This window comes from Pteronotus mesoamericanus, unplaced genomic scaffold (assembly GCF_021234165.1).
Source record: "Pteronotus mesoamericanus isolate MK-2021 breed Mesoamerican mustached bat unplaced genomic scaffold, CSHL_Meso_final contig_173, whole genome shotgun sequence".
In the NCBI taxonomy this organism is placed as follows: domain Eukaryota; kingdom Metazoa; phylum Chordata; class Mammalia; order Chiroptera; family Mormoopidae; genus Pteronotus; species Pteronotus mesoamericanus.
This window is the reverse complement of record NW_026555072.1, coordinates 18,153,690-18,225,778: the sequence shown is the minus strand read 5'-3', so window position 1 is coordinate 18,225,778 and position 72,089 is coordinate 18,153,690. Positions and strand designations below refer to the sequence as shown.

Genomic DNA, 72,089 nt, shown 5'->3' with positions numbered 1-72,089 from the left:
TCTTGGATTTTTTGGAATAGTCTGAGAAGGACAGGGGTTAGCTCTTCCTTAAATGTTTTGTAAAATTCTCCTGTGAAACTGTCCCGCCCTGGGCTTTTGTGTGCCGGGAGTTTCTTGATGACTGCTTCAATTTCCCCAGCTGTTATCAGTCTGTTCGAGCTTTCTGTTTCTTCCTCCTTCAGTGTTGGAAGATTATACTTTTCTAAAAATTTGTCCATTTCATCAAGATTTTCAAATTTCTTGGCATATAATTGTTCATAGTAGTTTCTGATGATCGTTTGTATTTCTGTGGTATCAGTTGTTATTTCTCCTCTTTCATTTCTGATATTATTAATTTGGGTCCTCTCCCTTTTTTTCTTGATGAGTCTGCTTAAAGGCTTGTCAATTTTGTTTATCTTTTCAAAGAACCAGCTTCTGGATTGGTTGATCCTCTGAATTGTTCTTTTTGTCTCTATGTCATTCAGTTCTGCTCTAATCTTGACTATTTCCTTCCTTCTCCTTGCTCTGGGATTTATTTGTTGTTGTTTCTCTAGTTCTTGAAGTTGTAGTGTTAGTTCTTTTATTTGAAATGTTTCTATCTTTTTTAGGTAAGCCTGTATTGCTATGAACTTCCCTCTCAGGACTGCCTTTGCTGTGTCCCATAGGTTTTGGACTGTTGTCTGTTCATTTTCATTTATTTCCAGAAATTTTTTGATTTCTTCTCTTATCTCATTATTGACCCATTCATTGTTTAATAGTCTACTGTTGAGTCTCCATGAATTTGCACGTTTTTGAAGTTTCTCTTTGAGGTTGATTTCCAGTTTCAAGCCCTTATGGTCCAAGAAAAAGTTTGGTATTATTTCAATTTTCCTGAATTTGCTGAGGTTTGCTTTGTGTCCTATCATGTGGTCTATCTTTGAAAAACTGCCATGAGCATTTGAAAAGAATGTTTATTTTTCTTCTTTGGGATGTAAGGTTCTATATATGTCAGTTAAGTCTCTTTGATTCAGTGTGTCATTCAGCGCCACAATATGTTTATTAATGTTTTGTTTGGAAGATCTGTCCGTTTTTGACAGTGGGGTGTTGAAATCCCCTACTATCAGTGTGTAGTGTTTCTGTTGAGAAGTCAGCTCCTAGGTGTATTGGGTCCCCCTTGTATGTTACTTTCTCCTTCTCCCTTGCTGCCTTGAGGATTCTCTCTTTGTCTTTGACATTTGCCATTTTAATGATGATGTGTCTTGGAGTGGACCTCTTTGAGTCCCTCTTGAGTGGGGTCCTCTGTGCCTCCGGGATCCATGAGAGCCTTTCTCTCCTCAAATTAGGGAAATTTTCCATCATTACTTTTTCGAGGAGGTTCTCTATCCCTTGCTCCTCTTCTTCTCCTTCTGGTATCCCTATTATGTGGATATTATTGCGTTTCAGGTTGTCCTGCATTTCCCTAAATGCCTCTTCATTCTTTTTGAGCCGTTTTTCCATTTCTTGTTCTTTCTGGGAGCTCCTTTCTACCTTATCCTCCATCTCACTGATTCGATCCTCGGCTTCATCCAGCCTGCTTTGGATTCCTTCTACTGTGTTCTGCAATTCAGAGATGGTATTCTTCATATATCTTGTGTCTTCTTGATAGTTTCTATGTCCTTTTCCAGGCTGATATAGTTTGCTGTAAGATCCTGAGAGTTTCTCTGCAGTTTCTCGTAGTTTTCTTTGAGCTGGCTGAGCTCATTGAGCTTCCTTAGAACCATTGTTTTGAATTCAGTATCTGATAGTTCCCTTGCCTCTATTTCATTTAGCTCTCTCTGTGGGGAGTCCCCTTTTCTACTCACTTGGGGGGAACTTCTTTTTCTTCCCATTTTTCTGAGAGTCTGTTAAGTATTTTTGTTCTTTACTTTTCTTTCTGGGCCTGCCTCTGATGATGTCAGTTGTTGACCCTATAGGACCTTGGGTTGTTTGTTTGAGCCTTCCAGGAGTCTAATGTCTGTGTCTGACTCTTGCTTGGAGCAGCTCTGTGATCCCTTCGGTCAGGGCTGAGCTATTTTTTGGGATCTCTCTGCACTCTCATGCCGGCTCCTTGAGCATGCTCCCAGCGCCGCAGGATCCCCCGCCTACCTGGGGTCGCATGTGCTTGCCCCAGACCAGGGGGCTCTTTCGCAATCTCGCGTACTCATCTGGCCCCCCTGGCCAGCGAGCTCCCCGGCACTGGTCCGTTTAGGGTCTTCTATTGTGTATTTTCCCCGCTTTTGGCTCTTTGGGTGTGTTGCTTGCCCTTGCCAAATGGGGACTACGGAAATGGGAGGAAGTCAGCTCCAGGACTCTCCGCTTAATCCTGTCTCTGGTCTCTCCTCCAGGGACTCTGGGCAGCTCTACTTAATTTGTGGGCCGCTCCTCAATCGCGGGCGGGCGGTTCAATTTATGCCTGCCCTTGCTGCTCTGTGCACTCCCTCGCAGGCCGTATCGGTGCCAATCTGTGGGAGGCCTTGCCGGCCGGTGCAAGCATTTGCTAGCCCGCACTGGTCACACACAAGCTCGCCAACCCTCCTCACCAGTCACTCGGCCCAAGTGTGCGCTCCTGCACTGGGTGTTTTTGGGGTGTCTATGTGTGCTTTTCAGCTTTTGGCTCTTTGGGCATGTGGCCTCTTCCCACGCAATGGAGACTATGGCAAAGAAAAGGAGTCGGGACTCCCCGGTTCTTCCTCCTGTTCTTTCCCCAACGCCTCCGTTTCTAGTCTCTCTTCAGGGGTCTCTGTGCAGTTCTGTGACCCCTTCGGCCAAGGATCCACCACTTATGTGGACTGCGTTTCAATCGCAGGCAGTCTGGTTCATGCGCGCCCCGCTTCTGCCTCTTTGGGGTTGTGCCTTTCCAGCCCACAATGGAGACTACAGAATGGGGAGGGAGTCGGGACTCCCTGGTTCCTCCTCCCGTTCTTTACCCAACGCCTCCATCTCCAGTCTCTCCTCAAGGCTCTCCCAGCCAGTCTGCACTCAGTCCCCCAGCTCACACACGCACAGCTGTGTGCGGAGCACACAGAAGGCAGGTTAATTGATTCCCTTATGCCTGAGCGAGATGGTAGCTGCAGAGTGGGAGGCACGCCATCACTGGGGCTCCACCGGCCGCCGTGTCAGTTCTCGTCGCAAAGTTTTCCTCACCATTCTTTTCCCAGGCACCAGCCCACCCTGCTGCCGCCTCTACCCAGAGATCAAGGAGGGTGGCTGCCACTGCAACTTTTGTGTTGGCCCTTTAAATGCCTCTTTGCATCCCCAGCCACCTGTCTATGGCAGACAGCGCCCCTAAGCTTTTTTGGGGTTGCGTTTTGTCTGTATTTTCTTGGTTTTAGCTGCTGTAGTTTAGGGGTTCCTGTTTATGATTCAGACCCCGTTCTTCTCAGGGGAAGCTAACTGGCCGTTTCAATGTCCCTCTGGTGCCAGGGCCCATGGGCACCCAGCCCACCCTCTCGAGCCTCCACCGCACTTCTCACCTATTGGGATGTGTGAGAGTAAAATCCACTGTCCCCGGCACCAAGACTCCTCTCCCACTATCGTTCCATTGTTTTCCAGGTGATTACTCCACTATTTAGTTGGAATTCCAGTTTGGTCTTGGGAGGAGGTCAGCGTGACTCCCATTCACTCCTCCGCCATCTTCTCTTCGACCTTCCGCCATCTTCTCTTCGCCCAATAACTGGGTTTTTAAAAATTTATTTATTTTTAGAAAGAGGAGAAGAGAAACACCAATGTGTGGTTGCCTCTCTCGTGCCCCCTACTGGGGGCCTGGCCTGCAACCCAGGTATGTACCCTGCTCTGGCAATTGAACTGGTGACCCTTTGATTCTCAGGCCGGTACTCAATCCACTGAGCCACACCAGCCATGGCTCAATGTAATAACTGTTAATGTAGGAAGAGGGCATGCAAAAGAGTAAAAACCTTAAACATTTCTACCTGCAGTAAGTCAAGCAGTTGCTCTAGTTACTTGAAGTTTTTCAGTATGCAGTTTGCTTTTCCAATGTAGAAGTTTGGTGCATTGAATTGTTGAAATCCTTTATATTGTCTCTCCACATGGCTTCAGCTGCAAGGAAAATGTGGCATAAGGGGCTCACAGCTAGAGTTACTATCAAAAGCTAGGCAAGCAGAGAAATATTCATGCTCCTATAGAATGTTACAATTATGGAATACAATCACAATTTTAAGCCAAATGTTGACTCCAACAAAGATCAATTTGAAATGTTTGCCCCTACTTTGTTTTATACCACACATATTTTGTAGTTTTGTAGCCTCCCTAACAGAAGTTACCAAATTTTTTTGATTCATGGCACCCTTAGTTTCGCAGTAATTTTTTCATGGTTACCTAGGCGAAAAGAAATACTTGTGTTTATTACGTAGTTAGGTCCAAACAACTTAATAAGTATTTACATCCTAACAATTTCTCAAACCTTGGAATCAGATTGGACACTGCCAGCCTCATTCCCTGTTTCATAGTGATTTTTGCATAGCACCTGGTTTTTGTTGTTGTTGTTTTGTTTTTGTTACAACTACCAGAGTGCCAGAGTTGTGAAGATAAGACGTCATCAATCTGAATGTAATTCACACTGTATCCCACAGGGGTCTCTGAGTTTACCTTGAAAATTTAAATTATCCTGTGGTGCCTCTGTAAGTTTGCTATGTCACCCTGGACATCTTGGCACACAGTTTGCAAACAACAACTCCATTCCATTTCATATGTATTTGAAGTTAATTCAAATAAGTATCCACTGTGGACAGATTGCTGTTTGGATCTAAATATCACTTTGTACCTTTCAGAGTGTTTCTATTGAGGAGGCTGGATGATGGTATCTGAATAAGTAAATATAAAGAGTTACACAATAACTCATCATAAAATATTTATTGAGACCTTATGGAACATAAAGAGTAGAGAGGGAGACAAACAGATTTAGAGGTTCCTCAAGAAGTTTAGTGTATTGGGCTAAGTAGTTTATATATGTGATCTGATTATGTCATTTTCTCCGTGAACTTTTCTCTATGAGCTTTGTTAATACCTCCCCTATATTTCTACTACATAGTCTTCACAATTTAGGTTCCTTTTCTTTTTCCTCCTATCCTGTCTCTTTCTGACACTACATCTCTCCCCCTGCCTACCAGTTCCCACATTCAAGTATAATCATCTCACCATCACCCGAATAATCTCTTTATGATTCCCGATTCCATGTCTTTGTCTATGGTATTTCCTGTCTGGTGGGATGAATTTCTCCCCATTCTTCACTTAACAAACTTCAATTCTTCCTTGTAGTCCAGCTCAAATATTTTTCTTCGTGAAATCTTTCCCTACCCTTAGCCTGGTAACTCTTCCCCTTTCAGGGAAAAGTACTCATTCACTCATGTTTTTCCTTACAATAATCAGTACATGGGTTTCTATCAATGAAGAACCACTGGGGGAAGAATAGAAACAGGTTAGATAGACAGATTGATGGATGAATAGATAGAGATAGATAGATAGATAGATAGATAGATAGATAGATAGATAGATATACATGGGATTCCATAAAGGGATTTGACTTTCCATAATTGTTGGTAGAGCAGATTAAATAATCTGTGTGAGGCAGTTATCATGGTGATCAATTCATAAGGTATATAAATGTTGAATAACTATTTTGTGCACCTGAAACTAATTTAATATTGTATGTCAAATATACTTTAATTAAAAAAGAATGAATAATGACTGTGCCTAAGTTAATGCAAATGACCTGGAATGAAACTACTATACTTCTCTAAAATTTACCCTAAATCCTGAAATCATTTTTTAGTAATGGTAGATTAGGAAGCCTTATGACATTAAGAGGTTAATTTTTAGGTGATTAACACTCTGACTTAAAATCTTGGCTTTGAAATGCATTAACTGTCTTAAGAAGGTATTTAATATTTCTGATCCTAAATGTTCTCACTTGTAAATGAGAATAAGAATGCCTGCCTCATAACTTATGTTCATCACATAGTTGCCACTTTAAATTTCAGTTTCCTCTTGCAATTTGAAGACACGAAAACAAAACTTCTAGGAAAAAAGTTTACCTGCAAAGGTTTTTTTAAAAGTGTCCAGGGGAAAGAAGGATTGATTCATCAAATTAAAAATACAACAGGCTTTTAGAGAAATGAAAGAAAGTAATTCCATGTTTGCGGAGGTTACAGTTAGTCTGTTCATAATAATATAACATTTTTCTCATGATTGTCAAAGTTTTCATATACCTTAAGATATCAACAAAAGTTAAGGATCAAAAGTTTTGTTATTAATTTTTCTTATTTTATAAGAAGTAAATAACATATAGCAAAAGCTAATATTACTTACATTCTGGGAACTACTAGTGAGACATGAGATGTGTGTCTTACTATTAATGACAGCAAAGCAAGATGTTGATTTTCCATCCATAAGCTTCAAAACAAATTTGCTTAGGATGCATACTCTTAAGTCTTCTCTATGATGGATGCATTTCAACAAAAAATTGGGGTCTGTTTTTCTGTAGGCTACTAACGATGAGATTATAGGTGGGTATAGGCTATAGATGACAATAGATTTTGGAGATCGAAAATTATAGAATGATAATGTTAGTGGTGCTTTGAAACTTAAAAAAAAAAGCCAAGAAAGTGTATCAGGGGGTGAATTAATGCTCAGAGAAGTAATGATAAATAAAATGCAGACAGAATTAGGGTGGCAATATTTTTCTTCAGTTAGTTCTGTGCCAGTGGATTCTGAAATGTGATGTATATAAATGAAAGTAAACTGAATAAAAATTAACTAGTAAGTCAATGTTTATTTTTATTTTTATAGTTTAATTGAAGCTAGTGTTAAAGAATATTGTTGTCATACATATTCAGAAAAGTGGTGACTCAGTTATATTTAATTAAATAAGTCATCTAATGAAATAACTTCTAGAAACACAATTTGTAAATTTGAAAGTTTTATATACATGATAATATTATGAGAATCTTAAATATATTAATCTCATCCTAAAGAGACTAAGCTATATAAGGTATAGTAAGTATTTGCTTTTGGGAATACAAGAGATAATTTCTGCTTATTACCTTCTTATATAACCAAATATTTAGTGCTTAACAATTTACTGTTTAATTGTTAATCACCTTTTTTTATTCATACACTTGATCATTTGTTTGTTTATTCATCATTCAACAAAAGCCTATAAGTTCCTATTATGTATCAGGTTTTATTAGGAGCACCAGGGAAATACTATAAGTAAGATGTGGTCCCTGTCTCCAGGAGCACACATTCTAGGGGCAGAGGCAGACATTGAAATAACTGGCCACAGGGAGGCAAACACTCTTAAAAGCTATGGTGTATATCTGTTGGGTCAACTTAGCCAAGCTAGAACAATGTTTTCCAGAATTTCCTTCTCTGCTTAGGTCCACTTTGGTGTCGCCCACAAGAGACATATAGTGTGAAATTTAGAAGGCAGAATTAAAGCAGCTTTCATCTTCATTTTATGCTTCAAAGGTCCATGTAAGGCATAAGACTCTCTTGCAGATCACATAAGCTTCTCTGTGAGCTCCTAGAGGTGGTATGGAGCACCAGCTCTTTTGTCTTCTTCAATTTCCCTGGTTCTCGGGCCAACTGAATGTTTAACTTCATGATCATGAGCACCAGCTTCTCCTGAAGGACACCTCCATTGTCAGAGTTGAAAATTTGAGAGTGAAAAATCAACCTAGGTTCTAGTAAGTTCTCATTTTCAGATTCCCCTTTGTCATTACTTCCCTGATATCTCCCTTTTTGACTGACTTCTCTGCAGACTTCAAGCTCCACATTTTATTTTTTGTTTCCATAACATTCTAAATATTAACACTTAGGACCATATATGAATTAAGAAATTATTGTATTTTTTAAAAGATTTTATTTACTTATTTTTAGAGAGAGGAAAATGGAGGGAGAAAGAGAGGGAGAGAAACATTGATGTGAGAGAGAAACATCAATTAGTTGCCCCTCGCACATGCCCCAACCAGGGACCAAACCCGCATGCAACCCAAGCATGTGCCGGATTGGGAATTGAACCTGCAACCATTCATTTTGCAGGAGGATGTCCAGACAACTGAGCCACACTAGTCAGGGATAAAAATTATTTTCATTATGAGTGACTTTAAAAGATAGCAACAAGAAAAAGAAAGAATGTAACCTTGACATGGTAGGAAAAATGAGATTGAAAACAATTATTTTATTGTTGTTGATCAAAAAGGCGATATAGAAAGTTGATCAAAACTCAAGTGTGTTCTAAAGTCAAATTATCTGTGTTCAAATCCCAGATCTGTTGGTGAGTGGCTGAATAATTTGAGCAAATTAGTAGACCTTTTGGGAAGGGCATCATGACTGTACTTGCCTCATATATTCATTTTAAAGAATAAGTATGATAAAAATATACTATTCTTAGTGCAGCAACAGACTCTTACTAACATCTTAGAGATAGGTTTAGTTCATTTTATTTTCACCGTTGATGAATAGATAGGTTTAAGGACAAAAGATGTCTTCTCCATCTTATCTGGAAATCTCCTTTGTATATTTCAAAACTTATCTTTAACATCACTTTTCCTGTCAAGCCTTCTATGATTTCCTGGGAAGAATTAGGTGCTCTTTTCTTGTGCCCCTACATACTTTGTTTCTAATTCTGTGTGAGAATTGTAAAGGGGTACAGGCAGCTCTCTCTCCAGTGGCTACTATATCAACTGTTTAAAGTGAAATTTCCTAAATGCAAATCCTAACAAAAAGATTTGGGCACAATTCATTTATTTAAGAAGTACTCCTCAGAGAAACTGAAAAGGGGAATGGGGAGACCAGATGAGATAAAGCCAAACATAGGTGTGATTTCAGGTGAAGTTTCACTTTCAGTGTGATCCCACAGGGAGTTCTGGAACATACATTATAACTCCGAATTTATCATTTTTATTGTTCAATTACCAGTTGACATGCAATATTATGTTAGTTTCAGGTGTACAACATACATTAGCTATTAGACATTTATATAACTTGCAAAGTGATCACCCCACTAATCTAGTAGTGCCCATATGAAGCCTTACATAGTTACTAGAATATTATTGACTATATTCTCTATACTGTGCTTCACATCCCCATGACTCTTTTGTAACTACCAATTTGTACTTCTCAATCCCTTCACCTAGTCTTCCAACCCTTCTTTCATCTGGTAACCATCAAAATGTTCTCTGTATTTATGAGTCTGTTTCTGTTTTGTTTGTTCATTTATTTTGTTTTTTAGATTTCACATATAAGTGAAATAAAAATCACCAATTTGAAAAGGTATATGTACCCCTATGTTCATTGCAGTGTTATGTACAATAGCCAAGATATGGTAGCAAGCTAGGTGTCCACTGGTTGATAAAGAGATAAAGACATGCTACATACATGCAATGGAATATTACTCAGCCATAGAAAATGAATGAAATCTTGCTATTTGCAACAACATGAATGGACTTTGAGGGCATTGTGTAAGTGAATCTGTCATTCTTTAAGTTGAGAAATCTGAGCTCTCATAATACCTCTTTAGTTAATGGTTGGATAAGGGTGTGGGATGGGGCATAAACTTGCAGGTACTTTCAGCTCTGCAAGCAATGCTTTGAAGAAGGTCTCAGGTGAGAGCCATTAAAAACAAAGCACACAGAAGATGGGCCATCAGGACCCCAAATCAAAAAGGGGAGTAATCTGGGTGTAGCACCAAGAGTGTCTGTTGCATAGTCCTTTCTTGATGAAGTTTTATTCTTTTAATGACTTAATTCCCAAATCTCCCACACTGTCATATTGTTTCAGGTTTCTGGCTCAGTGCCAAGATGGGTTGGCCTTGGAAGCTCCTTTGTATAATAAACAGCATTCCAACTTATGGCGGTAACCAGAGTGCCGCTATGGCCTAGAGCTATTTCCATCCTCTATGGTTGACTTTATGGATAGCATTGGCTCTTCTGATCTACAGTAGCTTACACAGAAATGTAAGTTTAGCTTCCTTCTGACCTTAATAACCACAGACACCTAGGTGACCACTTGCATCATCTTTCGTTTGAAGACTTGCTGCCCGATACTTCTGCCCAGATCATAATATCAACTCCATTCTTGCAGTTCCATTCAGGAAAGAGAAATTCCTTTTGGTCCTTCCCAATAAAATTTTTAAAGCTCGTCTTCTTTTATGATGTTCCTGCCATTCTACATGAAGTTGCATTATCAATATCTCAGGGTACCAAAATCTGTCACCCATGTCTTCTGGTTCACAGTTGGAATCTGTTTTATAAATAATTCTTATTGTTAGAAAATATTTCATGATTGAAAAATGTGTGTTCTGATTTCATCATCATTATTTCCATATATAACACATCTATATTTTTTTAAAATTCTCTATATACTGTGCAACATTCAGTGATATATTTCCACCATGAATCATTCTCTATTATAAAATTAGAAACTAATCATTCTCCAGTATAAAATTAGAAACTCTCTCTGATAGTATATAAGAAAGAAGAGAGCTGTTCCACTGTGGAAATATATAGTATAATTTTAAAATGCTAAAAGTAAGTCTTATAGTTTTGTTTGATCAGGAATCTCAAGTCAGAAATGGGTTTCCATAGATAAATGGAAAAGATAGATAGATAGATAGATAGATAGATAATATAAAGCATAGGTTATAATAATTTCTTTGTTGGTCATGTATTTTACAATATTTATTGAGCTCCTACTACTGGGAATAAAACAAGATAAAGAAATCAGGACAACCAAGGAATGTGGGAGGGTAAGGGGTGGAGGGATTGAGCAAAAAAGAAAAAGGACTCATGGGCAACAGTGTGGTGATTGCAGCAAGGAGGGAGGTATAATGGGACTAAATGGTAATGGAAAATATACAATAAAAATAAAAAAACAAATATGGAGAAAAGTAGTCATAACAACTCAAAGAAATAAAAGGAAAGAAAAAGAAATCAGAACTTCCCTTAAAGCATGACAATCTAGTAGGGTATACAGACAAGAAAAGAAATAATTATAATACATTGTTAAAGCTTCCACAAAAAAAAAAAAAAAAAAAAGCAAAGGAAAGAAATAAAAGCACCAAACGTTTGCAAAAACTATCTTGAATTTGCCTCATACTTTGTTCAATTAGTGAACGAATGATTGATCCTGACTCAGTTCAGCCCACCCAGGCTGAGTTATAGTCTCTCCTTGTGACTACCTTAGAATTCATCACTTAATCCTATATTTCTTTACTTGTCTATCTCCCTGACTATACGCTGAGCTTCTTGAATACAGGATTTTGTCTTATTGTCTTTCTATCCAAAGTATGGATTACAATTTTTAGTACATGGATGCTCCTCAATGAAGGTTTGTTAACTGAATGAATAAATGAACAAACGAATGAACAAAGGAAGGAGAGGGAAGAATTTCTTTGAAGTCTTTATACATAAAGTTATATTTAAACTGCTATAGATCACATATTATCCAGCTAAAATTCTGACACTTAAAGTGAAGTTAACAGGATCATCTAATGTCATGGGCCAGCCCCAATTTTATTTTCTTGTCCCAAGCTCCAGACTTTGCAAAATTGACCTACCTGTCTGCATCCACCATACTCAAGCTCTTTAGGAACAGAAAATAGTTGCACCTTCCAGGGCAATGTGTGAGATGTACTGGAAAGAAATGCATATTTCCTACATAAAGGACATGGGCTTTTAAACACTTGTTGGATCCAATTCTGGTAACGTTCAACTTTTAAAATATCATCTATAAGGGGTTATTTGCTGTCTCTACAGTGTCATTGGGTGACTGCTGCCTCAGCCTTTTGCAAGCAATTATGGCAAGCTTTAAAATCAAGTAGTAGTGTAGGGGTGTAATTTCTGTGGTTCCTTAATGCAGTTTGACTTCACACCTTAATATTATTTCATCCATTGTTAAGTGATTCTTGATGGGATTTCCAAGAATATTTATGAATGAAAGTGCTCGGCTGTTGGCTTTCAGGTATTCAAATATTTTTTTACTTTTTTTTTTGAAAACCAGTATAAAATTTCTGGATGCATGTGAGAATTAAGTCTAATAACTTAAGTACTCATATTTAGAAATTAGCTATATAGATAATTATCTTGTCCTGCTAAGTTCCATAAGCTGTATTTTCCCCCAAATGCCTCTCTTCAAGGTTCTAGGAAAGAGTTTGAAAGATAGATGCCTACCTGAAATTTTTGCTTAATGATTCTAAAGGGGAAATTTAAGTTCAGAACCTCAAGATAACACTTTTCTTTTCCTCCAAAATAATCAGGAAGTGAGTTGCAAAAGTCTGGAAGTTCAGACTCTCAAGTGAAAATAAACCTGCCTTGTGTTCATTCTAAAGTAGCCACTCATGTTATACTCATGCAGTACAATATCAAGTGGAGCAGAAATTCAGCTAGCTTGTCTTCTCCTCATTCTCCTCTCACTTCTGAGTCCTTTATCTCCATCTCTCTTTCTCTGTAATGTTGAGCACCTTCATTTGACAATGCCACTCTTCCTGTTACCAAGCTCTTGCTTTCTGTAAACAAGGCTGCTTGACTTCTTTCAATTTCTTGTTTTGTAGAACTTCAAAATGTTCAAAAGAAATCATGGTCCAGCTTTCCGAAGAAGTTAAATTTGGTCATGTCCCTGGTGAAAGTGACCTGCTGAGTGGGTATTCCAAGTTGCTAGGGTATCTCCTATAAAACACAGTTGAAAGTTAGTGGGAAAATAAGGAAAAATCCAAAAGTTTTACTGAGGCTGAGTTATTTAGAAGGAGCTGCTATTCACACAGGGGTTTAAAATGCAGTTAGCACCCATCTTCTAAATATCTGGTAAGCATATATAGAAATGTTTATCTCATAATCTATAAAATAGCCTGGTGATTTTTGTGAGAATAATAATCATACAAACAAAGAAGAATTCATTCAGTGACAATATCCTTCATTGGATTTTTAAGTAGAAACATAGAATGTAACATGTTTTACTAAAAGGGACTTAAGATATAATTAAGACTCATGACCTCAGTTTGTATAAAAGGAAATTGTCCTCTGAAAAGATCATACTATCTTTTTGCAATAACGCAACCTGACTGGGAGAAATGGAACTAGGACTTGGGACTCCTGATCCCTACCATGCTCTTCTCACTTGAAGAGCCAAGTCAATGAATTTTCAGGCTGTTTGCTAAATTATGGTTTCTTACAATGAGATCTTTGGAAGAGATTTGTGTGTCTTCTATAATTTTAGATAAATTCCAGGGTGTATGTACATTTTCCCTTGGAGGGAACAGAGCTTTCAAAAGACTAAGAATAGCCCATACTTCCCGTAAAGAACACAAAGTAAGCTAAATAAATGTTTGTTTTATCTTAATATAATAATCATATATAAATGTTTTAATGCCATATCTTCCTTGCTTCTCTCAGCTGTCTACATATGGTGTTAGTCTAGCTTCAGTTCTAGTTCAGTCATCCAAGGACCATGAAGTATAAAAAAAAAATGATTCCATGTATCTTGACCATACATAAACAATCTGCTATGAGATCTTTGTTTTGCACACTCTGGCCATATATGTGGTTTCCGTTTCCTAACCACTTATCCCACTCACCTCCTGAAACTCCTTCTTGGGGGAACTGTTAAAAAATCTGACTCATAAGAGTACTATGTCATAGTAAGGCAGCTCTCTTGGGCAGCTAAAGACCACTTGGGAAAAATTAGTTAACTGGTTTGTTGCTTCTTATTTTTTATTTGTTCATCTAAATTTCTTTATTATATGTTGTTATTTTTTGTAGCATAGTTGCCTTTTTGATAATCATTTTTTCTCACCTAATACAACACTCTTCTTTTTAATTAGTTCTGATTCTTCTTTTCCTGTCCCATCTGTTGACTCTAGAAATCACAAAATCTCTAGTTCTTGACCTTCTTTATATATGCAATATGTTACACATATTCCCTCAAGGGGTTCATTCATTTGAAGATTTAAATGTGTTTTCTCCACCAAGGAATCCCAAATCTGCCTCTCCAGCCTCTCTAACATATTTCCAACCAATCAGATTTAAGCCCAGTTTATTATATATTCCTCCATCAAATATGGACCATCTCCATATAGCTTCAAAGGAAATTAATTTCTTGTTTACAAATTAAATCTCCCTTCTACATCCTGTCTCACAATAGTACCAACTTTTTCACAATCTCCAAATTAAGATATTCAAGCTACTTCTTCATTGACAACATCTAAGAACTATCCACATCTTATCTGTTTTCCTGTTGCATGTCTTTTGCTTTCATTAATTTATTTAATAAACAAATGTTTTTTGAGAATCCGCTAGGTGCCAGATGATTGTTCCATGCTATAGAAGCAACCAAGGTGAATGAGACTGCTTTAGCCCTCTGAGGAATTGCTAACAAAGAGTATGAAGTACATTTACAAATAGTTACAATGTAAGGTCTTAATAGCACTGGCAGTGGCTATCTGTGGCTTCAACTGTGCGTCAGTTATGCCTTGATGTTAGTGATTTTGCCCAAATTCATACCCATCTATAGGGTTTATTTCACACTTTTCCATTCTGTATATCTTACTTTATTTTTTATTTATCCTTATTTTTTAACTTATGGTCCTTTCAACTCTGTGACTTATTTTATTTTTTTCTCTTCTGGGCCTATATGTGGAAGGATATGACTCTGTAATCCTCCTGTTGATCCAGTGGAGTGTTTTGAGCCCTGCCCTTTAGCAATGAGCATCAACCAGAGGATAACTAGGACATGAACTTTCTTACCTAAAAAGTTGATTTTAATTAACTGGAGCTCCCTTTCTCTAACTCTTTTTGCCTTTCTAAAGTTGAGATCATTTACTGCTTCAGGTCTGTGTTTCTTCTGCTTCGGGGATCTGCCTTTTCACATTGGCTAAGGATGAACTTTTCGGCCTTGTAGGACACCTAGGTCATTTCTGAGTATTCTTCTCTTCCCACCTGGAACACTTTGGTATAATATGAGCTATGATAAAGTGATTCCTAGGTCCAAATTAATGAAAGGGAAATGAATGACTGCCCAAAAACAAAACGAAAGCAAAAATAAAAAATACTCATCCCAGTGTGTGGTGGCCCAGTGCAAGAAAGAAAACTGCCAAAATCTTGGCACCTATGCTCATTGATTTCCTGCTCTTTCAACATCCACATTCTACCTCAGATATTGTAATTGAGCTCTTGGCTCCCCTGAAATCCATATACCGCTCTAATGAATGTTTCATACAGCATTCCATCATGTGTTAACTGCTATGTCACACAACTGAGTGAAAAGAAGACAACAACTCATCATGCTTAGTTTTTGAGCTTTTGTCAATTCCATCTCTCAAGCATAATGTTGCCAAAGCAAAAACCTATCCTTAAAACCAGGTATATTTTGCTTATATTTTTTCTGCCATTAATTAATCCATGAAAGCATCATATCCACCTTCTGATTTTAAAACAAGAGATCCATTTTATTCAATTCCTCTAAGATCTTATGAGAAAACAGTTGTTGAAACATGATTTTGTTTATTTTTAGGCTAAGATTTTACAAATCATTTAAAAATAAAGAAGAGAGGTAACCCACATTCTTAGTTGCATCTTGTTTCTAACCTGAAAGGTTATCCATGGAATAATGAAACAAAGGTGGAAAATACAATTATCTACCTTTGAAACCATTCCTTCGTGTGTGCGTGCGTGCGTGCGTGCGTGTGTGTGTGTGTGTGTGTGTTCTACTGCCTGATTTGCACATTTATATTCTAGTAAATCTCGTCTTTCAATTCTCTGTTTAGAAAACAGAAATTCAACATCCCTTCAAATATTCATTCCTTTACCTCTGATGGGAAGGTGGCGGGGGTTGTGGTGGGGGAGGACATCAGTGAGAAGAATTATAGGGGTATAGTGACATCTACAGGTAGCATGTTAAATAAGATGTGGTTACCCTCTGCTGAAGAATAGATTGTTTTAACAAGTCTCTCTGACTTACCTTTGTTTAAATGTGCCTTGCCCACACTAACCAACAGGAGAGGTTAAACCAATTAAACTGGAATGGCTGATGCAAGTGATCTTGTTAAAATTAAAAATCCATACAATAAATAGGGCTTTGATTTACCAAGTTTCTTAGACCTAGTTTAATTCTTGAAACGGCAATAGCAGTTTTATTGGCAGCTCATTTTGAAAATCTGTGCAAGATATACATATATACTTGATAAAAGTAGTCACTGAAAATTGGTGAAAATCACAGAGAAAGGATATACCAATTAGAAATTCAAGAAGTCATTTTCAGCTCTCGATGATAAAGGAGCCCAAATAAAACTTTTTGAAAAGCTTGTTCCAGTAAAAACAACTCAAGATAACATGTCAGAAGTTATTTGTACATTTACTTAATGAAAAGAATTGGGAGAACAGTAACAGTGGGTGTAGTTGAATAATAACATGTAATCAAATTAGGTTCGTTGATGTCGATTATTTTGCTATCTGCTTAAAAACCAAACAAATCAGGGCAAAGAAAAGATACAATTTAAGCTCCTTGTAGGGTAAGACTATATGTTTACTTCTTTGCATTTCTCATGGTAGCTAGACATACATAGTGATTAGTTGATCAATTAGGAAAAATATAAATAAGGTATTACCGTAAAAATATATCTTTCCCCCAACAATTTCTAGTGCTTTTTTCATTTCAATGCTTTTGTTCATGTTTTGGTTTCATAATTTAAAATACCCTTTCTTTCTCTGAACATACAAATCTTACCCAGCTCAAATGTCCTGTTTTCTATGAAGTCTTTCTTAAGTTAAAATAGTTATTTCTCCTCCTTTGAATTCTCATAACACTCTCTTATGTCACTTATCACCTTTTACCTTGATATTAAAATATTTATGTATCCATTTTAGTCTTCTTAGATACCTTTAGAACAGGAACAATTCTGAATATTTTTATTCACATGCATTACACACTGGATGCTCTAGGAGTATTTGCTGAATGAATGAAATAAGAGATTCATTCTCTGGAAGTTGAATAACAAATCAGGAATTAGAAGATAAGGTAATGTTTACAAAAATGAGTTCACAAGATCATTAGTTAGTTTTTGTTTTAAGAAGTCTTCTTTATTCCTCCAGATCTCCTTTTTTATTGCATAAACCAAAATCTTAAATACCGTTTAGGATTTCACCTGTGTGCTTATCTGAGAAGGAAGAATAGGATTAAATACATGTGGATGACTGCAGAGAGAGGGAGGTAGTAGAGCAACATAAATTCTCTTCTTTTGGCATGGGAAAAAAAATGCATGAGCTTCCAGTGATCGCTGCCAAGATTCCCTGGCTAGAGAAATTTTGCCAATAACCAAATAAAGGAGTCTGGTTACCAGATGAGGCACCTCAGCCACAAAAGGTTATAGGATGCTCTGCTACATTGGAAACTCTCCTGTCAGGGAACAACATAATAGACAGGCTCCTTGGAGACCCATGAAGAACTCACATGCGGGTCTGATGAGTAGGTCAGTATTTGGGTGCTGCCGCAGAGGGTGTGTCTTCAGCCTGTCAATACTAATCAGAGAAGCAGGAATAGCCAAAGAGAAGGTAAGCTTTAAAGAGATAGGGGAAAGAGGCATCTGAGAGCCAGAGCCTGCCCACACCTCCCAGCTCAAACCAAGTAGTCAAGACTGCCTGCCACTCAAGGCTGACCTGAGGATATGGAAAGGAAATGAGATTTAAAACAACTGGGAAATTAATGCTTTGATTTGAACTAACGTTAGTACCGAACCCTGGTTCAGCTGCTTGCCATTCAAAAGCCAGTGTTGAAGAGACAGGGTCTGATAGAAAGAAAGCAAGTTTTTCAAGAGCAGCTTGAAAAGATGGGGGACTCTGGTCACAAAGACCATCTTAACACCTCAGTGCAGACAGGGGGGTTTAAGAGCCGGGAAGTGGAAGGCAGAACAAAGGAAACCTGAGAAGTTGTGGCCTCTTGTTTAGGGTGCCATGGGGGAGGGAGTCAGCACAATATGCTCTGATAACCATCTCGAAGTGGGCTTAGCAAAGGTCTGGGTTTCCTGGAAGGTAAGCAAATCTCCTGGAGCTCAAATGTCTGAAAGTTGAAGTCTGCTTCCTAGAATTCTTTAAGCAAGGAGGCTGTTTATCAGTAGCTACATGTGAATTTACAAGTCATCATTTACAGAAACAAAGCTAAAAGTGGGGTGGGTTATAAAGTTTAATAACCAAAAGTGGCCACAAAGTTATGGAATTTTTATAAGATCACATTGCTATACTACAAAGGGAGATCCAATAGGCAATAGAGAGAAGACAGTAATTGGAAACACTGTAGCCACTTTATCTTTAGATTCCACTGAACTCAAACTTCTCAGTATACTCCAGCACATCAGCTAACAAAGAGCTGCCTTAGTCTTTTAGGGTTGCTGTAACAAAATACCATAGACTGCGTGGCTTAAACAACAAACATTTATTTTCTCACGGTTTTAGAGGTTCTGGTAGAATTCAGTTTCTGGTGAGAGCTCTCTTCCTTGCTCGCAGATGGCTGCCTTCTCACTGAGTCCTCACATGGCAGAGAGAGAGAAAGATAGAGACAAAGAGAGAGAGACAGAGACAGAAACAGGTATCTGGTGTTTCTACCTCTTTTATAAGGACACCCATTCTATCGTATCAGAACTCCACCCTTATACCCTCATTTGACTTTAATCAGCTCCTTACAGGCACGATCTCCAACACAGTCACATGAGGGCTTAGGGCTTCAACATATGAATTTTAGAAAGATGCATTTCAGTCCACGGCAAGGACCTCTTGCTGTGCGGCAAAACTATTTAGAGACACAATAGGACAGAGAAAATCAGGCTAGAAAATGATTTGCTTCCAATTCCTTGGAGGCTGGGGGAGAGGGTGCATTTTCAAAAAAATTCAACATGGCATGAAACTCAAAATATGTTCTTCAAAAGTTGAGATGTGTCTCTATCTGTAAGGGGATCTCCCTCACTGGGATCTGCCTTCATTATCACTGGAGAAGGCATGGGTTTAAGTCTGTGTAACAACCTTATCCTTGCTTACTATGCTTTTCCTGGTCACCTGCCATAACTGATTCTCCATCCCAGCATCTTCTTCTGTCTTCAGCAGAAGATGGTATTTAAGGTAATGGCTTCTGCTACCTGGGGAGGTTACTCAGTGTTCCTTGATCTCTTCTATGTATACAGGAGGTATACATGTCATTAAACTTTCAGTTGTTTTTCTCCTCCTAATCTGTCTTATGTCAATTTGATTATTAGACCAGACAAAAGAAACTTGAAGGAAAATTTTTACTCTCCGACAAGCATTTTACCCAGTTATATTATTTTTTAAGATTTTATTTATTTGTAGAGAGAGGAATGGAGGGAGAAAGAAAGGGAAAGAAACATCAATGTGTGGTTGCCTCTCATGTGCCCCCTACTGGGGACCTGGCTCGGAACCCAGGCATGTTCCCTGACTGGGAATCGAACCTGTGACCCTTTGGTTCGCAGGCCAGCACTCAGTCCACTGATCCACACCAGCCAGGACCAGATGTATTAAAATTACATCTCAACAACTTGTAAAAGGAAAGTAGAGGAAAATGTGCTCATTTTACATGTGGCAGACAAGAACACCAAGGTAAGTATTGAAAGAGCCAGCGCTCTTGAAGCAATGAAATTTTCATTAGCCCCTGAGGTATAGTCAGCTCCACAAATATAAAAGGCTTTGAAGACATTTAACTGGCTAGTGCTATTAACGTTCTATAGGAAGTTAAAGTACAATGTGGAACAATAACATACTGAATGTGAGAGCTGGGAACAATGGAGCATGGTCCTGGCCTTCTGGAATTTGAGCAGTAACCTATTTGTAAATCTGGAAGGTCTGTAAAAGCAGCCACTAGCCGGTCTAATAGGTTCCAGGTGTAAACTCTATAAGTGCAGTTGTCTTGACGAAGACAAGGTCCACCTTAGGTGTGTAACAATGTAAAAACTTCATTCCTTTAGTATGATATTTTCTCCTTTCTTTCCTTTTGATTCAAACCGGCTTCATCCAGCATCTGACTCACCTGCCTCCTTCTCTCTTGCAGGACCGCTCCTTTAAGCATTAAGCCTTCAGGACAATGAGGGTCTGCTTGGTATCAAATCATCTTAGGAATAAAGCCTCAGGTCTGTTGACCACAGAGACAGTTTCAGTCAAACTGAAGAAAACACCTAGGCCTCAGCTGTATTTCAGCTCCAGAAAAGCAGCAAAACCAGATGAAGGGATGCCATGGCTGATGTCATGACCAGATGCAATGACCAATGACCCCTTACCCTAGCACCGACCAATCAGTAGAGACCACGACCCTGACCATGACTTTAACTCCCTCAGTCTCCGTAATTACTGATTTTCCCCCTATATAACCCATGCCCTGGAAGCCACTGGGGAGCCAGGTTTTTGAGTATTAGCTCCCCTGTTTCTCCAGATGGGGGCCACTTCCCAAAAATAAACTTACTTTTTTTGCTGGAAAAGAAAAGCTGAGATGTGCCACAAACTGGCAGTCTAGGACTCAACAGTAGCAAGTCTTAAGTTAATCAACAGTGCATTGAGAGAATCCAGATAGTAGAAATAATATTGGAAAGTTAAGGCCACGTAGAAAGTTTGTATCTGAAAACTACTTGTGAAGCTGTAACAGGCTGCTCTTTTTAAAGAAATAGCTCTGACTTCCAGTTTCAGGTCTGACATGTAAAGAGCTTGGAAGTACTCACTTCTGCCTTCACAAGAAAAGAGCTGTTCTCATACTAAAAATCAACAATTCTTTTAGATTCATCAGAGAATTGAAGTCACAGGACAAACTCCTGCCCCCAAAACTGAAGAGACAGACAGGCAGATACAAAGAATCACAGCTTCCTAGGAACAGACACTGAGGAGCAGAAACCTGCAGCTGGAGGTAGAATGGTACAGAAAACTTTACATGGTAATTGATGAATTCTTGGAGGCTCAGTGTAGGCTAATTGGGGAGTTAAAGACTCCAGAGGGGCCCATTCTTAGTACCCCCACTTTCCTGAGTTTTACCTTTAGGAATCTTACCAGATTCTCACTATAAAGATCAGAGATAAATCTCCTCATTCTTTAGGGATGAGGGGAAAAGTAACACTTTTGAAACATCACCGGAATTCTCTGTTCTTAAGAGGGCCTGCTCTCATGGGAAACTATTTTACTAGAAGCTTAACTAAATGGGGTTTTACCAAAGCCTAACCAACATGGCAAGCCTGACAGTTCCAACCCAGCTCTCTCTAGCCTTCCATGTGGCAGAAGGGAAATAGCCAACTCAGACTCACTAAAATATTGAAAACTGGTCATAGAACTACAGATCCCTCCACCTTCTCACCACATCAATAAGGCTCATATATAACAACAGTGGGCTACAGCTAATAGAATTGGATGCCTCAGACCCTGAAAAACCTAAAGGCAATAAGGGAGAAAGAACAAGGACATTAGAGGAAATTTTAACCCCTGACAACACAATGACAACAAACAGTAAACACTGCCTAACTCCTAGCCAGATAAACTTAAACCTCACACTGAACCCATACCCCATACCTATCCCATACATCGTGTTTTGTGTCCTGCGAAAGCATTGCAAGGTATACTAAAAGAATGGACAAAACAAGCATCAGAACCATCAGACTCAGATATGGCAGAGATTTTGAAATTAACTGACTGGGGATTTAAAATAGTTATAATTAACCTGCTAAAAGATCTAATGGCAAAAAAGAGGACAATATGCAAGAAAAGATAAGTATTATAGGCAGAGAGATGAAAACTCTAAGAAAGAATCAAAACAAAATGCTAGAAATCAAAACTACTGTAATGGAAATGAAAACTGTCTTTGATGGATTCATCTGTAGATGATACACAGCCAAGAAAAGAAACAGTGAGCTTGAGGACATATCAATAAAAACTTCCAGAACTGAAATACAAAGGAAAAAAAAAGAATGAAAATGACTGAACAGAATATCCAAGAACTGTGGGAGAGTTACAAAAGTGTAACACACATATAATATCAATACCAGAAGGAAAGGAAAGAAAGAAAGGAAGAGAGGAAACACTGAAGTTTTAAAGACAAGGAATTTCCCAAAATTAAAGGCAGGCACCAAACCACAGATCCAGGAATTTCAGAGCACAATAAGCTGGATTAAAAAAAAAAGTTTGACATATAGGCACATCATATTCAAACTACAGAAAATCAAAGACCAAGAGAGAAACTTGGAAGAAACCAGAGAAAAATTGCCTTACCTACAGAGGAACAAGGATAAGAATTAAATCAGACTTATTTTCAGAAACCCTACAAGCAACAGGAGAGTGAGTGAAATATTTAAAGTACCGAGAAAACAAACAACTAACACAGAACTCTTTATCTAGCAAGAATCCTACAAAATTGAAGGAGAAATAAAGACTTTCCCATACAGACAAAAGCTGAGGAAATTTGTCACCAGTCGACCAGCCTTGAAAGAAATATTCAAAGAAGTTCTTCAGAGAGAAGGAAAATGATGCAGGTCAGAAACTTATATCTACATAAAGGAAAAAGGAGTGTCAAAGAACAACTAAATTAAAGTAAAATATTATCTCTTGTTTTTCCTATTCTTAATTTATCTAACAGGTAACAATTTGTTCAAAATAATAACAGTAACAATGTATTCAGTGACTGTAGCTTATGTATATGTGAAATGAAAGACAGCTATGTAATAAGGAATGAAAAGAGGAATTGGGAATGCTCTATTATAAGGTACATGTACTACCTGTGAAACAGTACAGTGTTATTTGAAAGTGGGCTTGGATTAGTTGTAAATATATATTGCTAGCCCTATGTCAACCCCTAAATTTTTTAAAAGTATGATTCATATGCTAAGACAGGAGAGAAAATGAAATCATGTAAAATGCTCAATTAAAACACAAGAAGGAAGGAAAAGAATGGAATACAAAAAAAAAAAAAAAGAAATACACTAATTGAATGACAGAAACTGTAAGAGGATATTTTTTAAAAAGACAAAACTAGATGTTGCCTACAAGAAACCCACTTTAAATATAAAGATAGATGAATTTAATGTAAAGGGACAGGTAAAGATATAAGCAGACACTCATCAAAAGAAAGCTGGAGAGCTACATTAATTTTGGACAAAGCAGCCTTCATAGCAAGGGAAATTATCACTGATAAAAAAGTGAATTGCATAATGATAAAAGGGTTGATTTTCCAATAAAACATAATCCTTCATATGTATTGTACCTAACAACAGAGCATCAAAATACATAAGGCAAAAATTGATACAATGTAAAGAGAAATGAAAAAATACACTATGATAACTGGAGATTTTGATACCCTTCTATTAATAATTAACATATCCAGCAAGCAAAAAATCAGTAAGGACACAGTTGAATTGAAGAGCACTATTGATCAATTGGATCTAATTTATTTAATCCAACAACAGTACAATACACATTCTTCTCAAGTTCACATGGAATATTCATCAAGACAGATGACATTCTGGGCCACAAAATATACCTTAACAATTTTAAAAGAATAGTCATCAAAAATATATATATGCTCTCAGACCACAGTAGAATTAAAATAGAAATCAATAATAGAAAGATAGCTGGGAAATCTCAATATATTTGGAGACTAAACAACACAATTCTAAATAACAGATAGATAAAAGAATAAACCTCAAGAGATATTGAAAATATTTTAACTAAATGAAAATGCAAGTAAAACCTATCAAAATTAGAAGGATATAGCAAAACCAGTGCCTAGAGAAAAATTTTACAGCATTGAATGCATATATTAGAAAAAATGGTCTAAAATTAATAATGTAAACTTCCACCTTAGGAAACTAGAAAAACAAGAGGAAATTTAATCCAAATTAAGCAGAAGAAAAGAAATAACAAAAGTCAGAGCACAAATCATTGAAATTGAAACTAGAAATCAATACAGAAAATCAATATAAAAAAAGCTGGTACTTTGAAAAGATATGTAACATATATCAAAACATATAGTCAGGCCAATAAAGAAAACAAAAGAAAACAAAAATTATTAATGTCAGAAATGAAAGAGGAGTCATCACTACTGGTCCCACGGACATGATAAGAATAATAAAAAAATATTTTGGACAATTCTTTGCCCACAAATTTGATAACTTACATGAAATGGACCAATTATTTGAAAAAAAAATCTAAAAAACTTACACAAAGAAAATTACATAATCTGAACAGACCTACAACTCTTAAAGAAATTGAAATCAATAACTAGTAACCTTCCAAAACAGAAATCAGCAGGCCCAAATTGTTTCACTACTGAATTTCATTAAACATATAAAAAATTATACAAATTTCTACAATGTTTCAAAAACCAGAAGCAGAGTAAACACCTCTTAATTCATTCTGTGAAGTCAGAATTAACCAAATACCAAAACAAAACATACATTACAAGAAAAAAAAACTAACTATCTCTCATAGTTACAAGATTTCTTAGCAAAATATTATCAAATCAAATTTTACAATGTATAAAAACCATTATACATAACAACCAAATGTGATTTATTCCAGGTATGCAAGGGTAGTTCAAAGTTTGAAAATCAACTAATGTAATGTGTTACATCAATAATCCAGAAAATTATATTATCATATGGATATATGCAGAAAAAGCATTTGACAAGATGTAACATTCATTCATGCTAATACACTGATAGAAGGGAACTTTGTTTAACCTGATAAAGAACATCTACAAGAAAATCTACAACTATAATGATCCTTTTTAAAATTTATTTTTAATTAAAATTGACATACAATATTATATTAGTTTCAGGTGTACAATATAGTGACAACTAACATCATTCTTAATGGTGAGAAACTAGATGCTTTCCCACTAAGATGAGGAACATGGCAAGGATGTCCCATCTCATCACTACTTATAGTCTATCAGAACATCTATCTAATACAATAAAACAAAACACGAAAAGGAAATAAAATGTACACAGATTGGGAAAGAAGGGAATAAAACTGTCTTTGTTTACAGGTGACATGATTGTCTCTATATAGAGAGGGAGGAAGAAAGGAGAAAGGATTTGTATAGACCAGCATTGTCCAGTAGAATTTTCTACATACATGGAAATGTTCTATATCTGTGTTGTTCAATATGGGAGCCACATATGACTACTGAACACTTGAAATACAACTCATGCAGCTAAAGCACTGAATTTTAATTTGTATTTAATTTTAATTCACTTAAATTTAAATAGTCACATGTCACTAATGATCACTGTATTGAGCAGCACGGGTATATATGATTTTCTCACTTGAAAAAATTCAGTGTTTTAGAAAATCCATGGAGTAAGTCATTATTGAGTCTAATACATTTAAAATACTAACTTTGAATATTATGGGCAATAAAGAAGTAAAATCTGCACTCCTCCTCTTGGGAATTCATTTCAGGGGAAAGAAAATTGAGTATTGAACAATTAAGTAACAACTGCAGTGTAACCTATACACAAAACCTGTAGATACCACTTTCAACTGTAAGGAAGGGTACTTTCGATTTAAAGCATAAGGCTATAAAGAAACTTAGTTATAAGTATAGAAGTGAAAAGATGTTAATAAATATATGGAGAAGTCTGAAAAGGGAGTGGGAAAAGAATATTATGTGTGACCTAGAACCTGTTTTTATCCTTACTTACAAGAAAAATCTAAATATTAATAGCGCCTTAGCAAGGTTTCAAGTAACCTTTTTAGCCATTTTTATTTTATTCATCCTGACACAAGTTGGACAGTTTGAGGCCTATATTTTAATAAATGGCCACAGCCAGCTGAAAAATATTCATTACTGAAAGAAAACTCAGCAGTTGAAAATGATCACCAAAAATTTTCACATTAAGTTCCAGAATATCTATGGACTTCCAGTTAGTATGTTTGAATTTAAATGGAAGACACTTTTTTAGAAAAGACTTTATTTATTTATTTTTAGAGAGGGGAAGAGAGGGAGAAAAAGAGGGAGAGAAACATCGATGTGTGGTTGCATTTCGCATGCCTCCTACTGGGGACCTGGCCCGCAACCCAGGCATGTGCCCTGACTGGGAATCGAACCGGTGACCCTTTGGTTCGGAGGCTGGCACTCAATCCACTGAGCCACACCAGCTAGGGAGGAAAACACTTTTTTATCTTCTTAATTTCAAGTTGTTTAATATTTATTAATAAAGTGCTAACAAGAAAGTGTGGTAACAGTGTGGCTTCAAATTTGACTTCTTGGACTCACTTGAGATCTCTTTTTTAAAATCTAGATTACAAGACCCTCTTGACTCAAGAGTTGCAGTGGGCTTGGAAATCAGTAGTCTCAATAAAGTCCCCAAGTGATTTTGATTACCAAGAGGGAAGGGAACCCATTGCTTTTTAAAATTTAATTTTTCAATTACTGTTTATTTACATTCAATATTATTCTGTATTAGTTTCCGGTGCACAGCATAGTGGTTACACAACATACACTTTACCAAGTGTTCCCTGATATTTCCAGTACCCATCTGACACCATACATAGTTATTACAATATTATTGACTATATTCCCTATGCTGTACTTTACATCGCCATGACTACTTTGTAACTACAAATCTGTACTTCTTGATCCCTTCACCTTTTTGACCCAGTCCCAGCAAACTCTCCTCTCCACTGGCAACCATCAGTCTGTTCCCTGTACCTGAGTCTGTTTCTATTTTGTTTGGAACCTACTTCTTTTTAAGAACTCGCAAGTTCTGTTGTCCATCACTTTCCCCAGCTAATGCTAAGAGACTACAAAGAAGCTACCACTTCCCCAATGCTCCCTTCATTTTGCCCATTTCCAATGTTCCCATTTCCCATCCCATTCCCTCCAACACACAGAACTCCACTTTTCCTCTGCCTCATTTGTGGGATTCTCTGCAGCATAATTGTGTACTCCAGGCACCTAAATGGACTCTGAATTTAACAAAGATCTCCTCTTATTTAAACAGAGCTTTAATTAAAACAGAACTCCTTTGATTTCAACAATACCTACATATTAAGTTATATTGTAATCTCTCTTGTACCTTTTGTTGATTGATGTTCTGGATTTTGAACTCTTGCTGTTTTTTGTCATTACAGAAAGATTGTTTTCATCACTCTTAGTATTGACTCCATTTTGCTCTCCAAATAGCTTACCTATGTCTTCATCTTTGTTCAGAAACTGAAAGCCAGGAACACCTTAGTTCTACCAATTTGGACTTGCATAGACATTTCATATAATCTAGAACTTAAAACCTCATTTCTCTAGGTAACAGACACTTGATCTGGACCTCTAGCTTTCAGTCATAAATGTCACATCTAATCCAACCAATTAAACACATATCTGACAAATGTAGGCCACTTTATCACTGTGTATGTAGTGGATGTTAATGTATGGAAAAATTATATTCTACATTAGGTGCTCTCTGTCAATCACTGACAAAACCTGAAGTTTGAATCTTGATGATGGATTTTTGTTTCCTTTTATTCTTGCTCTTTGAATATCCTATGCAATTTTAAAGTTATGTTCTCCACAGGGTTCTGCTTTAAGAGAAGATTATTGTCAACAGTTTAAGCAAAGCCCTACAGCAATCAAAGCAGTGTATAGTCATTGGATGAAGTAGGAAGGGATAATTTAAAGAACCTCATTTTTTTCTTGGGGCTGAGTTTCTTTACCCATGTGCAAACTGAAAAGAACTAACTACGTGGTAGGATTCTGCCATTGTTAACTAGGTGGTTTGCATATGCCAAGCTGAGATTTTTTTTTTCCAGAGACTTGCAAAATTTTTTTAGTGAAAAAATAGTTTGATGACAACAGATGTCTCTAAGTAGTGATTATATTGTTAATGGTGTTGATTTTCTTTGTGATTTTCCTACTTCTCTACAATGATCATTTTAAACATTAATATTTTTGAATAGGTTTTTATGATGACATGGGAAAAAAAGAAGAAACAGAATGATTCTCTAAAAACAAAACTGGCACTTTGAAAAGGTGATTATCTGCTTAAAAATTGACTGTTTTTATTTTGTTGTGAGTTTCTTTCTCTGTAATGAAAGACTGATATGTGGTAGTACATCATTATAGAACTTGAAGTTGTCTCCATATATCAATGGCTATTCTAAGGATATATTTTCAACTGAAAAGTTTTTCTAGTGAAGTCAAAAAGCCTTGCTCCAATTTCCTGATTAATAATTGTGTGGTATTTTAAAATCATATGCATATTACCCTGGATGGGTGGCTCAGTGGATTGAGCGCTGGCCTGTGAATTGAAAGATCACTGATTCAATTCCCAGTTAGAGCACATGCCTGAGTTGCAGCCCAGGTCCCCAGTTGGCGTGCGAGAAGCAACCTATTTGATGTACCTCTCACATGTTTCTCTCCCTCTCACTCTCTCCCCCCTCTCTAAAACTAAATAAATAAAATCTAAAACCATATGCATATCCAATTATCACAGAGGGAAATATCACAACACTAACATCCCATTGAAGAGGCATTGCTACAATAAGTGGCAGTATCACAGATTCCAGAATCGATTATATTTAATATCTTTGTTAATTATCTAACTGTCACATGACTAAAACAATATATTATTGATATTCATGAGTTTTGTTTTGCTGGGAGATAAAGACACTAATGCTAAAATTACAAGGAGATACGGTAAGTACAGCTCTAAATATATTACTCATATACTGTGTTTTCTAATGTCAGCTACCTTGTGCTCTCACGGGTTTCTCTTTTATTAGAAAATGCTTTGAAATATAACATTTAAGAAAGTAACTTGATGAGGTCAACACATTTCTAATGGTCTGTATACCTTAAATCCAAATCACAAGAAAAAGACTGGGTTTGTAGTACAGCTTTGCCTAGGAAATTGCTTTAAATTTTATTTGAACTGTAAAGAGGAAAATGGGGCTGTGTTTTCAGCTGTACCCTGCCAGACTTCTAGAGGCATCTCAGGGTCATTTTTTTCTGAACCCCTGTCTCCATTCCCTGTCTTTGTCTTTCCCAGATAGATCTACTATGTATGTGTGTCCTCTGCAGGGACATGGATTGCCCCAGTTCCTGAACAAATCATTATAAGAATAGCAAAAAAGAATATCAACCTCAGTCCCAATTATCCAAAGGAGCCCAGAATTAAGTCCTTTAAAAACTGTGGAACCCTATACCAGTTGGAGGAATTGCAGCCACTTGTGTAGCTTCCATATTACCACATTTCCTTTTCACTCTCACTATATAAAGTCAGTTCATAAGATAGAATTTCTCCCCTGTGATTTCCAAACATTCTTATTCTCCACTGAGAGTGAACACCTGCCCTGTATTCATGCTTTTCTGATTATTTCCCCTACAGCTGACTGGCTCTAGCTTATTTTCCCCCTTGGGGTTTTGGAGGGCTGACAAAATATGCATCTACTTTCCTTTCAGCAGCCCTAGTACAGTACCATTCTTCGAGAACTTTAGGGTTACCTGTATTTCACATGACCCTTAGACTGTGTCTCTCAATGATCATTATCTCAAGCAAGTTCTGTATGTGACTGAGTCCTGTTCACTCTAAACTCAAATTTTGGAAAAGTACCTGAAGAGCTGATATTTCATGTTCCTCCCTAAAGAGATGTCCTTGTACTTTATAGGCACTAAAGCAGACATTTTGTTTTAAAATGTCCCCAGCTTGTATTCTTGTCCCCTGCAAGGACCACTGTATCTTCACCAAAAACATTCCAAAAGAAATAAGTTGAGCATCTTCCAGGAACCTCATAAACACCGTCTCCAAAATGCATAATGTTCTGTGTTGAAATTTTGAGATTCAAAGCAAAAAAAATTGACAGGAGAGCATACTTTCCATGGTCAAATATGGTAAGAAAACTCAGCATACTATATCATCCCTCTTGGAGTTTCTGGCATAGTCGAGGCTCTGGGAATCTTGCAGTGAAAACAAAACCAGAAACTAAAATATTTTTAACTTTGAGCCAGTTTACTCTAAAATAATTGTAAAAATTTTAGTAGCACCTAATATTATCTCACAGGCCCTATGTTTGGAAATGCTGATGTAAACACCATTACAGTGCTGATTGGGAGGTATCTTCAATTCCCTGTAATAAAACATCTCAGCAAGACATGCAGGCACAGTCTGCTATTTCACCATTCATTGCTGTCACTCCCTCCCCAATAGGTCCCTTGCAGACTCTCAAACTTGCTTTTCTCTGAGTGCCATGATGTCTCAGAGTACCTCCCATATGAACTAAGAATAATATAACTCCAAAACGCACAGACCTCAGAGTCTTGCTCCACCTCTGTGATGAGACCTGGGAGTCCCAGGCAGAATTTTAAGTTGTAGTCTCTCACTTCCCCCTCAGGCATGTTTGCCAGATGTCCTGCATATATAATAAGGTCCTGTATTTCTTTGTCCTGTGCAATTTTCTCCTCAGAAGACTCAAAGAGGTGAGGTCCTTGGTCTAAAGGAGGTAACCCCATTTCATCAGAGAAAGGAATTCCATACTCGGCCAGGAATCAAGGTGAGGAATCAGAATAAGGGACGAGGAGACCACCCACCCCAGAAAAGAGGGTGCCCCCAAGACTTAAGGTCCTTCTGTCACACAGAGGTGGCCATATGTGATGGTGCCCCCTCACTTCCTCATAGCAGTCACAGGGAGGTGAAGGCCTTGGTCAAAGAGGATATAGCCTCAGGTCAGCAGAGTGTCTTAATAGCTGCCAGCAGTCATGGCGAGGACCTTGAGTGAGAACTGAGGGGACCACCCACCTTAGTATAGAGGGGACCCCACAAAGTCTAATTCTGTCTGCCCTACTGTGAGACCTGGAAAGTCTCCAACTGGGTTGGCTGGCTTTACTGTGAAATGCCTTCTTAACTCCTCCTTCAAGTATTTATGGAACCAGCAGGACAAGAGACCTGTGAGGACCTAGACCACTGGCCTTAGGAAAAATCTCTTGGAGTTGACCTTTGTCAGAGACAACAAAGTTGAGTTTACCAGATGAGGCCACTCAGGTCCTCCTTTTCTTTAGCCTGTGGTGCCCTATCACCATGCCTCTTTCCCACGTTCCTGGCTATTGATATCAACAAGAGTCATCATGAATCAATGTCAGAAGCATCAGTGCTGCATACATCAGAAACACTTTCAGGCCCACAGGGAGACCCAAAGCCAAGAGTGTCCACAAACACTTCATCAGACATATCAGATGACAACTCCAGTGGTCACAAATGGAAGAAAGTGGCTTTGTTGGTGAATTCCCTTGTGCTCAGTTATTAAATGAAATAGTACATCACAAAGTCAGATATGATGGAGAATTTCATAAAAGAGGATAAGAAACCCTTCCTGAGATACTCAGGAGAGCCTCTGAGGACATGAAGCTAGTCTCTCTGAGTTGAAATGAAGGAGGCGGACCACTCTTAAAACCTTGTCAGAAAACTGGACCTCACTTAAAATAAGAGGCTGAGTTATGAAAAAGGCATGCATAAGACTAGTCTCCTAATGACTGTCCTGGACCTGATATTCACCAAGGGCAACTGTATCACTGAGGAAATTGGGAAGAGCTAAATATAATGGGTGTCAATTCTGGGAAGAGGCACTTCATCCTTGTGGACCTAATGGAGCTCACTATCAGCGATTTGGTGCAGCTAAAAAGCCATAACTACTGGCAGTGATTCTCCATGCTATGAGTTCCTGTGGGGTCCAAGGACCCGCACTGAAACCACCAAGATGACAGCCCTGGAGTTTTCGGCCAAGGTCAATGATACATCACCAATGCCTTCCTATGTCATTATAAAGAGGCTTTGGAAGATGAGGAAGAGAGAGGCCAAGCCAGAGATGCAGCCAGGGCTACCACTACTGGTACCAAACATAGGCCAAACAATGGCCAAAGTCATTGTGCGGCCAGGATCACGTCCAGTAGTTCCAACCACCCCTAATGAGGCCTGAGACAGCCTCATTTTGTGTTCAAAGTGGGTAATCAGTGTTCCAAGAAGCAGACGGTCAGGACAGGAATAAAGGGCAGAGAGAGTACGTCTCTTTCGTTTTCCTAATCCATATGGGTAAATGTAGATTTATTTACTTATTTATTGGTACTTATAAATGTTGTTCATTTTAATGGAAGATTTATTTAGCTTCAGATTCTAAGTTTTTGAATGACATGTGCCTTACTTTTATTTGTTTATCAGGTTTAAGAATATGAGTTTGGAATTTAGTAAAAAGTAGAACCATTGAATTATTTTTTCTGCGATCTACACAAAATAACATAACATTGGAATATGCATTTTCTTGGAAATGTGAAAGAAGCCTACATTAGAATAAGATCATACAAAAAATAAAAGGCTAAGAGATGGTCAGTTCTTGGTTTGCCTTATACCTTTTAGTTTTTATTTTTGTAAAACTAAAAGATATATAGCTGGATTTGCTTGGCTTATTCAAGACTATAGAATAAATTAATAGTAATAATTAGGATTACTTATTCACTGGCTCTTTAATTCTCCCAAATATTGACAAAATATCTGCTTTTGGAAGTTTCCATGATAGCTCTGGGGATGGAAATTAAAAAAAAAAAAAAAGACTGAGCTATTGCCCATAGAATTTTAGTGGTTAGGAGCAGCTATGATATAAAAAGAAGGTAAGATTATCTCTCCGACATAAGAGATAAACAAAATAGGAAGATGAAGAAAAGGGGAAGTTCCCAATTAGAGCTTCAAGTGTAAATGCCTTAAAGCAAGGCAGAGTTGAGACTTGTAAAACGGCAAGTTCCTCAGTGACAGGGAATTCTAAGTTAGCTGCATGGTGGGCTAGATGAGTCTGTGATACTGGTGATCAGGGGCCAGACTCTCAGATGGAGAAACTCATGGTTGAGAATTAATCCTGAAATGCAAAACTGCCCTTAACAGTTACTTTGGGATTGAGGGTAAACCAGAGAGAATTTCCACCTGGGCCAGGTATAGAACGCGTCCTGTGCTCTTGTCCCAGTGCAGATGAGCACAATGTGAAATTTAGATGTTTTACACATTAACTCAGTGAGTTTCTGAAAACTAAGGATGAGTCTCCTTTGAGGTGAGAAGGTAAGAAGCCACTGGGCACTCTTTGCACTGAGCTTGGAGCATCATATCCTGCTCCAGCAAAATGGCATTCAAATTAAGTTATCATGTACATAAACAAGTCCTAGGCTTTGGTGCTGGTTAAATTAATGAAAACAAGAGTGGTGTATATGAAAGGGCTTCTAGGAGGGAAGAAAGCTGTCAATCCTTGACACAAATTCTACAAGCATTGTGTTGCATCTACCTGGGGAAGTATACCTTATACCCACACTGAATGACTTATCCTGCAATAGGGAAATATTACTGAGTTTTCATGGCTAATCATTATTTTAGCTGACTGGATTTCTTTGTTCTAGAATGCTACATACTTGCTGATTTATGCTGGATTAAAACAAACAATCCCAGCAAGGTGAGTGGCATTATTGGGGTTCAAGTTAATAATAGTAATAAATGCCATGTTGAAGTCTCAGTAGAGGTCAGGTGCTCTTCAGGCACTTAATACATATTAACCACATTCCACCAGTCCAATAAGATAGAGCTTATCAAACCCACTTTACAGATGCAGAGCCTGATGCTCATGAAGTTTAGAAATGTGCCCAAATTCACACAGCTGTTAAGGGACAAGACTGAAACCAGAACTCCCGATCTGGGTTAGCTTAGAGCTCACACTAAACCCCTTTAATCTTTCTGGACTAATGAAGGTAGTCCCAGATACGCAGAGGGAGAAAACCCAGGCCTTAACAAGAGTAATGGTAAAGACTTTAGGTGTTGTAAAGGAATCCCCACTAGCAGAGGGAGTAAAACAGAACCCAATCTTATTTTTAACCCTGGGAAACTAGAAGAGTTATAGCTAATTACAACTGTGGGGCCTCAGGAAGGAAGGCTCTTACTTTGAAAGAGGGAGCCCCAATTCTGCGGAAGAAGTGGTCTTGGCCTTAACTGAAGTTATGAAGAGGCACCTGAGTGCTGAAGATGAAACTGCTCCCTAAAGAGAGGGTCTCGCAGGGAACTTGACCTGCTGTCAGGCTTATGAGGCAGAGGAAGGACAAGACATGTGTCGCATAATCAAACATCCACTCTAGGAACTCAGAAACATGAGGATTTTGTTCAGAGGATGGCAGACTCAGGTAATTAAAAAGAGAAGACCCACTTTGCGAAACAAACAAGATGAAGACACTAAGTGAGGACTTACGGTCCACGAACATCTCACCAAAGGGTCCAAAAAAGTACCACCCCATTTATCAGGCCGTAAGGCGCAGGGCACACATCTGAAGCCGTCCGCCCAAACTGCCACACTAGGACTCAGGAAAGTGAGCACTTGGTTGGCGGCTAGGACCACCCAGATCACAGGACGAGCCCAGGTTCTGAAGACACAAAAGAGCGGGCCCTGAGTGACGACCCAGAGCACACCGACTCCTAAGCAACGGGGTTCCGCAGAGCCCCGTGCAGCAATCAGTTCTCAGGCACCGCGGACAGCCCTGCCGGATAGGACCCACCTACTTCCGCTTGGGAGCGAGGGCCTTTCCTAGTGCGCACAGAGGGCTGCATTCCAGCTGAGGGTGGATTCTTAAGACGGGCCTCGAGTAAAGGTGAGGACTCTGAGTGGGACTTGGAGAAACCACAGCCCTCCCAGAGCGAAGGTGGGCTCCCCCCGACCCCGTCCCCTGTCATTGGGCTCTGAAAGGCTGTCGCAGAGCCGTCGGGCTGAATTTGGCCTCGAATGTGTTAGCGAGAAGGCCTTCCTTGCTCGATGGCAGTAGCCCGATTCGGCAAACAGATGATATACAGGTCCGAACTGCCTTTTTTAAAAAGTTTCATTTTTATTTATTTATTTTTATTGTTCAATTACTGTTGCCCCCATTTTGCCCCCAATACTCTCCCCTGCCCTGCTCACCGTCACCTCCCGCATTCAATCCTTCCCCTGCCTCCCTGTTGTTTTTGCCTATGGGTCCTTTATACATGTTCCTTTACGATTCTTCCCCTTTTTTCACCCGTTATCCCCCACTCCCCGCCAGTCCTGTCACTCTGAGTTTGTTCTTTATTTCCATGTCTCTGGTTCTGTTTTCCTTGCTTGTTTGTTTCGTTGATTAGGTTCCGCTTGTAGGTAAGATCATGTGGTATTTGTCTTCTGCCCCCTGGCTTATTTCGCTTAGCATAATGCTCTCCAGTTCCATCCATGCTGTCGCGAAGGGTAGGAGCTCCTTCTTTCTTTCTGCTGCATAGTATTCCGTTGTGTAAATGGACCACAGTTTCTTGATCCACTCATTTACTTATGGGCATTTAGGCTGTTTCCAGCACTTGGCTATTGTAAATAGGGCTGCTATGAACATTGGGTTGCATAAGTTCTTTTCAATTGGTGTTTTGGGATTCTTAGGGTATAATTTCATTTTTAGTTTTTTGAGGAAATTCCATACTGTTTTCCACAGTGGCTGCACCAGTCTGCATTCCCACCAACAGTGTACTAAGGGTTCCCTTTTCTCCACAACCTCGCCAGCACTTGTTGTTTGTTGATCTGTTTATGATGGCCGTTCTGACCAGAGTGAAGAGGTATCTCATTGTGGTTTTAATTTACCTCTCTCTGACGGCTACTGATGTTGAGCATCCTTTCTTATCTCAATGGGCCCTCTGTATGTCCTTCTTGGAAAAGTATCAGTTCAGGACCCCTGCCCATTTATTAATTGGATTGTTTGGTGTCTTGGTGTGGAGTCTGGTGAGTTCTTTATATGTTTTAGAGATCAAACCCTTGTCCGAGGTATCATTGGCAAATATGTTTTCCCATATGATTGGTACCATTTTCACTTTGCTGATGTTTTCTTTAGGCATGCAGAAGCTTTTTAATTTGATGTAGCCACATTTGTTTATTATTTCCTTTATGTCCCTTGCTCTAGTGGACATATTGGTAAAAATTTTGCTGAGTGGTATATCAGAAATTTTCCTGCTAATTTTTTTCTCTAGGACTTTTATGGTGTCACAACTTATATTTAAGACTTTTATCTACCTTAAGTTTATGTTTGCATATGGTGTAAGTTGGTGGTTGAGTTTCATTTTTTTGCATGTACCTGTCCAAATCTCCCAACACCATTGGTTAAAGAGGCTGTTTTTACTCCATTTTATGCTCCAGCCACCTTTGTCCAATATTAATTGACTGTAGAGTCGTGGGTCTTTTTCTGGGCTCTCTGTTCTGTTCCATGTACCAGATTTTTTTGATTACAGTGGCCTTGAAATATTGTCTGATATCAGGTATTGTGATCCCTCCAACCTTGTTCTTTCTCAAGGTTGCTGAGGCTATTTGGGGTCATTTATGGTTCCATATAAAATTTTCAAATACTTTTTCTGTATCTACAAAACATGTCTTGGCATTTTAATAGAGATTGTTTTGAGTCTGTAAATTGCTTTGGGTAATATGAACATTTTAATGATGTTAATTCTTCCAATCCATGAACACAATATATGCTTCCATTTATTTGTGTCTTTCTTAATTCTTTCTTCAGTGTTCTGTACATTTCTGAGTGCAGGTCTTTTACCTCCTTGGTTCTATTATTAGGTACTTTATTTTTCTTGCTGCTACAGTTAATGAGATTCTTTTCCTAATTTCTGTTTCTGATACTTCATTGTTGGCTTACAAAAATGTATTTGATTTCTGAATATTGACTTTGTATCCTGCTGTTTTGCCAAATTCATTTATTAGGTCGAGTAGTTTTTTGGTGGAGTCTGTAGGGTTTTCTATGTACAGTATCATGTCATCTGCAAACAATGACAGTTTTACTTCCTCCTTTCCAATTTGGATGACTTTTATTTCTTTTTATTGTCTGGTCACTGTGGCTAGAACTTCCAATACTATGTTGAATAAAAGTGGTGAAAGCAGACACCCTTGTCTTATTCCTGACCTTAGTAGAAAAGCTTTCAGTTTTTGCCCATTGGCTATGATGTTGTCTGTAGGTTTCTCATACATAGCTTTATTGTGTTGAGGTGTGCTCCCTCTACTACCACTTTGCTGAGTGTTTTTTATCATAAATGGGTACTGTACCTTATCAAATGCTTTTTCTGCATCTGTTGATGTTATCACGTGATTTTTGTCTTTCCTTTTCTTTATATGATGTATTACGTTTATTGATGTGTGAATATTGTACCATCCTTGCATCCCTGGGACGAATCCCACTTTATCATGGTGGATGATCTTTTTAATGTATTGCTGGAGGTGGTTTGCCAATATTTTGTTAAGGATTTTAGCATCTATGTTCAGCGATGTTGCCCTGTAGTTTTATTTCTTGTGTCTTTGTCTGGTTGTAGGATTAGGATGATACTGGTCTTATAAAAAGAGTTTGGGAGCCTTCCCTTTTCTTGGACTTTTTGGAATACTTTGAGAAGGATAGGGGTTAGCTCTTCCTTAAATGTTTTATAAAATTCTCCTGTGAAACCATCCAGTCTAGGGCTTTTGTGTGTCAGGAGTTTTTTTTTGTTTGTTTGTTTGTTTGTTTGTTTGTTTGTTTTATTACTGCTTCAATTTCACAGTCTGTTCAGGCTTTCTGCTGCTTCTTGATTCAGTTTTGGAAGATTATATATTTCTAGAAATTTGTCCATTTCACCCAGATTTTCAAATGTCTTGGCATATAGTTGTTCATAGTAATTTCTTACATTCCTTTGTATTTCTGTGGTATCAGTTTTAATTTCTCCTTTCATTTCTGATTTGATTTATTTGGGTCCTCTCTATTTTTTTCTTGATGAGCCTAGTTAAAGGTCCGAACTGCTTTCAAGATGCAGGCCTGAATGCTTAAGAGTCGACCTCTATCCTGAAAAGTGGGCCGCAAAGAGCAGCAACCCAGCTCTCAGCTCCAGGAGGCACCAGGAAGAGGAGACAAAGAAAAAGCAAAGTAATATCCTTTTTAGCGGTAACTCAGGGAGGCGAGAGCTGCACCCACAAACTTCTAAACTCAGCAAATGCGGCCTGGGCAGAGCTGGCAGGCTGAGCTGGACCCTCCTTTCCTCTGGCGGTGGTCTCAGGGTGGTGATGGCCTTGGTTTGGTAGAGGAAGCCCAATTCACAAAAGGGGAGCCAGCCCCTAAGTGGATTCAGTGTTGTGACAGTATAAAGGATAGGATACCCTGCCCAGAAAGTAGGTGGCCACCTGAAGTCTCAGCCCTGTTTTCAGCCCTGGGAGATTGGGCATATCGCCATGATGAGTTCCACTCACTTCTTTCCTGGCCATCTCAGGGAAGGGAAAGATTAGGTCAAATGGGGTAACTTCCTGTCATGGGTGGCAAAATTTCATGTTATGACAGGTTTCCCAGAGAGACCTTTGTGGACTGGAGGGATGTGCCACACCATACCAGTGGAGACACAAAGAATCCTCCTTATTTTCCATGCTGTCAGACATCAAGGATAGATGTCATGCAGGAGGGCCCATCCGTGGTCACTCAAGAGAAATAGGAAATTGAGGAGAGTGGTCCCAGGTTAGGAAAAAGAGAAAGTGTGACCCCAGCAGGAGACAATTTTAGACCTTGAATTGGGATTCTGTGTGAAGCCACCTACCATAGGACCTCAACTTTCTTACAACAGCGCCCACCCTTGGGAGACCACTTTTGGTCATAAAAGGTCAACTTCATTTCCTTTTATTGGGTTTCAAGGATGTTGGCTCTTACTGTGAGAAGTTCTCTACTAGGACATGAAAGTGTCCATCTCAACTCTTTAATATCAGCCCCAGAGATTTCAGGGATGGGCTGTCAGGTGGAGCAACACCCTCACTTCCTTATATAAGTTGTAAGAGAGGTGAAAGCTTTAGTTGGAAGTTCCAGCCACCAGTCAGCCCAAGAGGAGTGGTCCCAAGCCTTAAAAGAAGGCAAGGTGAAGACCTTGGCTGTCAACTAAGGATCCAAATGAACTCAGGAAACAGCCCCACTAAGTTCTCAGCACTGGGTGTTCCCTGACACACATGTGGGCTGAGGCTCCTGTCCAGTTCTTTCTCCTGGGTCCCTGAGAACATTGCAGTGTTGACATCAGAGTAGCAGAGGGGAAGGTGGTTAGGCTGTGCCCAGAGTTGACATGATAATACTGCAGATGAACTGAGAGAACCCCACATACCAGAACAAAAAGGGCTACACTGACATCACCTGCTGTCACCTGAATAAAGTCAAGGCAGGGTTGGTAGGTTGCAGCGTAAGACTGTCTCTAAAAGTTCTGTGGTTCCTTTATGGGACTTTTAAGGGACAGGCTGAAATGGAGAACAGGAGCTTTGTGGATTCCTAGAGTAGTGCCCTATAAAAAAGCCTACAGAGTCAGCGTGTAATAAAGCCAAGGTGGAATCTACCTGTTGAAGGTGTTCACATCCTCCCTTTCTCCATCCACCAGGTGCCCACATCACCTCTTTGTTGGTGCACACTGTTGTCTGCTGTCCTGAAAAACAATCATCATGCCTCGTGGTCACAAGAGTAGGCTCCGTGCTCGTGAGAAGCGCCGTCAAAACAGAGCTGAGACCCAAAGTCTTAAGAGTGCTGAGGGCACTAATGGAAAGGAAGAAGAGGCTGCTTGCTCCTCCTCTTCTGTCCTGGAGGACCCTCCCTTGAGCTCCACTGGTGCTGGCCCTCTCCGGGCACCTTCGAGCACCCCAGTCTCCACTGGTGCTGCTGCAGGTGTTTCATGTGAAAGATCTGCTGGGAAAGCTAAGGGCCGTGTTCATAAAAGTAAAAATTCTTCTGGGGCTTCAACTTCCACTGGGAGCCCTGGCAAAGATCTTCTAAGGAAGAAGGCTACTCAGTTGGTGGAGTACCTGATGTATCAGTATAAAATGAAAGAGTCCATTAAGAAGGCAGACATGCTGAAGGTAGTACACAAATGGTACAGAAAGGACTTCCCTGAGATTCTCAGGAAAGCCTGTGAGCGCATAGATCTGTTTTTTGGCCTAGAATTGAAAGAAGTCAAGCCCAACAGTAACTATTACATACTTGTTGACAGTCATGATGACACCAGCAATGGGAGTCTGAGCAGAGGCTGGAGATTTCCTTTGAAAGGGATTCTAATGCCTCTCCTGAGCGTGATCTTCCTCAATGGCAACCGCGCCTCCGAGGAGGAGATCTGGGAATTCCTGAATACGTTGGGCATCTATGATGGAAAAAGTCACTTAATTTTTGGGGAGCCCAAGAAGCTTATCACCCAAGATTTGGTGCAGGAAGAATACCTGGTGTACCAGCAGGTGCTCAACAGTGATCCTCCACGCTACGAGTTCCTGTGGGGTCCAAAAGCCCTAGCTGAGAGCAGCAAGATGAAAGTCCTAGAGTTTTTGGCCAAGCTCAATGATAGTGATCTCACAGCCTTCCCATGTTATTATGAAGAGGCTTTGAAAGATGAGGAAGAGAGAGCCCAAGCCAGACCCCAGGCTGAAACCAGGGCTGGCAGTCCTTCCAAGGCCAGCAGTCACCCCACAGCCACATCCAGCCACTACCCCCACCCTGAGTGATGTCGAGATAGAGCGTTCAATGTGTGGTTGGAAAGGCCTTTTAAACATTTTCCTAATATGCAAAATACCTTGTTGGCTTATTTTTCAGCGTCTTTTTTTTTTTTTTGCAATTTCAAGTGGTGTTCTTTTAGATAGAGTGTATGTTTAGATTCAAAATATAAGTTTATGAACACATGGATTGCACATTAATACCATATATGAGGTTAGGAATAAAATTTTGTTTTTGAAATAAAAATTGGCAATCCTTCAATCACTTTTGTGATCCAGAACAAGTTATCTTGGTTTTAAAATAGCAATGTCTTTTGAGGTGTGAGCAAAGTTTACACTAAAATAATTGGGAGCAATAGATAGATGCATAGATGAATAAGTGGATAAAGTCAATATTGGCCACTTAAAATTTTAATTACAATTGACTTACAATATAATATTAGTTTCATCTGGGGAACATATCCATTAGACATTTAATAACTTATAAAGTGCTCACCGCCATAAGTTTAGTACCTATAAGAATTATATGTACTTATTACAGTGTTATTTACTATATTATTTATACTGTACCCGGCATAATCTTACAGCCAGGATACGGATGCAAACTACGTGTCCACGTGTAGATGAATGGATAAAGAAGATGTACATATGTAAAATTGGTTACTTTTTTGTTTTAATACATTTATTCTTTTATTGTGTAAATTGTAAAGATATGTACCTGGATTTGCTTATGTTTTTCAAGACTGTCTGAGAACATAAATCAGTGAATCAGACCTCTTGGTTCATGGTTTTTATTTTACACAGTCATTAATGAAGCATCAGCTCTTTGGAGGTCTTCATGCTTGCACTGGTGATGTTTAGGCAAAGAAGACCCTGCATGTGCCTATGCAAATATAGAATGTAGCAGGTGTTATTAGAAAATTGGGTGAGGTACACTCTTCTTCATATGGAACAAGTGAAGAGAGTAAAGAGAAGGTGGAGATAGAGTGTCACTTAGCTTCCATTGCTAAGCAGAGTTTCATCCCATTGGGAAGGCAATGCATAATCCAGGGCCACACCCAGTTGCTTGTGTCACCCTGATTGAAGACTGAGGTGGTGTCTTCACACTGTGGTTGGAAATGCCTGTTGGCCAGTATTCCTGATGTGCAAGGATACCTTTTTGAATGATATTTCGAGTTACTTTTCAAGTGTTGTTCTGTCAACAGATGATCTACTTAGGTTCAGAATATAAGTGTATGGATGACAGGGATCATGTACTTGTTGTGTATCAGATTTAGGAGTAAGAGTTTTGTGTTCTGAAATACACATTGAAAACCCTGAAGTCGATTTTGTGATCCTGAAGAAGACAGCCTGGCATTCCATTGAATCTATTTCTGGTAATGTGGAAATAAACTAAAATAGATGGGATCAGAATATAAAGAGAAAAATATAAAAGTTGGTCAATTATGAGTTTCCCTTACTCCACTTGGTCTTTCTTAAATTTAAAAGTTATATATCTGGATGTCCTTAGATTATTCAAAAATGAATAATTTCAGAGGACTGTAAATTGATGCAGCCACTACGGAAGACTATAGAAATGCCTCAAAAAGTTAAAAATAAAACTACCATATTATGCAGCAATTACACTATTGGGTACTTATGTAAATGAAATCACTAATGTGAAGGGATATATGTACCCTCCTGTTAATTGCAACATTATTTACAGTAGCCAATACATGGAAATATCCTAAGTAATCATTAGTGAGTGAGAGTATAAAGGAAATGTTATGCGCGAGCGCACATGCACACACATGGAAGAAGTATCATTGAATCCTAAAAAAGAATTCCCAATATTTGTAACAGCATGAGCGAGGTGTAAAATAAGTGATTTTCAAGTGGTGTTCTTTCATTAGAGACTTCAAAAACAGCCAAATACTGTATGGTATCACATACGTGGAGTCTTTAAAACACACACACTAAAAACTTTACTCACAGATTGAACAGATTGGTGCTTGCTGGAGCGGGGGGAGTGTATAGAAGGTGAGTAAAATGGGTGAAGGTGGCCAAAAAGTACAAATTTTCAGTTACAAATATCCCCTGGGGAGGTAATGTACAGGATAAAAAGTAATAATAATACTGTAATGTGTAAACATAGCCAAGGGATTATGTCTTAAATGATCTAATAAAAAAAGAATATAGATAAAAAAAGTTTCAGTGTATATATTGCAACACTTTACAACAAATTGGCACAAATTTAATACCTTCACCCCACAGACATTTAATATCTCAGAGTTCTATGGTCAGAAGTTGGTGATGGAGTAACTGGGTTCCCTCGATCAGAAATCTCACAACTCTGCTCTCATCGCAACAGGTAGCTTTATTCTCATGTGGAGCTGAGGAGCTCCTTGCAATACGATGTGTTTGGGGAGCAGATTTCAGCTACCAGAAATGGAAAGACAAAGGTTTCCATTTGCTTGCATGCTGTCAGCTAGGGATCATTCTCAGGTCACTCTTAGGTCTTTGCTAGGCTATGCAGCTCTGTCCATGTTCAAAGCCAGCAAAGAGAACCTCCCTCTCACCCTTTAGATTTCTCTCACCGGGAAAAGCCCCATCCCATTTAAGGGTTCACCTCATTAGGTCTGGCCCATGGAGGATTATCTCCTTATTTTAAGAATACCAGATTTGAGACCTGAATTACACCTGCTTAATCCCTCATAGCAGCACCTAGATTAGTGTTTGATAAATTAACTGGAAGAAGATGTATGTACACCAGAAGTCAGGAATCTGGGAGACCATCTTGGAATTGTGACTGCCAGTGCCCTTGCAGTACTGTGGTTGTGTTTGTAATTAAGAGCTTTCACCTTTAAAGGTACATAATAGGATAAGTGTTGTTACTCATGTTTGCCTCAAAGTAATTTGGGGGCTGAGGGTGATATAATGAGACAAAACTGGATGCATGTTGATATTGCTGAAACTGGGAAATGAGTACCAGGAGCATTGGTTACATTAATCTCTTACTGCAAATGTATAAATTTTGTCACAAAAATAATTGCAGAGCATGCAAAAATAAATTAAAACTTCCAAAATTTTAAATGAAACAAGTTTAACATTATATAGACCACTAAAAGTAGCTCAAAATTAATTTATTATATTACTTATTTCCCATATTGCTTAAGAACACAGTTGCAAAAATTCTCAAAATGTTAAATTTGACAATATGTAACAAAATGAAATATTCAATTACCCATGAACTAACATGAAACTTTTGAACACATTCCCTTAAGGTACACACTCAAAGATATAGAAATACATAAATGTTCATCTGTATATTGATTGCAAAAGATACGGTGTACCACACTGTGTCACATTTGCAGCCAGGGTTCCCCTACTGCTGCCACGGCCAGTTTGCCGTCTAGGGCATGACCCTAACTGCTCCCATCCTTAGTGAGACCGCAGGCAGAGTCTTCCCTTTGTGGTTCAAGAAATCAGCCAGTCTTCTAACCAGTGAGGAGCCAAGTGCATACTGTGTTCCAATAGACTATGGGGAAATTGGAGGTTTATTTTTTTTCTTTATTAAATGTTGTTCCTTTCAATATGATATTATTTAGCTCCAGATCTAGGTATATGAGTGAAATAGATCATACATTTATTGGAGATTAGCAAACTGAAAAATAAGAATTCCGGTATTATGTAAAAATTGAAAATTACTGGTATATTTGCTGTCATTCTGAACAAGACACTATAACACAGAAATATTGATTCCTATTTTTAAAAAACGAGAGGAGGATATTACCACACAGTAAATCCTGAGTTATCATGACAATGAAAAAAAATGTAAAATGTACTCAATCATTTGTTTTATTCCTTTTAGATTCTTTGTAAAATTGAAGTATAGGGACATGGATTAGCTCAGATAACTGAAGGATGTGAGAGAAATTACATCATAATAAGACTGACAACTTGAACACTTGCTCTTTACTTGTCCAAATATTAATTTAGCACCTGCTCTTTGGTAGGCTCCAGACTACTATTGGGGATGCAAAGAGAAACAAAGCCTGCCTTCGCTGCCCATAGGATTTTAAAGTCTAAGAGCAGTTTTCATATAAAGTAGACAGTCAGGTTCTCCATCAGATCTAGAAGACCAGAAGAATGAAGGGGTCATAAGCAGGGCAGGAGGTTCCATATTAGGGGCCAAGAATAGGTGCCATCTGGCAAGGTAGTACAACACCAAGAAAGTGAGAAGACCTGAGGTGGGCGGTAAGTGAAGGTCGGAGCAGGGTGGGCTAGATGAGGCTGTGATAATGGTGGGCTGGGGCCAGACCGTCAGCTACTGGGTCTCACAGTCGAAAGACTTCCACCTAGAAAGGAAATGTACCCTTACCAGTGACTTTGGAATTGAGAGTAAGCCAGAGAGACTCTCCACTGGGGACAGGGATGGAACACATCCTGAGCTCCTGTCCCAGTGCACATGACCCCAGTGCACAGACAAGGTGGTGTATGCACATCGTCTCCACAGAGTATCTGCAAAATAAGGGAGGTCGTCTGTGACAGGAACTCAGCAGCCGACAGGCTGGCTCTTTGCTGCGTTAGGGAGTCAGAGCTCATTCTATTAAAATGGCCTGCACGATCTTTTTGTTGTGTTGTTGCCCTTGCTGTTACTGTCATTTGGTAAACAGTAAGACAGGAGTAGATGTTACGTGATGGTGATCTTAATGAAGATAGGGGAGCTTTGCATGGAAGGACAGCTAGGTGGGAAGGAAGTCAGACTGAACCAAATTTTAGAAGATCATGTTGTGTTCAGCTGGAAAAACACTCCTACACTCAAAATATGGTTTCAAGGGAGGAAATTTACACGGAGTTTCTTCGCAAACAGCCTTTTGGTCTGACTTGGAGTTCCATGTACGAGTGCCACATATGCTCTGGAAACTACAAAGTATTGTTTATTCTTTAAGGTGAGCAGAATTTTCTGGGGTCAAAATAATCATCATCATAGGCATAACAGATACTGGGCAAAATCTCAATGCATTCCAAGCACTGCGCACATGAGTTCCAACATTAACCACAATCTGGAAACCCTACAGGAGAGGGTATCCGAATCCCACAACAAAGACAGAAGCTGAGACGCATAGACAACGAATAAGTGACAGCAGTGGGACTAGGTCCCCTGGATGGGATTTGTCCAGAGCTCACACTGGAGAACTGCAACCAGCCGACCATGCGACAGTTAATTCACTTCTGTCTACTACTCCAAAGTAGAGCTCAAGTGATAAAAGAGATGACCCTGTGACCAAAGAAATGGATGGATTACATGGCAAGAGCAATGAGAATACCCACATAAATAAGAGATATGATGAAAAGAGAGATCATGCTGAGAGTCATTATGATCAGCAACATATGCAATATCAGACAGGGTCAAAATATCAGTCAGGGTTTACACACATCAGGCTCTACCCCTATTATGTTCCCTAAGTCTGGCTCATGAAAGAAAGAATATGGCACCTTTCTTTTCTCTGACAGCACTGCCCATGGGCTCTGATATGTGTTGAAGGTATCTAATCTTACATCTCTTGTGCAGGAGGCCTATTTTCTGCAGATTTGCAATAAGGAAACTGCTCACATGTTAGCAGGGAGTTCTGACTACCCAGGAAGCTGTTAATGAGACAAGTGACAAGTTGAGGACCCCCATGACTGAGGGCATAAGAAAACATCACCCCAAGAATTATGGATCAAACAAAAATGTAAGGAGGGTATCTCAGTTCAGTACAAGCACTCCGTGGCTCTGTCAGATATGTTGAAGATAGAACGTAAGGGAGACTAGAAGGCAGCAGGCAGGACACTAGGTCCCAGAGTCGCACCCCACGTTGTCTGTCCTTGGAGGCCTCGAAGGACCATGATCATATAAGAATCCTATATAAGAATCTCAGAATTTCCAACTTGGAATTCTGAGAATACTAAGATATGAATTTAACATGAGCAGAGTTGGGAAATAAAGGCCAAAGTTACAGGACTGGTCATCTGTCAAAGGTAGGACCCTAAAGGGGACGAAGGGTAGCACCCAATGCAGGAGAGGAGGTCTCACAAAATCTCCTCTGATGTCATCCGGGGGGAAGCCCCTGGCAGAGATGTCAGGCTGACTTGAGCCTGGGAAGTCGCAGGGAGGTGAGGGCCTCCGTGTAATGTAAGCAGTTTCTCGTCTGGCAGAGGGAAAGACTGGTTCTCTAACGGGTATCCATCTATATGAACAACTTGAGATTTAAAAGGGGACACGCAAAAAAACAGAGGGGCAATGCAAAAAGCAAAGTGGCCACAAAAAGCCCAGGACTTTCCCTACTCCTGGGGAGCCCAGACGAGTTACCACCGAGCAGTCCACACCTTCAAAGAGGGTGGTCTCAGAGAGAAAAAGGCCTTGCCTAATAGGATCAAAGCCCAGCTCTGCAAAGAAAGCTGTCTGGGACATAACCTAGGCAATACAAAGATACACAGTGCTGAAGAGTATGATCTCCCCTACAAAGCAGGAGCCTCACTGGGTCCCTCGGTTCCGGTCAGTCTTTTAAGGCGCAGGGCGCCCATGAGAAGCCCTCCGCTTCAAGTGCCACACAGGGACTTAGGAAAATGAGCACTTGCTTTGCAGCAAAGACCACTCGGCTCACTAGAGGGATAAGCCCAGGCTCTGATGACACAGAAATGCAGACTCTGAGTGATGGCCGAGGGTCCACAGACTGCTAAGCAAAGGGGTCTTGCGGAACCCCTCACGGCTCTCCGGTCTCAGGCACTGTGGACAGCCCTGCCGGATAAGACCCCCCGACTTGCCCTTGGGGGTGAGGGCCTTTCCTGGTGCGGGGTGCCGGCTGCTTTCCAGCTGAGGGCGGATTCGCACGACTAGTCTCGAGTCAAGGTGAGGACCCTGAGTGGGAGCTGCGGAAAACAGAGCTCTCATAGAGCTATGGTGCGTTCCCCCGCCACCTCCCTGCTCTGCCATCCAGCTGTGAGAGACCCCAGGTAAGCCGTGGGGACTTTTCTGGCCTCTAAGGCCAAAAGTGAGAAGGGCTGCCTCTGCGGGGCTTGCCCCGTTGGGCAGTGGGAAGGCGTGTAGGTGAAAACTGCCTTCAAGACAAGGGCCTGAGCACTTATGATTGCTCTTCTCCACTTAGTTCAGGTTTTTTTCTGGAATTTTGTTCTGTTCATTCATTTGAGCCATATTTCTTTGTGTCCTCATTTTGGCAGCCTTCTTCCGTTTCTAATACTAGGCAGAGCTGCTTTGACACTGCGCCTCAGAAGCATGGCCTGATGTAATAGATTTCCTGTAGGGTCCAGTGGCTCGGCCTCCCCTCGTCCCCAAGCCGGACACTCAAGTTTTCTCTTCCTTGTGAACTCAGTGCTTTCCCCACTTATAACTGAGTCCTGATTGCTGTCCTCAGGTCACCGGGAGGTACTTACCCATCCCCTAAAGCTGGTAGTGCTGGCTCTGGCCACTGTCCAAGAAACCTGTCCCTCTGAGGCTTGTGGCAGCAGTTGCCTGGTGGTGCTCTCACCTGGCCTGCAGCTGTCCCCTGGGTGCGCAGGTCCTGAGGTTTCTTGTCCTGTGCTGGCCAGGGTCTGCACCAGCTGTGTCCTGTCTGGGACCACAGGGCATAAGCTGTAAAGTGATCTGTAAATAGCTGCTGCCAGTGCTGGCACTAGCACCACTGAGCAAAAGGTACAGGGACTGCACTCGGCTCTTGCCTGTTTGAGCAGCTTTAGGAAGTCCTGTAGCCTGTGCTTAGCCCACCCATTCATATGAAAAAGGCACTGTTACCAGCTTGGGTGGGCCAAAAATTAGGATGGGACAGAGGCTGAGGTAATCATTAGGGCGGGGTGAGCCGTGTGAGCCAGGTTGATGGAGCCTCAGTCATGGTGCTGCCTGCACTGTGACTGTGTGTGGGGGAGGCTAAGGAACAGAACAGTTGCCACTATGTGAACTTCTGCCCTGGAGGAAGCTCTCATGAGCCCCCAGTCTGATGCTGGACGCTTCAATTCCTGTCCCTAGGCCATGGGTGCCCCTCAGAGTGCTGCCCTGGTACTGCAGCCGAGAGGGAGTGATCTGAGAGAGTCCGTGCGTGGGGGCCCTCCAGGCGGAGGCATCTGAGAGTCCCGCAATTTCTTCTGATGATCGAACCCACACTGGTTTCACAGCCAGAAGTTATAGGGACTTGTCAGCCTAGCACTGTAACCGTAGGCAGGGTGTCTGTATGGGAACCATCTTCAATTTTGGTGGTATGTTGTTGAGAGCCTTCCTGAGTATAGGAACATCAGATCCGCAGAAGCAGGTGTCCAAAGCCTTTCCTGAAGTGGAGGTCAGAACTCTGAATGAGGATGGGGACCCCACCGAGCTCAGGACAATGAGTCCCATGGAGCTGTCAGCAGTGGGTGTCCCCTACCAGGGGTGGTCGGTCGAGGTGCCCCTTAGGAGGCTCTCAATGCCAAGAAGATGAGGCCTCGGGTTTAAGGTACTCTTTTATCAATGTAGAGCAGCCCAGAGGAGGGGCCCAGGTCCTGCTGAAAGCTGAAATGGTGGTGTTAAGAGTGAAATGTGAGACCCCCACACTCCTTTGCAGACGGGGCTCCACCAAAACTGGACACGCCTATTACTGCTGTCAGGCCTAGTGAGCACTGGGCAGGATGGCTTGGCTACAACGTGAGGCTACTTTCATGCTTTCCACGGGGCTCTCAGAGGACAGGTGGGTCAGAGCAGGGGCTCTGTAGGTGCTTAGAGCACTGCCCTCCAGGAAAGCTATAGACGTGGCCTTCCTAAGGTCAAGGTAGGATCTCCGTGAAGAAGGTGTTCACACCCTCTCATCTTCTCTCTTCTCATGCCCAGATCGCCTGCTCTCCCTGCTGCACTCGTGACTACTGTCCTTGACAGTCATCATGCCTTGGGGTCGAAGACGGAAGCTCTGTGTCTCCCAGGAACACCACCGGTCCCACGGTGAAGCCCTGTATCAGGGGGATGCCATGGCGGAGGTACTGGCCTCCTCGCCCCGTCCTTCTATTGAAGCTGGGGAGCAGAGGAAGCCTGGTGATAAGTCGTGTAACACTGTCAAGTGGCCTGAGAGAGCCCTGTCCACCATCTCTCAGTCCGCAGATGTTTCGAGCACAGGATTATCTGAAGGAGCCAACTGCAACATGAAGAGCAAGACACATTCCTTCAAGGCCCCACTTTCCCAGGTTCAATCGCAGAAAGACTGGCTGATCGAGATGGTCAGTATGCTAGTGCAGTTCCTGATGCAGAGGTGCAAAATGAAACAGCCTATTAAGAAGGCAGAATCGCTGAAAAGTGTCAAGAAAAAGTACAAAAATCGCTCCCATGAGATCCTCGTAAGAGCGTCTTCCAAGAAGGAGGTGGTATGTGGCGCTGACCTAAGGGAAGTTGATGGCGCGAAGCATTATTTACCCTGGTCAGCAAAATGGATGTCCCCAGCCATGGGAGGGTGAGCGGTGACAGCAGGGCCTTTCCCAAGTATGATCTCCTGATACATATCCTGGGCATGGTCTTCAAGAACAGCAACAGTGCCACTGTACAGAAGATCTGGGAATTCCTGACCAAGATGACACTATATGCCGGAAAGAGGCAGTTCCTATTCGGGGAGTCAGAGAAGCTCATGACCCAAGATTTTGTGAAGCTCAAATCCCCGGAGCACCACCAGGTGCCCAACAGTGATCCTCCACCTTACGAGATCCTGTGGGGTCGAAAAGCCCACAACGAAACCAGCAAGATGAAAGTGCTGGCGTTTTGGGCCAAGATGAATCTCACCACCACCAGAGACTGCGTAATGAGGAAAAGGCCAAGCTACAGTTCCTCGAAGAACTCACACCAACGCCATGGCAGTGAATGACTCGGGGCCATGTCTACAGGCTGCTCCCGCACCGGGTGAAGCTGAGGCCGAGTCTTCAGTTTGTGGTTGAAGAGAGCAGCCAGTGTTCCAAGCAGAGGAGAGCTGGGTGTGACTGAGGAAACATGGGGTAGGATACCTTAGTGTTCCTATTCTGTGTGGGAATTTGGAGGTTCATCTGTATCTTTACTTTCTCCTGTTTTTCTTTATGTTTCCTGCTAAAGAAAATTTTATCTGTCATTAGAATCTAAATTAATGATATTGGACACCCTTGCTGTTTCTTGGGTTTAAGAGGAGAGCATTGCTGTTTTCCAAAACAAATTGGGGAAAGCTTCATCTTCTAAGAGACCTAGTGCAGGGTAACATGTGCATTTCCTTGGAGATGCACACATACAAAACAGTTAAATATATGGAATCACCAAATAGAGAAAAACTAATATTGTCAATATTGCCATTTCAATTCCCTTTGCTCTTTTTTTAAAAAATAAGTTTATTCTCCCAGATACCTTGAGACTGTCTTGATTTTTAAGAAATGTGTTTATTTTTAAACAAAATGGCAGAATAGGAAAAAGAGAGGGAAAAAGACATCATCTGTGTTTGCATCTTGCACGCACCCCTGCTGGGGATTAGACCTGCACCCCTGCCATGTGCCCTGACTGCCCATCGAACCTGCAACCCTTTGGTTTGCAGACTGGTGTTCAGTCTGCACATCCGCCTGGGCTGTAACACACATTTTGATCCACTCACTTGCTGATGGACACTTAAGCTCTCTTCAACACTTGGCTCTTGTAAATAATGTTCCTATGAACATTGGGGTGTACAGGTTCTTTTGAATTGATGATTGAGGATTCTTGGGTATAATCCCTGCAGTGGAATCTCCAGGTCACAATCTGTTCCTTTAAAAAGACATTGGCGTTAGGTTTCCTTGTGTGTAATGGGGCCAACTCTAGGCAAGGTTAAATTGTTGCAGGTGGTTTCATGATTGAAACAAGGAGTAGCCTAGAAAGAAGGGCAGCAGAGAAGGAGGCAAGGCTTTGATCCTTCAAACGTATTTTGAGAGGTTTCTGGTACATCAGCTGAGGAAGTCCACCTCCCACCAGGGCACACTGAACGACATAGTCTAAGGTGCGGGGGGCGGGGGGATGTGACTGAGTTCTCCTCGTCCAGCAGCATTTTGCCTGATAGGGTTTTCTTTGTCCTAGGGCACTGATAGTCTCTGACGTCTCCCAGATTAAAAACTCAGTCTAAGTGTCGTGAGTTGAAACCCCAAGGGACAAATTAATCACAGTAGGCACTGGAATACATTGAAGTCAAAAGAGGCCAAGCACTTTGCATGCATTCCATACATTCCAGTGGGTGCCAAGTTGAAGCTTATCAAACCATTTGCACAGATGACAAAACTGAGGCTCATGGCCTTTGCGATTGTGCCTGACGGCACAATCTCAAAGAGAACGGGGAGGAACAAGACCCATGCCCTGAATTAGTCTGAGGTCTACACTCTCCTCCCAAGGAGAGGCCAGCTTTGAGTCCCTTCATCCACCTTTTTTCTCACTTCTGCCAAAGATATCTCAGTGATAAGCGTATTCTGTGTCGAAAACACAAGAGTGAAATATGTAGAGAGTAATAAGCATTTTGAAATAGTTGAGAGGTGAATAAAGAGAGAAAGGGATAACGTGCTGAAAATACGATCATCTACGTAGCCAAAGTCAGGGGACCTCAAAAGATCAGGAGCTCAGAAAAGCAGTGTCGACAGAGACTTCTGCATAGGATATTCCCTCCGTTCACCCAGAAGTCACACCGTTCGCTCAATCTAGCTGGAAAAGGAAGGAATACATTGATGTATTATTTTTTGCACTGACAGGACCTCTGTCCTGGGGTCTGAGCCTGGGGTTACGGCGTCCTTGTCTCACTTCATTCCTGGAGCAGGGACCCATTCTCTGAAGAGATTGCAAAAGGGAAGCTGGTCAAAGTTCACAGAAGAACGGTCTTTACCCGAAGGGTTTGACTCAAGAAATGGGAGGCCCAAGGAAGTTTACTGTATTGGGCTGGCGAGAGCAACATACCAGGCAGATTGTCAGCCTGTGCATCCCCTCACTCCTCGGGTCTCCCAGGGACTTGTGAAGCCACCCTAAGAGGATCATCTGAGGTCACTAGAGGGAAGGGTCCTAGTCTCTGACACCTATGAAGGTGAGGACCCTGAAAGCAAACCACGGGAGCACCCACAGGGAATAACGAGGCCCATAAACGCCCGAACTGGCTGTCAACCCTTAGAGTCCCGAAACAGGCGTGACAGGATATGACTGAACCTGATTTCCACTTCAGACGTCATAAAAGCAAAGACCTGGTTCTGAGGGTCTTTGACTCGAGTATCGCTAGGATGTCCAAGGTGTGCCTGGAGGAAGGTGAGTACCATAAAGAGTTCAAGACCACCAAACTCTTATCAGTAGAGACCTCTCCTAAATCTTCCCATTACATTGGCATGAGAGATCTGGGAATAAATGTTAGGCAGACAGGGTATCACGCCCTTTTCAGGACTGATAGAGGGGTTGGAGTGTGGACAGAGGACAGACCCCGCATTAGCAGAGAGAGAATGTTTTGTGTTCACAGGATTCAGACTTGAGGTACTAAGTTGGAACTCTCAGTGGAATCTCCATCATAGGACCTCAACCCGCACTCAAGATTTAAATCCGAGGTGCTTCGGGTGAGAGTGAGGCCCCTCCCTCCCATTTTTACTTGCTTTGTTTTGTACAGAAGTTCTAGCTTTTTAGCAGAGTGAATAGAAAGCGCAGAGGCTGCCCATATAATACCCTCTTACCAGAAACACTCACAGCCTCCCCCATGAGCAACACTGCAACAGTTATTCCAACCTACGAGGCTACTTTGGCACATTGTTAGCATGCTAAGTCTTTAGTTACATTAGACTTTATTCTAGGTGGTGTACATTTTGGGAGTTTCACCAAGGTATGATGACTTGTAGCCACATTGTAGTTTCATGCAGCCAAGTGTCACTGCCTTAAAAATGCTCTCTGCTCCACCTATTCATCCCTCCTTACCTGTTAATCCCTGGCGACCGCTGACCATTTTACTTTTCCTATACTGCTGGCTTTTCCAGAATGTCATACAGGTGGAGTCATGCAGAATGTAGCCTTTTAAGATTGGTTTGTTTCACAGAGTAATATATAATTAAGCTTCCTCCATGTCCTCTCATGGCTTGAAGGCTCATATCTTTTTCTCCAGAGTTAGCACAGTTTATGTATGCATTAGCCTGCTAAAATGCTATCGTGGATGATTTTAAATTTTGGCAATTAGGAATAGAGCCCCTATAAGGATATGTGTGCAGGGTTTTAAAATGTTACTCATTTAGATGCAAGGAAAATAAGACCAACAACACTGAAAGGAAAAGAAACCAACAGAGACAAGAGGGAAAGAGAGGGGGTGGGAGAAAAGGAAGGAAAGGGGTAAGTCAAGGAACATATAGCAAAGTCTCATGGATAAAACCAAAGGGGAAGGGTTGGGGGGAAGGGGGCAGGGGAAGGTGGTGGGTGGAAGGCAGAGACAAATCTATTTGAAAATAAAAAAAATATACAAAAATTTAAAAAACAGATGAGGAAAATGTTTGAATATTTCAGTGCAAAACTGTGATTTGCTCATTACAAAAATACCTCAGACATCTAGCTAAAGTCAAAAATAATTCCACTGAAATTGCCCTAGTTAGATTTAAGGACACAAATTTTGTGATCAGAGACTATATCAGATCTTCAATAGCAACGGCCCCTTACTCCCCTTATTAAATCAATGAAGACATCACATCTACAGGAGACTGTGTTCTGTGTAAGATCATGGTTCTCATAGTCTACAGTGGTGCCTGTCCCACATTTATATCGTCTATTTAACAGCTTCAAATTTGACCCTAGGTATTACACACAGTTACACATATCTCACTGGAATAAATTATAACTTTTTCAACAAAAAAAAAATTAAAAAGTTGCTCATTTTTAATTTTTCAGTTATGATTTACATTCAGTACTGTCTTCTGCTGACAGTTTATTGTGGATGTATGTTTCCTACTCATTTGGCTAAATACCAAGAAGCAATGTTATTGGGTGGCACAATAACAATATGTTTAGGTCTTTATTTTTTTAAAAAGACATTTAATTGAGAATGAATGACATCCAGAAAGCTGTTCATACGTACCGTACACGAGCTGACTAGATTGGAGAGATTTGTGGGGACCAAGAGCAGTGCTTCCAATGAAACCTGCCGTGGCGGCCTTGGGCAAAGCCAAGGTGCAATCTCCGCGCTCAAGATGTCCACACCATCACACCCTCCCTCCTCCAGGTGCATCATCCACTTGAGAAATCACACCAGGCCCGGAGTCAGACTCACAATCTCAACTATTCTCAGGCCACTGCAGCAAGGAAGTGTCCCCTTCTCCTCATTTCTTGCTTTGGGGGTGCTCCCTTGAGTCCCCCACTCCCAGCATCCTCAGAGCCTCATAGATCCCCATCCTCTATCATTATCCATTACTCCATCATTACTTACAGGCATTTCATACATAAAGTCTGAAAAAGGCTTCAAAAGCCAATATGAGAAAGTACAAGTTGCTGTGAAACTACAAGTTGCTCCACGGAGAGTGAACTGAAAGATCTTCCCTTCAGGAAAGTGGCGATGTCAGTGCAGTTCCTGATGCAGAAATATGGAAAGGAGCAGCCCATTATGGTGACCTTTGTGCAGAAGGCCGTGAACGAAAGATACAGGGAGCACTTGCCTGAGCCCTTCAGCAGAGCTACTAAGCTCACAAAACTGGTCTTCGTCCTAGAATTGGACAATGTCAAGTCCAATAATCACTACTATAACTTTGTCTCCAAATGGCACACCACCGACAATGTGTGTCTGAGTGTTGGCGGGAACTTTGCAGGAATCGGCTTCCGATGACCGTCCTGGGTGTGATCATCCAGAGGAACTGCTCTGCCCCTGAAAAAGAGAGAGGGAATTCCTGAATATTTGAGGCCCCTATAATGGAAGGTGTCACTTTATCGTGGAGATTATTAGAAGCTTCCCACCCACGATTTGGTGCAAAAAAGGAAAAAACAACAAATACAAAATCTACAGCACCAGGAGGTGCCCAAAAGCGATTCTCCAAGCACTGAGCTCCCGTTGGGTCCAAGAGCCCACACTGAAACCACCAAGATGAATCCTGCAGTTAGTGCCCAAAGTAATGATACCATGCCTGCTGCCTTCGCACCCCTCACGAAGAGGCTTCGAACGGTGAGCTGGAGAGAGCCCGCGGCCGAGCTGCACCGAGGGCGGGCACTCCTTCCAAGGCAGAGAATGTCCGGGGCCACATGCAGCAGCTATTCGCTCCCTGAGGGAGGCCTGGGGGGAACCTTCACACTGTGGGTGGAAAGGCCTGTTGACCGGCATCCCAGAGGGGCACAAGTACATTGCTGAGTTATTTTAAGTGGCAAACTTCAAGTGGTGTTCTTTCAACAGAATGTTTTTCACACTGAGAGAAAGCAAATACTCTATACTATCACTTAAATATGGCATCATTCAAACACACACAGACACACAAATAAACTCTTAGATACAGATGGTGGTTGTCTGAGGCTGGGGTTAGAAGGTGGGTGAAATTGGTGAAGTTGGCCCAAATGTACAAACTTTCAGTTACATAATGATAGGCCCTGGGGAGCTAATGTACAGGATGAACAGTAAGAGTTAAAAATACAGTGTTACGTGTGTGCACAGAGTCAGCAGAGATATGAAAAGATCTAAGTATTAGAAAAAAGAAGGATCTGGAAAAAATATTTTCAGTGAGTATATTACTTTATAACAAATTACCACATATTTAACAACTTTGAACCACAGATATTTAGAGTCTCACAGTTCTGTAGGTCAGAACAGAGGGCTCAGAGGAGCTTGGATCTGTGTGTCACAAACCTCCCAGTGCTGCAATCACTGGATCAGGTAGCTGTGTTGGCACATGGAAGTTGGGAGCTCCTTCCAATACCATGCATGTTGGAGCAGAATGCACTTGCTGAAAATGGAAGGACTGAGATGCCCATTAGCTGGCTAGCTTTTGGCTGGGAGTCATTCTCAGCAAGCTCTTAGGTCTTTGCTATGCTCTGCAGCTCCTTCCATCTTCAAAGCCAGCAAGGAGAGCCTCCCTCTCACCCTTTGGATTTCCCTCACGAGGAAAAGCCCCATCCCATTTAAGGACTCACCCCCTTAGGGTCTGGCCCTTGGAGGATAATATCCCCATTTTAAGAATACCAGATCTGGGACCTGAATTGCATCTGGTAAATCCCTCATAGTGGCACTTAGGTGTGGTGTTTAAGAAATTTACTGGAAGAAGTTGAATGTACACCAGGAGTCAAGAGTCGGGGAGACCATCTTGGAATTCCGACTGCCAGTGTCCTTGGTGTATTGTGGTTGTGTTTGTCATTAAGAGTGTTACCCTATAAAAGTATAAAATAAGATAGTCTTATTGATGTTTGCCGCAAAGTAATCTGGGGGTTGTGAGTGGATATAGATGTGTGTTGATTTTGCTAAAGCTAAGAAAGGAGTGCAAGGAGTGTTGATTACATTATTCTTTTACTACCACAAATGTACACATTTCATCACACAAATTATTCCACAGCATGAAAACTGAAATGAAACTTCCCAAAGTTTTTTATGAAACAAGTATGACAATATTATGTAGGCCACATACATGTAGCTAAAAATTACTTTATTATTGTATTACTTCAAATATTGTCTCCAGTATTACTTAAAAACATTGATGTAAAAATGCTCAAAATGTGGCTTTGCAGAATTTGACAATATATTCAAAAATTATGCACTTACCTGTGACCCAGTAATTTCACGTTTAACACTTACCTAAATACACAATCGCAATAATACAAAACTATATAAATGTTCATCAATATATTGATGTAAAAACTCATCATATTTCCACACTCTACAATGTAGTTGTACAAAAGAATGCATGTGGTACCTTTGCTATTGATAATGGGGTGCTCTGTCATGTATACATACAATGTGTGAGTTTAGGCCAACGTCCATACACCATGCCCAGTGCCTTCCCATTGCATTATGAGCAGGTTTTGAACAATGAGAAATGCAGAGCCTGAATCAGAGCTTCAGCCAGTTTTCCCCTACTGTAGCCACGGCCAGTTGCCTCTTCAGAGCTTGTGCCGCAACTCCTCCCATCCCTAGTGAAAACTGAGGTAGAGTCTGTATTTTCTGTTTAAAGAAAGCAGCGAGCCGTCTAACTACTGAGGACCAACATGGCACTCCTTGGAACACAATGAAAACATCTGTGTGTTCCTGTACCATATAGGTAAATTGAAGATTTGTCTTTTCTTTTTTCCTACTTTAAATGTTGTTACTTTCATTTAGAGGATAATTTAAATTCAAAGCCTAGGTATATGAGTGCCATGGATCACACATTGACTGGAGATTTTCAGGTAGAAAAATAGGAATTCTGCAATTTTGTAACAAATTGAAAATCCTTGGAAAACATCCTGTCATTCAGAAAATGAGAGCATAACATTGGAAAATGGATTTTTGTGAAAAAAGGAAATTACCCCACAATAAAATCTGCATGATCATGAATGAGATGTGGGGGAAAAAAAACATAAAATGTAATCAATTCTTGGTTTCTTTTATTCCTTTCATTTTCTTTGTAAAATTTCAGTCTGTGGAACTGGATTGGCTCAGCTTATTCACAATTAGAACAAAATAAATCATAATAAGTTTGACGTCTTGTACAGTCACTCTTTATGTCTGAACGTTAATTTACCATGTGCTATTTAAAAGGCTCTTGGCTAGTAGCAGGAATGCTAAGAAAAATAGAGCCTACCTGTGCTGCCCATTGGGTTTCAGAGTTGAAGAGGAGCTTTCATGTAAAAAATGTGGAGAGATACTCCATAGGATTTAAAATAGCGGTAAAACTAAGAGGTCACAAGCAGGGAAGGAGGTTCGAGATGAGGGGTCTGGTGTAGATGCGGAAGGCAAGGCAATTAGAGACCAGGAGAGTGAGAGTCGTGCATGCATGGTACTGTGAAGTTCATGGTAGGGTGGGCTAGATGAAGCTGTAATGATCATGGACACTCATCAGAACCCCAGAGAGTGGTCATCGGAGGATAAAGACTTATTCCTAGACTGGAAAACCACACTTACCAGTTGCTTTGAAAATATGAGTAAACCAGAGAGAATCTCCACTTGGGAAAGGGATGGAATGCATCCTGAGATCCTGTCCAATGGCACATGACCACAGTGCATGGACCAGTATTTTTATGCATATCAACTCTAGAGACTTTCTCCGAAATAAGGGTGATAATTTATTATTTGATTGATATTTGATTGCAAACTCAGCAGCCATGGGGCTGGTACTCTTTATCATGTGTCAGGGAGTCAGAGCCCATTCTATTAAAATGGCATTCAAAAGTCTTTTGTCATTTTGTTGTTGTTGTTGTCATTTGTCAAACTCTAAGAGAGGTGTAGATTTTAGATGATGGTGGAATTAATGAAGATAGGGGAGGTTGGTATGAAAGGGCAACTAAATGGGAAGACAAACTTAGACATTGAAACAAATTCTAGAAGTCTCAGTTGTATTCAGTTGTAAAACAATCCGACTGAAAATATGATTTAATGAGAGGAAACTTACGCATTTTTTAAAAATCAAAAGCATTTTGGCCTGATTTGGTATTCTGTGACGTAGAGAACCACACATCCTCAGATATCTACTGGACTGTTTTTCCTTTACTTTGAATGGTATTTTCTCAGGGCTCAATCATATTAATCATGGACATAACAGACACTGTGCAAAACTGAAAGCACTCCACACACCGCGCCACATGCTTTAGATGCATAAACAACAAACCAAGAGCCCTGCAATACAAGACTTAACAAACCACCTTCTTAAACGCTGAACTTGGGGCTCACAGAGTTTGTTTATGTACCTGAGATTGCACAGTGAATACGTGACAGTGCTGGGACTAGACCTCTTGTTCTAGAATAGTCCGGAGCTCACACCGGTGCACTCCTTCCAGCAGACCACGAGACAATTAATTTACCTAGGTCTACCACTCCAAAATGTATCTCAAGTGACAAAAAGTATGACCCTCGGAACAAACAACTGGATTGATCTCCCTAAGCACGCAATAAGAATAACCAAATCTGAGATATGAATGAAGGAGAGAAGAAATCAGTTTCAGTAACAATTTGATCATCCACATATGCAGTATCAGAAACCCACAAAAGATTGGTCGGGGCTCACAAACTCCGGCTCTAACCTTCTAGGTAGAAAGTGGATCCTTAAGGTTTTCCCTAAATCTGGCTTGTGGCGAGAAAGAAAATATTACCGTTCTTTTCCGTGACAGCACAACATGTTTCCTGAGCTCTGACTGGAGCTGCACTTTAGTAATTGTACATCACTCATGAAAAGTGGGCCCATTTTCTGCAAATTTGCATTAGAGAAACAGCTCATATGTTTGCAAGGAATGTCATTTCCCAGGAAGATCTTTAATGCACAGACAGGAGCCAAGTGGAAGACTCCCTTGACTGAGGGATGAGGAAACAATCATCTGAGATTAGAAGGATCAACCAAAAACCTAAGGAGTGTTAAGTCAGTTCGGTAGAAGGAGTCCAGGACTCCGACGGGGTGAAGATCGTATATAGGGTAGACTAGAAGGAAGCAGGCAGAACACTAAGGTCCTAGAGTCGCACCACCGTTTTCTGCCCTTGGGTGTGCCAAAGCTTCATGATCATATAATGATCACCCCGATTTCCACCTTGGAATTCTCAAGAAAGTGGGACATTAAAGTAAGATGAGCGAAGTCAGAAAAACAAAAACTGAAGTTTCAAGACTGGTCTGAATCTGTGACAGTAAAGACCCTGAAGTGGACTAAAGGCAGCAGCCACAGCACGAAAAGAGGTCTCACAAAATCTCCTCTGCTGCCATCCCACAGAAGCGCCTGGCAGAGATGTCAGGCTGATTTGAGCTTGACAGTCTCAGGGACATAAGGGCCTGCGAGTAATGTGTGCAGTCTATGTCTGGCAGAGGGAACGACTGGGTCTCTAACAGGAATGCATCTATGTGAGTGTCCTGAGTGTTAGGAGGGGACACGCCAAACAACAGAGTAACACACAAAAAGCAGAGGGGCCACTAAGAGTCCAGGACTTTCCTTAGCCCTGGGAAAATCCAGAGGCGCTACCCCTGAGGAGTCCACGTATTCCACGTGGGTCGTCTCAGGGGGAGAAAGGGCCTTGCCTGGGGGGTGTACGCCCAGCTCTCCAAAGACAGGAGTCTTGCATTTAACCAAGGCAAGGCAAGGACACTCGAACTCAGTGCTAAAGAAGAGGATTTCCCCGACAAAGCGGGAGCATCACGGCGCCCCGCCCCTCTCGTAAGGCCTGTAGGCCCAGGGCACCCAACAGAAGCTGTCCGCCCCAACTGCCACACTGGGACTCAGAAAAGAGAGCCCTTGGTTTGCCACCAGGATGACCCGGGTGACTAGCGGGACGAGCCCAGGCTCTGAAGACACAGAAATTCGGACCCTGAGTAAAGACCGAGGACCCACTGCCTCCTAGGCAACAGGGTCCCGCGAAGTCCCACGTGGTTCTCAGTTCTCAGGCACCGCGGACAGCCCTGCCGGATGGGACCCACCTACTTCCGCTTGGGGTGGGTCCTTTCCTGGTGCCTTTACAGGAGCTTTCCTGCCGAGAGCGGATTTTCTGGTCGGGCCTCGAGTCAAGGTGAGGACCGTGTGTGGGACCTGAAGAAGCCACAGCCCTAACAGAGCGAAGGTGGGTCCCCCTCCCTCCGTACCTCCCTTACCATCGGGCCTTGAGAGGCCCCAGCAGAGCCATGGGACTGATTTCGGCCTCGAACGTGTTAGCCAAAAGGCCTTCCTTACTCTGCGGGAGTAGCCCCGTTCAGCAGACGGACGACACGCAGGCCCGAGCTGCCTTCAAGATGAGGGCCTGAGCGCTTAAGAGCCGAGCTCAGTGCACAAAACAGAGGCCGCAAAGACTGACACCCCATCCTTCGTATCTAGGAGCCACCAGGCAGGGGAGACAGAGACAAAGCGAGGTATCATCCCCTCTAGCGGTAACTAAGGGAGGCGAGGGCTTCACCCGCAGACTCCCAAACACAGCAAGGGCGGCCCGGGCTGAGGAGGCAGTTTGAGCTGGGCCCTCCTTTCCTCTGAGGTGGTCTTAGGGTGGTGAGGTCCTTGATTTAGAGGAGGAAGCCTACTTCAGAAAAGGGGAGCCGCTTACTTGTTACGGGGATTCTAGGTTGTGACAGTGAGGAGGATGGGGGACCCTGTCCAGAAAGTGGGGGCCACCTGAAGTCTCAGCCTTCTTTTCGGCTCTGGGAGATGGGGCATGTCGCCAGGAGGAGTTGCACTCACCTCTCCAGGGCATCTCAGGGAGGAGACACATCCGGTGAATGGGGTAACCTCCCGTCATGGGTGGCAGGATTTCATATAATGCCAGGCAGAGCAGAGAGACCATGGCGGCCTGTGGAGATGGGCCGTCCCATGCTGGTGGGGACACAAAGTAGTTTGCCGTGTATATGGCACACTTTCTCGCCCAAATTTTTAAGGGAAAAATAAGGATGCGCATTATACATGGGTAGTACTATTTCCATACTTACATAAATGTTTTTAATTCTTTTATTTATGCTTATGCATTAAAAGTGTAACTCTAGAGAGCAATACGATATCCGTGTGCAAAATAAGACCGTGGAATACGATAATCAGTTTTGTTTCCATGTAAATAAATGAAAAAATTGAATTCAAAGCCTTTTTTTTCCCTGAAACTTGGGGCAAGAATGTGGGTGTGCATTGTACGCTTCAGTGCATCATGCACGGCAAAATATGGTATCCTCCTTATATCTGTGCTGAACGACCTCAAGGATGGATTGCAGGTTAAAGCACCCACGTGTCAGCCCTTTAGGGAAACAGGGAAGTGAGAAGAGTGGTCCCAGATTAGCAGAGAGAGAAATTACGACTCCCGCAGGAGTCAAGTTTAGGCCTTCCACTGCGATTCTGTTAGGAACCAAGTACCATAAGACCTTCACCTCGTGCAGCAGCCCCCACTGTTGGGCGACGTGTTTTGAGCACGTAAGGCCATCTTTGTATCTTCTTCCTCGGTCTCAGGGAGGTTGGATCCTACCATGAGCAGTTCATTGCCAGGAGCCCACTTGAGGAATATGAGAGAAGGGTCTGCAACCAACAACAACTGAATTAGGGGACATCAAAGCATCCATCGCAGTCATTAGTTTTCAGTCCAGGATACCTCAGAGATGAGCGGTCAGGTTGAGCTTCTCCTGCATTTCTTCATATCAGGTCAAAAGGAGGTGAGATCCTTAGGCTCTAGGTCCAGCCACCAGTTAAAGAAAGGGGAGAGGTGCCAGGCCTCACAAGGAGTCAAGGCGAGGAGCTTGACTGACAACCGTTGATACAGATGAACTCAGGAAACAAAGGACCTAACCAAACTCTCAGCATTGGTGTCCCCTGGTACGCTGGTGAACCGAGGCTCCCCACCAGTTCCTTCTCCTGGGTCCCAGTGAGTGTTGAGGTGTCACCTTCCGAGTAGTAGGGAGGAAGGTGCTTAGGCTTTGCCCACAGTTGACATGATAATACAGAAGATGAACTGAGAGGACCCCACATGCCAGAACAAACGGGGATACACTGACATCACGTGCTGTCATTTAAGTAAAGCAAGGCATGGCAGGGAGGATGCCGCATGAGACCTTCTCTAAAGGTTCAGTGGTTCCTCTGTGGGATCCTTAGCAGACAGACTGATGTGAGGAACAGGAGCCTTGTGGGTTTCTAGAGCAGCGCCCTCAGGGAAGCCTACAGAGGCAGCCTTCAGTAGAGCCAGCTGGAATCTACCTGTTGCGGGTGCTTAAACCCTCTCATTCTCCATCCACCAGGTGCCCACATCACCGTTCGTTGGCCCACACTCCGGTTGGCCGTCCCGAACAACAGCCGTCATGCCTCGTGGTCACAAGAGTAAGCTCCGTGCTCGTGAGAAACGCCGCCAACACAGAGCTGAGGCCCAAAGTCCTAAGAGTGCCCAGGCCATTGCGGGAGAGGAAGGAGAGGCTCCTTGCTCCTCCTCTTCTCTTCTGGGTGACCCTCCCTCGAGTGCCACTGGTGCTGGCCCTCTCCAGGCACCTTCGAGTGCCCCAGCCACCACCAGTGTTGCGGCAGGTGTTTCATGTGAGAGAGCAGCTGGAAAGGCCAAAGGCTGTGCTCGGAAAAGTAAAAATCCCTCCCGGGCTTCGCCTCCCCCTGAGAGCTGTGGCCTAGATATACTTACTCAAAAGGCGTGTAAGTTGGTAGAGTACCTGCTGTGTCAGTATCAACTGAAGGAGCCCATTAAAAAGGCAGACATGCTGAAGATTGTCCGCAAATGGTACAGGAAGGACTTTTCTGAGATTGTGAGCAAAGCCTCTGAGCACATGGATCTGGTCCATGGTCTAGAATTGAAAGAAGTCAAGCCCAGTGGAAACTCCTACACCCTTGTCGACAGCAGCGATGAAAGTCTGAGCAGAGTTTGGAGATTTCCTATAAGAGGGATTCTGATGCCTCTCCTGGGAGTGATCTTCTTGAACGGCAACCGTGCCTCTGAGGAGGAGATGTGGGAGTTCCTGAATATGATGGGCATCTATGATGGAATGTATCACTTCATTTTTGGGGAGCCCAGGCAGCTTATCACCCAAGAATTGGTTCAGGAGCAATACCTGGTGTACCGGCGTGTGCCCGACACTGATTCTCTATGCTACGAGTTCCTGTGGGGTCCAAGAACCCATGCCGAAACCAGCAAAATGAAAATCCTGGAGTTCATAGCCAAGCTGAATGAGAAAGCCATCACTGACTTCCCGCATCATTATGAAGAGGCTTTGCGAGATGAGGAAGAGAGATCTCAAGCCAGAGCCCAAGCCGAAGCCGGAGCTGGATGTCATTCCGAGGCCAGCGGTCACCTCACAGCCACATCCTGCTGCTACCCGCACTCTGAGTGACGTTGAGATGCAGTCTTCTATTTTGTTTGGAAAGGCCTGTTAAGCAGTTTCCTAATGTGCAAAAATACCTTGTTAGCTACCTTTGTGGGGGTAATTTGCATTTTCGAATGGTGTGCTTTTAGACTGAATGTTTCTTTAGATTCAGAATGTAGGTTTATAAATGAGATGGATCACACACTTATTGCCATATACCAGGTTAGCAGTATGTGTTTTGTTTTTGAAATTCAAATTGGGAATCCTTCCATTACTTTTGTGATCTAGAACAAATAACATGGCTTTAGGGTAAGAAATCTTGAACGATGTGAAAGAAGTTTACACTAACATAATAGGCAATAGCAGATGTATAGAACGATGGATAAAGTAAAAGGTGGCCGCTTGTTATCCATTTTTTTTCAATTACAGTTGATGGAAAATATTTTAGATTAAGGTGTACAATATAGTAAATATTTATATATCTTACAAAGTGTTCACTCCCATGGGTCTCCAACCCATTGGAACCCTATGTGGTTATTATAATAGTATTTACTATGCAACCTAAGCTGTACCCTGCTGGTCTGTTACAGCCAAGACAGGGACACAAACTATGTGTCCCATGTGTAGACAAATGTATAAAAAGATGTGGTACATAAATATAATTCGTTATTTCATGCTTGCCTAACTGCAATTAGCCATTTGTTGTATAAATTGTAGAGATGTGTATCTGGATTTGCTTACATTTTTGAAGAATGTTTGATACTATAAATGATAGTGAATCAGACCTCTTGGTTCATGGCTTTTATTTGACACAGTCATTAATGCAGCATCAGTTGTTTGGAAGTCATCATGCTTTCACTGGGGATGTTTAGGCAAAAAAGACCCTTCCCCTGTTCACACAATTAGGAATTGTAAGACAAGCTATCATTACCAAAGAGGGGGAAGTTCTCTCTACTTCATAAAGAACAAGTGAAAATGAAAGTAAAGAGGGGTAGGGAGGTAGCAGAGTATTTAGCTTTCATTGCTAAGCAGAGTTTTGTCCCATTGGGAAGTCAATGGGTGATCAGGGCCACATCCTGTCACTTCTGTCCCCCTGAATGAGGTCTGAGGTGGAGTTTTCCCATTGTGGTTGGAAGTGCCTGTTGACCAGTATTCCTGATGTTCATGGATATTTCATCACCTTCTGTTTTAAGTTAATTCTCAAGTGGTGTTTTATCATCAGAGAGTCTATTTAGGTTCTGAATATAAATATATGAATGGCAGGGATCACACCTTTATTGTTGTGTACCAGGTTTAAGAGTGGGAGTTTTGGGTTTTGAAATACACATTGAAAATCCTGAACTCACGTTTATGATCCTGAAGAACACAGCGTGGCAATATTGGGGGATGTCCTTGGGAATGGGAAAAATTTAATACTAAAAAAGATGGAATCAGAACATGGGGGGGAAACGTAAAAGTTGGTCAATTATGGATTTGCCTTACTCCAGTGTTTCTTTTCCTAATTTAAAATTCATATATCTGGCCTTACCTGTTGTGGCTCTGGGTTGAGCACCAGCCTGCAAACCAAAGGATCGCCAGTTCAATTCCCAGTGTAGGGCACATGCCTGAGTTGCAGGCCAGGTCCCCAGCAGGAGGCATGCAAAATGCAACTACGCATTGACGTTTCTCTCCCCTTCTTTCCCCCTCTCTTCTCTCTAAGAAATAAGATCTTTAAAAAAAATTCATATACCTGGATGTCCTTAGATTATTTAAGAGTGAATGAGTTGAGGGGAATATAAATTGGTAATTCACTGTGGAAGACAGTATAAAGATTCCTCAAAATGTTAAAAATTCAACTACCACATACCCAACATTTCCAATATTGAGTATTTATATAAAGAAAATGAAGGTATATATGTTATGAGATATCTGTACTCTCATGGCCATTCTAACATTAATTACAGTTGCCAAGACGTAGGAACAACTTACGTGCCCATTGGTGAATAAATGGCTAAAGGAAATGTCTTGTATCTATACCCACACACGCACACAGAAGGGTATCTCAGCCACACACAAGGAAGAAATACCCCTATTTGTGACAATGTATGAAGAACTTGAGGACAGTATGCCAAGTGAGGTAAGTGGTAATTTTCAAGGCGTGTTCTGTTAAAAGAAACTTTTCAACAGGCAGGGAGAGACAAATACTGTATGGTATCATGCATATGTGGAATCTACAATACACAAACACACGCAAGTGAATTCATACACAGAGAACAGATGGGTGGTTGCCAGAGGCAGGGAGTGTGGTGTGGAAGGTGGGCACAAGGGTTAAGGTGGCCCAAAACTACACACTTCCAGTTACAAAATAGGTAGGTAATGGCATGTCATGTACAGGAAGAACAGTAATAGTTAATACTGTATTACATATGTTAAAGTGTTCAAGAGACATCTTAAAAGTCCTAACTACACGAGGGAAAAATAGTCTGCAAAATTTTTTACTTGTATATTTGTAAACTTCATAAGTTACAGCCAATTTAACAGATTCAAACCACTGACATTTAATATCTCTCAGAATCATAGGCCAGAATTACAGGCACAGAGAGGCGGGGATCAGTAGGTCAGAAATGTCCCAGTGCTGCAATCAATGTATCAGGTAGCAGTGTTCTCCTATGGAGCTCTGGAACTCCTTCCAGTACCATGCATGTTTCAGGCAGATTCACTTAGGAGAAATTGAAATACCGAGAAGCCCATTTGTCTGCATGCTCTTGGCTAGGGATCATTCTCAGGACATTCTTAGCTCTTTGCATGCTCTGCAGATCCTTCCATGTTCAAAGCCAGCAAGGAGAGCCTCTCTCTCACCCTTTGGATTTCTCTCACCAGGAAAAGCCCCATCCCACTAAAGGATTAACCCCATTAGATCTGGCCCTTGGAGGATAACCTCCCGATTTTAAGAATACTAAGTATTTTTAGGGCAGTGAAACTATTCTCTTTGACACTGTAATAATGGATATATGCTATTGCACATCTTGTCAAAACTCATATAATGTACCATACCAAGAGCGAACCTTAATGTAAACTATGGGTTCTGGGTGAAGGTACCTCAGTACAAGCTCATCAACTACCACAAATACACCACTCTGATAAGGGATATTGATAGTGCTGGAGAATGTGCATGTGGGGAGACAGGGACAATATGGAAAACCTCTGTACCTTCTGCCCAGTTTTGCTGTAAATGTAAAACTGCTCTAAAAGTAAAATCTATTTTTTTAAAAAAGATCATTACTAATGATAAAGGGTCAATTTACAGGGAAGACATAACAATGCTAAATGTATATATACTTGACAGAATTTCAAAATACATAAAGACTGCTGGTGTTGAAAAAGTAAACAGGAAAATTCACAATTATAAAAAAAATACTAGTTTTTGGACCTCCATTACATCTGCTAACTCCCTCATAGCACCACCTACATTCCTGTTTCATTAAATAACTGGAAGAAGATGAATGTCACCAGGAGTCAGGAGTCCGATAGGCCCTCTTAGAGTTCTGACTGCCAGTGACCTCGGGGTATTGTGGTTATGTTTGTAATTAACAGTGTTACCCTCTGAAGGTCCATAATAGGATACATAGTGCTAGTGATGCTTGCATCAAAACAACCTGAGGTCCGAGGGTGGATATGGATGAGACGAGCCGAGCTATGTGGTGACTTTGCTGACGGTGGGCAATGAGTGTGTGGAGCACTGACTACATTACTCTCTTACTCCATCAAATGTATAAATTTCATCTCACAAATTAATCCAGAAAATGAAAACGGGCACAAAACTTCAAAAAATATTTTATGAAACAAGTTCTACAACGTTTAGACCAGGTAAATATAGCTCAAAATTTCTAAATTTGTTATTATTCTACTTAAAAATGTCACTTATTTCCAATATTACCTAAGAACATAGATGCAAAAATTGTCAAAATTTGACATGAGGAATTTGACAATGTATAAAAAAAATGTTGCATATACTTGTAACCCAGTCATTTCACATTTTCTGGGTTTGAAATAATCCTAATTAATCAAGGACATAATAGACATTGTGCAAAATCACAGTGCATTCCGGACACTGTGCCACATACTTTACATACATTGACCACAATACATAGTCTCTAAAAGACAGGGCTTAACAAACCCCCTCACAAATGCATTGCCTGGGGCTCACAGAGTTTGCTAATGTACCTGAGATCACACAGCTAATAAGGGACAGGGCTGGCACTACACCCCCTGAAATGGATTTGTCCAGAGCTCACACTAGAGCACTCCTTCCAGCTGCCCACAAGTCAGTTAATTCACTTACATCTGCTACACCATAGGGTATCTCAAGTGACACAATAGAGAGCCTTGAGACCAAATCACTGAATTGGATTCCAAAACAAGACCAATAAGGATACCATAATAAACATAAGAAAAGAGTAATGGAGAGAAGATGTTGTTAATGACAATATGCTCATCCAAATATTTAAGAAAGGATACTCTGAAAAGAACAACTGGGGCCTGATTAGTGTGGTTCAGTGGGTTGCACATGGTCCTACAAACCAAACAGTTGCTTGTTTGATTTCTGGTCATGGCACATGCCTGGATTGCAGGCCAAGACCTCAGTAGGGAGCTTGCAATGGGCATGCAAAGAAGTGTTCTCACACATCGATGTTTCTCTCTCCCTTTTTCTATGTTAGTTCCCCTTTTCTAAAAATAAATAAATAAAATCTTCCAAAGAAATAAAAAAAAGATCAACCAGGACTTCCACACACCAGTCTCCGTCAATCAAAGTTTGCTTCTCCTCTTCTTTACTGGGGGATGCTCCCTCGAGCTCCATGGGTGCTGACCCTCTCCAGGTGCCTCTAGACACCACCGTGCCGCTGCAGGGGTTTCATGGGAAAGACCTGCTGGGAAAGCTGAAGGCCATGTTCAGAAACGGGAAAATGCTTCTGGGGACTCAACTTCCAAAACAGCTCTGGCCTAAATATTCTATCTTAGAAGGCAAAGAAGAAGGTAGAGAATCGTCTGAATTTGTATAAAATGAAGGAGCCCATTTAAAAGGCAGACATGCTGAACATAGTCCACAAATGGTACAGGAAGGGCTTTTCTGAGATTCTGAGAAAGGCCTCTGAGCCCATGGATCTGGTCTATGGTCTAGAATTGAAAGAAGTCAATCCCAACGGTAGCTTCTACACCCTTGTCCACAATCAAGATGACACCAGCAATGGCAGTCTGAGCAGAGGGTGGAGATTTCCTATAAAAGGGATTCTGATGCCCCTCCTGAGTCTGATCTTTTTTAACGGCAACTGCGCCTCTGAGGAAGAGATCTGGGAATTCCTGAACATGATGGGCACCTATGATGAAAAGTGTCACTTCATTTTTGGGGAGCCCAGGAAGCTTATCACCCAAGAATTGGTGTAGAAAAATTACCTGATGTGCCCGAACATGGTCAAGAGTGAGCCTCCACACTGTCGGTTCCTGTGGGGTCCAAAGCCCAAGAGGAGAGTGACAAGATGAAAATCCTTGAGTTTTTGGCCAAACTACGTGATAGTGATCCCACAGTCTTCCCATGTTACTATGAATAGGTTTTGAAAATAAGGGACAGAGAGCCCAAGCCAGAGCCCAAGGTAGAACGCAAGCTCAGCCCAGGGCTGGCAGACCTTTCAAGGCCTGTGGGCACTGCACAGCCACACCCAGCCACCATCCTCATCCTCTGTGAGTTGGAGGTGCAGTCTTCACTTTTTAGTTGAAAAACCCTGTTAGGCTGTTGTCTAATATAAAGAATAACTTGTTGGATTATCTTTGTGGTTTTTTTTTAATGTTTATATGGTGTTATTTTAGACTGAACGATTTTTTAAGATTCAGAATATACATTTCTGAATGACATGAATCTTACAGTTATTGCCCTTTATCAGGTTAGTAGCATGAATTTTGTTTTTGAAATACAATTGGCAGTACTTCAATGTTTTTTGTGATCTAGAGCAAGATAATATGGCTTTAGGATAGAAATGTTTTGAGATTTGAAAGGACTTTGCACTAAAATAGTTGAGAACAGTAAAGAAATACATACATAGATAAAGAAAAAGTGGCAACTTTTAAGACACTTTAAAATTGCAGATGGCATAGAACAGTGTTTTAGATTCAGGTGTACAACATAAGGGCTAGACAGTTATATAACTTACAAAGTGCTCACCTCCATAAGTTATGTACCCATCTGAACCATATGTATTTATTACATGTTGTTGACTCCCTATACTGTAGCCAGCATTATCTGTTATCACCAAGTGATGGATCGAAAGTGCATGTACATCCAAAGAAAAATGGATAAATAAAATGTGGTCAAGTATAAAATCGATCACTTGTTTTTTGTTTACTACCATTAGTCTTCCATTGGATAAATTCTAATGATACAAACCTGGATTTGCTAATTTTTCAAGAATGTTTGAGAATATAAATCATAGTGAATAAGACCTCTTGGTTCGTGGCTTTTATTAGACACAGTCATTGGTGGAACATCAGCTCTCTGGAAGTCTTCATGCTTCCACTGGGGATGTTTAGGCAAAGAAGACCCTGACCTTCTATTGCCCATGCAATTATAGATTGTATGAGAAGCTATCATTACCAAAGAGGGTGAGATTCTCTCTACTTCAAATAGAACAAGTGAAAAAGAAAGTGAAGAAAGGGAGGTAGTTAGCATGTTACTTAGTTTGCATTGCTAAACACAATTTTGTCCCACTGGGAGGTTTTCTCTTTTCTAGAACACTGCTTATTTTGTGACATCTCTTTGATGTAAAAGTATCCAGCTGAACAGATGACAACATCTAAGGTCAGAGATATTCATAACAATAACTACCATTTTCTATTGTCTCAACCCAAGACAGGCACTGTGACAGATGCTTTCCATATATTACATATATTGCTTTAGTCCCACAAGACAGGGCTCATCAAACTCACTATACAGTGGAGACTCAGGCTCATACAGTTAGAGCTTGAGAAAGTGCCAAAATTCCTGGGACTCCTCAATGGCAATGCTTGAAATAGACTTCCAGTCTAAGTTACAGTGAGCCCATGGTGTTCTACTCCCCCGCACAAAGATACATCCTGTACCTCTTATTTTCATTTTCTTCGCAGTACTCCAAAATATGTCTGAAGTGATGAAAGGAATGGCCATGTTTCCAAAGTACTGGATTGGAATGTATAGCCAGAACACTAAGAATAACATAATAATCAAGAGGTATAAATACAAAAAATGAAAGACAGTGTTCTGTGACAGTGTGATCATCTACTTTTCAATGTTAGATAACCTCAAAAGAGGAGGGGCTCTCAAACTTATCCTGGACAGTCTCTTCACTGTAGAAAGTAAAATGTCAGGACCAAAGATACATGAAATTCTAGTCTGGCTGATGAAGAGAAGGAACAGATCAATGTATTTTTACCCCGGCAGTCCATCACCTGTCCAGGGATTCCTACCGAGTTCTAGAGTTTTCTCCTGGAGAGGGAGCTATTCTCTGCAAGCTGTTCAGAGTCATAGCTGCTTAAGAGTTTGCAGAGATGTGGAATTTGCTATGAAAATTTTATTCTGAGACAGACAAATTAAGGAGCGGGCCCGATATAGGGGGACAGGGGAAACCAATAACCCAGAATATAGACCGTCACAGGGACATGAGTTCACTTCTTCTTTCAGCACGGAGGGTCTAAGAAACAGCTGTCAGGCTGAACATAGCTGCCCTTATTCTTCTGACTTCTCAGGGGCATTGAGAGCCTTGCCTGAGG

At 41.1% G+C, this 72,089-nt stretch overlaps 3 protein-coding genes and 1 pseudogene across 3 annotated transcripts; all 4 read left to right on the top strand.

Annotated features, from left to right (window-relative positions):
- The first annotated feature begins 39,422 nt into the window (after positions 1-39,422).
- Positions 39,423-40,466, top strand: LOC129065096 (melanoma-associated antigen B4-like). The gene has a single exon (XM_054566353.1). The coding sequence runs from the start codon at positions 39,423-39,425 to the stop codon at positions 40,464-40,466; it is 1,044 nt and encodes a 347-aa protein (XP_054422328.1).
- Positions 40,467-49,285: 8,819 nt separating this feature from the next.
- LOC129065095 (melanoma-associated antigen B3-like) lies at positions 49,286-50,305 on the top strand. Its single transcript, XM_054566352.1, is given in 2 exon segments — positions 49,286-49,854; positions 49,857-50,305. Coding segments are annotated over 2 exon segments (963 nt in total). The 5' UTR covers positions 49,286-49,340.
- A 13,006-nt stretch (positions 50,306-63,311) lies between these two features.
- LOC129065094 (melanoma-associated antigen B2-like) lies at positions 63,312-64,343 on the top strand. Its single transcript, XM_054566351.1, has one exon. The coding sequence runs from the start codon at positions 63,312-63,314 to the stop codon at positions 64,341-64,343; it is 1,032 nt and encodes a 343-aa protein (XP_054422326.1).
- Positions 64,344-66,396: 2,053 nt separating this feature from the next.
- LOC129065093 (melanoma-associated antigen B2-like) lies at positions 66,397-69,901 on the top strand (annotated as a pseudogene).
- The last annotated feature ends 2,188 nt before the right edge of the window (positions 69,902-72,089 follow it).

Coding starts and splice junctions, on each gene's coding strand:
- LOC129065096 (XM_054566353.1), top strand. CDS start 39,423: ATGCCTCGTGGTCACAAGAGTAGGCTCCGTGCTCGTGAGAAGCGCCGT.
- LOC129065094 (XM_054566351.1), top strand. CDS start 63,312: ATGCCTCGTGGTCACAAGAGTAAGCTCCGTGCTCGTGAGAAACGCCGC.